Below are 72089 nucleotides of genomic sequence, written 5' to 3' on the forward strand. Positions count from 1 at the left end.
AAATCAAATATTCAAACTATTCAAATATTATATAACAAGATTCTAGTATTTAAAAATATGAAATTGTGAACCTATATAATTAGAAGTAATAAATAATTGGTTAAATTATACCTTTGGTCCCTATTTTTGTAGCAAAATATCAATTTGGTCCCTCTATTTTTTTTATCTCAATTTGGTCCCTATTTTGGGAAATTTAATTCAATCAAGTCTTTTTCGTTAGTAGTGTAGTAACAGTGTTAAATATGGTGTCACGTGTCAGTTTCTGGATTTTTTGAATTTTTTTTTGAATTTTAAAAAAAGTTAAAAATTTGCCACGTGTCAAGTTGAGATCGTGCCACGTGGCACTATTATGCAAGGTGTCATTTTTCTCATTCTCAATTTGGTCTCTGTATTTTAATTTTTGTCTCAATTTAGTCCCAATTTTTGTAAAAATTGTGCAATTTCATCCCCCTCCAAATTAAAACAAATTAACTTTTATATAAATGTTATACAAATATTTTTATTAAATTTGATTTTTTTATTCAAAATGATATTTTTATTATATATTTTCAACAAAACTAAGTTTATTTAAATTTGTTTCACATTCAATTTTACTTAAAATTGTTTTCAAATTTTAAATTTATTTGCTTTTTATTGTTACATAAACTAGATAATTTTTCTTAAATTATATAATTGTTATTTTTACACCAACTAAAACATTTGTATAGAAATTATTGAATTTTACACATTTTAAAAATATGTAATTATTTAAAATATAAATTCAAATAAAAACAATATTAAAGTATGATGTAATAAAATATCAATATAATTTATGAATATTTTTTGTTATTAGCATTATTTTCTATTAACAAATTTAAAACAATTTTAAATAAAGTTTAATGTAAAATATAAATTAAAATAAACTTAATCTTGTTAAAAATATTTACTTGAGATATCAATTTTGATAGAAATATTTGTGCATATTTATATAGAAATTAAATTTGGTTTCAATTTTGAGAGGGACAAAATTGCACAATTTTTACAAAAATTGGGACTAAGTTTAGACAAAAATTAAAATACTAGGATCAAATTGAGAATAGGGAAATGATACCTGCATAATAGTGACACGTGGCACTATCACTGCCACGAGGCACGATGTCAGCTGACATGTGGTAATTTTTTAATTTTAAAAAAATAAAAACAAAATCTAGGAACTGACACGTGGCACCCCATTTAACGTCGTTACTACACCACTAACGGAAAGGACTTGATTGCATCAAATTTCTCAAAATAGGGACCAAATTGAGATAAAAAAAATTAAGGGACCAAATTGATATTTTGCTACGAAAATAGGGACCTAAGGTATAGCAAAAAAAAATTAAAAATTGTTGGTGGGTCAACTCACTTTTAACCTGACTCGAATTTGTCTAACCTGTGAGTTAAGTAAGTCAGGTTCAATTTAACTCACTTTTGAAAAAAGTGAAATTTTCTCAACCCAACTCGACTTAAACCCATAATGAACTGGATTGACTCATGAGTTAAAACTCATTTTGACATTTCTAACCATGATCACCTTGTTTTATTACCTGCATATGGCTAATCCAATGTTCCTTGTTGAATCTTTATTTAAGTTCTTCTCAATCATCACTCAAATCACTAGTCAAATTAAATGTCTTGCTAGTCTAATGCTCCATGGAGAATCCCTTAAGTATCAGGTTGTCTATTTTCTATTGTTCTTTTGTGTCTTTTATTATTGTTTATCAACACTTGGTTTTGTCCATGTAGTGACAGTAAAAATGATAATAAGAGATAAAAATTAATTAAAAAATAAAAAAGAAGGAAATAAGAAAATAAAAGAATACGTTTTTATTTTACTTTTAATTTGTTTTTATTTTACTTTTAATTTAGTTTTTTTATTCAATTTTATTTTTTCGTTTTGTCTTATTTTATTATTTTCTTCTTACTTTATTTTATTTTATCTATATTATTTTATTTCATTAAAAAGAAAATGAATGAAATGAGTGATTAAAGTGAAGAGAACATAGCACACAATTGATTAAAGTGAAGAGAACATGACACACACACACTAACAACCATGTCTAGCGGACCTACCTTTTCCTCATCTTCCCTTATGGTCAACCCATGTGATGTTGTGGGATTATTCATGAAAGAGAAAATACATGAGTTTTCTTACTGCATCTCCAAAATTTGTTCTGCACTTCCAATTTTTTTCCAAATTTTTTCAAATCTCAAAAATATTTTTTAATCATTTAAGTAAAATCACGCAAATCATATCTTCAAAATTAATTTCAGATGTCAACTTTCGGTAAAAAATACATTCGAATGTCAAAAGATATTATCAAAAATCAACTTTCGATATATATATATATATATATATATATATATATATATATATATATATATATATATATATATATATATATATATATATATATATATATATATATATATATATATATATAAATAAAGATGTCAATTTTTAGAATATAAATTATAACATCTCATTTAATAGTTTTCACGCTACTAAATAAAATATTATATCATGATCAAACAAAATAGATAGTAGGAATAAACTATTATAGAGTGCTGATACAATCATCCAAAATAACCATATAAGTCCCTATCGACATGTAGAGTCTATACAATGAAGAGTTAATTTATACATCACAAAACTCCATAGAGTCTAACCCAACAACCATTATTGGATTTCCATGTCAAGATTAACTCCTGTCTAAGAGGCGAGCATCTTCACCTGATTCTTTCTCTGCTCACATCAATTGTAAGGTGATCATTGCAAAGGAGAGAACATACAAAGATAACAACATAGACAAGAAGGGTAAGCTAACTTAAATAAGAAGAATCATGCAGTTCCAATTATGAGTATTAATCAATTATGTTCACAATTATCAGAATTACTTAAACCATCACATCATAGCACAAATATATAAGACTCTAGACTCAATATCCGGATTGTATAAGCGACATTAGATCTCTTGGTGACGTGCACTTGTGACGGTCCCCAAACTCTGCAGAGTTTGGGCGCAAGGGGTTATCACCCGATCACTCCCAGGATAAGTCCCCTTCGCGTCTAAGACTTGATCAAGTCCAAAGACTAGGACCTCTTGCTACTCCTCACGACATAATCCATTCTACTCTATCTGAGTGTGAATGATTATTGGAGTTTCAGGATACCAACCAATACGGAGTCCTCACGTCCTTACACACACTAACATACTCTTTTGAATTTCCCTTGAAATTCTAATTCAACCACATCTCCTCTTATTTCATATGCATCCAATTTCACCACTCACAATATTAGCAACAACATTCCAAACATATAAGGGGCTAATTGCACAAGTTCATATTCAAATATATAATCTCATCCATTAAAACAGAACATCAAACGCCCAACTACAGTGGTTCTCGCTCAAGCTAGAAGATCTAGCCCAGACGAGAGGCCATCTCGCTTAGGCAGGTCATTCTCGCCTGAGCGAGGCTCTAACAGTGGGCAAAATAAAAATCTGGGCGAACTCTGGCTCAGGCTAAGCTGGTTCGCTTAGACGAGAGTGTCTCTTGCACAAGCGACCTCAGCTCGCCTAGGCGAGACTTCACAAAGGAATAGGAGTGTGTCCTCTAGTGTTTTTGCTCAGGCGAGAGCCACTTGCCTAGGCGAAAATACCAAATTACGCACCTATTCCCACATGCAGAAGCTCAAATTCTTCACACAATTTCAAACACACCCAATTATGCAGTTCAAACATCAATTCAACACTCAAACACGCAATCCAGAGCCAACAGAACATATTTCCATACGAATTTTAAGAAAAAGGTTAGCTTCCCTTACCTTTTGAAATTACCACTTGTAAGTTCAGCTCTCAATAGGGAGATACCTCAATTTCAGAACCTAAGGAGCTGGATTTACAGATACCAAGAGTAAGAATGGGACCCTAACTCGACTCAGAAAGATTGAAGCATCCAAAATTCAAAAATTTGAAGACAAAGAAGAAATTGGAGTTAACTTACACGTGGGAGGAGATGTACAACTTGAGGAAGAGATTTTGCACTAGCCTCAGGCTTGATTGCTATTACAGGAAGGGAGGAAGTGATCAGAATTTGGACTAGAGCTCAAGCCCTTTTTGTTAGAGAAAAATTGGAGGAAACAGGGAGAGAATGAATGATATAGAGTGAGGGTGAGAGAGTATTGTTCTGTGAGTTGTAGAAGAGAGAAAGAAGGAGTAGTAAAAATGGGCCTCACATAAATATTACCAAAAGTCAATTTTTAAAGAATATATATTATATATATATACATATATATATATATATATATATATATATATATATTAATGTTTATTTTTATTTTTTAAATATATATTAAAAATACTTAAGAAATAAATTAAATTAAAATACTTAAATTTTAATTTTTTTAATTTTATTTAAAGTTTATGTTTTTTAAATTTTAAACAACTTTTTCTTTTTATTTATTTTTTATGTTTTCATAGTTCTTAATATATATTTTAAAAATAAAATAAAATATTAATTTTAATTTTATGTATAATTGAAGAAAATAAACTTTAAATTAAAAAAGTAATATATATATATATATTATATATATATATATATATATATATATATATATATATATATATATGTGTGTGTGTGTGTGTGTGGAAGTTGACTTCCAATATATTTGACTTCTGATATATATTTTTATATTTAGAAGTTAAAATTCTTCGTTGGATGTGGATATCCGAAAATACTTTTATCAAAAGTCGACATTCAATAGTAAATTTGAAAGTATGATCTGCGTAACTTTTCTTAAATGGTTAAAAGATATTTTTGGATTTTAAAAAGAAATCTCGAAGATGTAGGAATAAATTCCCGAAAATACATTGCATGTCACTAGTTTGGACCGAGAAGGTAGGGTGGCTAAATGGCAAGAAACATTTTCCTATGGAGAACGTTACATTACCAAGCCTAAGTCAGGTTTTTTGGGGTCCCACGAATCCATGACGAAGGCTATCTCACTACAATGGAGTTCTCCCTTCCACCCCGACCGAAGACTACATTCAACACAACCACACTATCATAAGCACAAGGAGAACGACTTTGCTGACATAAGTTTCCATATGCCCTTCATCATGGACTATTCTTCTCCCTCCAACCAACACACTAGCATTCATCACAACACTCCATTACATCAAGTTTTTCATTTCATCACCTTCATCCTCCATTCCTTCCGCCACCATTCTTTCTGCACAAAAATTCACAAGCTCACAGATAGAGCACACCTCTCCTCCTTCATTGATCATCTTCAACAAGCACTATTCATAACACATAACTAGAAACAGAACCTGATTTCAACCATCAGGGGGACCACCATTCTCTATTAGTCACGGCCAACACACTTCACGAACCCCACTACAATTCCCAACCTTGATTCCTTTTCTTTAGCCCCTCCATTGTCATGTTTATTTTATATAATTTTATTATATAAAATTATTATTCTCTATTTTATTATTATTATAGAATAATATTAATTAATAAATTATATTATTTGTAAATAACAATTATAGTGCACAATTGTTATTAATTCATAGATAATACATATTGGATTTCTGATTAACAGTTCGTGATAGGTTAGATTATTCAATGAACGGTATGTGATATACTTAAGTATTCATGAACTTGTTAAAAGGTTCATGATCTCTACCGGTAAAGATATCAAACTAAGGGTTAAGTATGTTTTTAGTCTCCGAACTTTGACTCAAAATTGAAATTCGTCCATGTCAGAAATTTCTTGGGTATTGAGGTGGCACAGTCCAATGATGATATTGTTATATCTCAAAGAAAGTATGCCATGGATATTCTGGAGGAAACTGTTTGACACATTATTGGCTCAATATCTACTGAGAAATATGTTCGACACTTCAAAAAAAAATTAATTTAATTGAGTTAAAAGGACTATATTTATTCATTTTTAAAGTTTAGGGCCAAAATATATTAAAGTTTTGGACAAAGAAGAATTCCAATTTTGGGTCCAAGTTCAGGAACTAAAAATATACTTAACCATAAAACTAATGTCCCATTAGTTAGTCTTATAAAAAGACATAAAAATACATCTTGTAAGATATGTTATAAAAAAAGTTATCACATAAAGAGAATAATATTGTCTCATAAGTAAACAATTTTAATCTTTAATTAATTTTATTTGAAAAATCAGGTACCAATCTCCATTTTTAGACATGTCAAAGTGAGCCAACCCGGTTCACACAGGTTGGCTCACCACGAGTTGGATTGAAAATGAGTGAACCCAACCCGGCTCACTTTCTGGTGAGCCAGAAATTTTGTAACCCAGCTCAACCCACCACGGGTTGGTGGTGGGTTAAGTGGGTTGGCTCACCAACCCACCTAATTTTTTTATTTTTTTTTAGTATTCAAATATTTAAATAAATTTTTAAGTAACCCATGAAATGACAATCATAATAAAATCAAGAACCAATGTTTTGATCATGTTCACCACCAATATATAAAGAATTATTTCCAAGAAAGTATCCATTAGTCTAAGGAAGCATGGCTAATATTACAAATTTTCTGTCATGCTATTCAACAAAATATAAATAAAAAAACTATACATTTTTTTCATGCTAATTTAGAAAAAAAATTTTATAAGACGATTACTTGAGTAATTTACTATAAAGATTATAGTTAAAGATTAAAGTATCAACATATATATATATATATATAATTTGACAATCAAATTAATTAAACATTCAAACTATTCAAATATAATTAAACAACATTCTAACATTTAAAAATATGAAATTGTGAACAAATATAATAGGGATAGTAAATAATTATTAAAAAAATAAAAGAAAATTAAAAGAAAATTTTAAAAAATTATAAAAAAATTATAAAAAATGTTGGTGGGTTAAGTAGCCCAACCTACTTTCAACCCGGCTCAAACTCGTTTAATCCATAAATTAAATAAATCGAATTGAGTTCAACTCACTTTTAAAAAAATTGAATTTTAAAAAGTTGAATTTTTCTCGACGACATGATAGGTCACGGGTCGAAATATTTTCACATTTCTAATTTATATTGTTTTTGATTACTGAAGAGCTACATTTCGCATACTACTATTATATCGTTTTTCGCACACTACTATTTGATGCTTTATAATCTATTTTGAATTCATAATCAAACCCATCATCCAGCCCTCAACACAGAGAGAATCACCTTCCCACCATCACAAAACCCACACGTTATCACCATCCCCTCTATTTTGCCATCATTTATCTTCTCCCTTACCAAAACTCATTGCAGCATCATCTTCGTTCATTCGAACCAACACAATCATTCATCCCCAACCATTCCAACACCCAACAGGAAACAGAAGAAGGAGGAGAGCCAATATCCGGCGACATTGCCGCCGGCGAATCTGAGCTTCGAACGCAGGTCGCACAGTGGCGGTGGAGTGGCTGCCAAGCCCCAATCCCGATTTCGAATGGATGAGAAGGAGTGTTGGAAAGACTACAGCGAAGAGGGGGAATGCCGCCGGCGGTGCACGCGGTATCTTTGGCCGCGAGCGCGGTGACAAACGGAGGCTCTGGCCGGACTTGGAGCGACCGCGACGGCGCCTCTGGTGGCTCCTCCGGCCACGAGAAGCGTTGCCAGCAACAGTCCTAACGACGGCGGTTTGGCTGAACGGAAGTAGTTGGCATGGTGGAGAAGGTCCTGCGAGGTAACCTGGTGCCACTCCCTTGGTGCCGCGCGTTGGAGAAGAGAACGGGGGAAGGAACCCCACGTTCCACGAAAGAAGAAGAAACCCCTTAAGGATTTTCTGCAAAAGACAGAAGAAGGGCTTCGGGCCTGAATCCACCATTTCTTCGTCCACCCCGGTTTTCACCTTTCATACACCTCCTTTACATAACATTGTCAGGCTTGCTGTCTTATTTCCTTCGTGAACCTCCATATTCTGTTAACCCACGGCCCTTATGTTTGAACTTGTTTTATTTTACATTATGTAACCCATGTGATAATCTCGCGCCCCCTACGGCTTGTTTATTGTTGTTGGACTTGTTTCCTGTGTTTACTCGATACACCTCTATATTCACTACAAATACCTCTCACTTGTTGCTCACTGCACCACACATTTATTATTTTGCATCTTGGTGGTAAAATAGTAAAATATTGGAGTTACTTTTGCTTCCACGCAAGAATACGATTGGATGTTGATGGGTTTATGGCATTAATGTTGGCCCTAATGATGAAATTTATTAGTTTTTAGCATGTTTAGTTGTCAAAGCATACACTTATATAAGTGGTCTTAATTGCAATGTTATTTTTTTTCTCCAATGACTATTGTTGGTCCTTTTTTGTTCATTGACAGGTAGTCATCGATGATCACTTCATTAATTGGATATTAAAAATGTTTTTCTTAATGACAATATCAGGGATGTCAAAAAAATTCGTACCCGCGGGTATCTGCGGATAAAACTCGCAACAGGTAGAAAATGGATATTAAAAATGGATACCCGCTACCTGTGGGTACGGGTATCATAATATCCGTACCCGTGGATACCTGTACCCGTTAAACTTTAATTCAGAAAAATACCCTTATATATATATATATATATATATATATATATATATATATATATATATATATATTAGTAAAAAACATTATGAGTCTTTATTCAATAATGTGCTCAGATTCTTACCCAACAACGGAATAAATTACTTCCAAATACTGTGGAGGCATTGATGTGTCTCCAAAACTGGTTATGGACCAACATGAAAGGTAATGAAATTAACACTTTTACTTAGATATTTTAATTAAGTGATTGTTGGAAATTTTTAATGAACTTCTTATGTTTTCAGGCTCTTCTAAATTAAAATTGGACAACATGAAACTGTATAGAATGTTGCAAGAGGTGGACATGGATGAAGTTAGTAATTTTTTAAATATTTTATTCAAAAATAAACTACAATATAAATTGATAGTGATTTTTTATTTGTTTGTTTTTCACAGAGAAAGAAGACTTGTTGATCCAAACACTAATTATGGTTAAACATTTATTTTTTAAAATATTTTTGTAAATACTCGCGGGTACCAGTGGATACCCGCGGATATGAACAAAATAGACGGGCCGCATAACGGATATCCGACGGATATAGATACGGGTACGGGGCGAATATTTATCCAGCAGGGAGCTACTATCCATACCCTACCGCCCGTTGACATCCCTAAACAATATATAAGAAAAATGTGGAGAAACTTCTTGCGTTCGTTACTTCAAAGAAGTCCAATTTGGTTTATAAGTTTCACCACTTTCTCTATGATCCCAACAATATTTAAGTGTTTGGTTTAGAAAATAGCTACATTGTTCAAACATTTTGGCTAAAACACAGTGAACGAGATCGTCTTGCTTTTACTATTATACATTTATACATCTCTTAGAAAATGTGTTCACTTAACAGTTCATGTTGACAATAAAGTTATTATAAGGAATGTTGTTCTAATATCTTAGTTAAAGGGACACTTGTGCAAACATTTTCAAACTATAGATCTTGGAAGCCTTACACACAGGTTGGTATTGAAATAGCTCGAACAAAACATAATGTTGTGATTCAAAGACAATATGTTATAGATATCCAAAAAAAACATGTATGATTGATTATATATCACTGGATAATCCTAAGACAATAATGTTGTGAACCTAAATAAAAAAAATAATGAAACTTTATTATCCATATTTTAAAAACAAATATGAGATTGTAACATTTATTATTAGTAAACTTTTATAAGTAAAATAATTTCTTCAAAAACTTAATTTTTGGAAAATTAATTCAATACAAATATATTATAATACCCAAGCTCTTTTCCGTTACTTGTAATTGAATGTTTCAAAAGAGAACTAAAATTGGTAATTTTTCATTTGAAAAAAGTTGCCTAAGAATATCTAAACTAAATTTGTCAGATCCAACTTATACGCAATTTGAATTTGTATTAACAAAATATTTAATTGAATCTCAAATCAAATTTATTTCTTTCAAACTCCGTCATTACAAATGTCTCTGGCCCAAGAAAAGTGGTAGAAGAATATTAAAATGGATAATGATATCGTAAAAATCAAATTTTGACAACAAATTTGACAACCTTACGTGACAGCTTATCTAGCTTTTACTTTTTTATATTTGAAATATTTTTAGTAAAACACGGTGGCATTGATGGAGAGATAAAGAAAGACGTGATTTTCGAAAACATTTATTCTCCTTACACAACCATTCTTCAACCTCCCTCTTTCCAAGGGTTTCATTTGCTTCAACCTAGTCCATTCTCCACAATCCGTTCAACCCGTTAATCGAAAGCAGAGAAAGGCGATGTGCTTTGTGTTCCCTTCAACCTGTTAGGCGATGTACGCTTATTATATTAGTTTCCTTGGCCGTTTATAAAATTTTTAGTTAAAGAAAATTTCTCCTCAGTTTTTCCTTAGCAGTATAAGAAAAAGATAAATATTAATCCCATAATATTAAAGTTAAAGATAATGATAGCAACTACATCATTTCATTCACTGCTAAAATCCAAAAGCACACAGTAAAACTTCCAATCAAACTACACATTCACTAGCGACAACATGGGTAAATTCCTTTATTTAAAGCAACAACCATATCTTCCTCCAATTTCTTCCTTCCTCAGTCAGCTACATAGATGATGAAAATTTAAGAGCTGGGCTTCATTGTCTTCCCGATGTCGATAACGAATCGATATTTCACATCTGCTTTGCGGAGACGCTCCATTGCCGTGTTTACATAATCAACAGGAATAATCTCGATGTCAGGATGTATATTGTGTTTGGCAGCATAATTAATCATCTCTTGAGTCTCCTTTATTCCTCCAATGTTACTGCCAGCTACACTCTTTCTCGCTGCAACCCAAACACAATATTTATCATCAACGTTATGAAAAAAACTGTACGTCTTTAAGAAAAACAAAATGTATTTTATCATGAACTATATACAAGTTAATTTTACATCTAGTTTATATAGCGGGAAGGTTGTTTATACAAGTGTAATAATTTTTGATGTGCATATACATACGTAGTATAGGAAAGACGGGTAGCTCCAAAGGAAGATCAGGTAGACCAACCATCACAAGTTTCCCACCAGTCTTCAACAAATTGATGAGAGGGACCAGAGAATGGTGTGCAGATACGGAGTCTATTATACCATCCAGGGTGCCCTTTGCAGCCTGAACAGAAAAATGGCAATTACAATAGTTAAACAATGACTTTGCCTCACAGACACACAAACTAAACCATACTACTTTCATAAAATAGTTGTAGAAAGGTTCAGAAAGAGAAAGGGAAAGTACCTCCAACTCATCTTGATTACGACTGACCAAAAATGAGTCAGCTCCAAGACGCTCGATAGCTTCCTTCTTTTTGTTTGGAGATGTGCTGATTACAGTGACCTTAGCCCCAAAAGCTTTGGCAAACTTAACAGCCATATGACCAAGGCCACCAAGACCAACCACACCCACATGCAGGCCTGGTTTGTCAATTCCAAAAAATATGAGAGGGCTATAAACTGTGATCCCAGCACATAAGAGAGGACCAGCAGCCTCAAGAGGTAGGTTATCAGGAATACTGATCACAAAGTGTTCATCTACAACCACCAGATCGGAGTAGCCTCCTTGTGTGATGCTCCCATCAATATCCTTCGCCCCATACGTCGGAATTGATTTTGGACAGTAATTCTCAAGATCCTCATCGCAGCTATTGCACGACCTGCAGGAATTAACCATGCAACCCACACCCACCCTATCTCCCACCTTGTACTTCTGTACCTTGCTTCCAACCTCAATCACTTCACCTGCAATCTCGTGCCTGCGTTTTGTTGCTTAAATCAGAATTCAATCTATCATTAACACTAATAACTTGTCAATGATAAACAACTAATAACATCTTTTATTGAAAAGGTAGCTAACAATTTATCAAATAAATTGTCTGCATCAAAGGTATTTGTCCACTAAGGTCAACTCTGTTCCATGCACACGGTGGTACCTCACCCTCTCTTTACTTTCCAACTTACCGTTTAGCAGATCTACATCTAAACAACAGATGTAATGTCTTACGTGTTCTATATTTATATAACTTACTTCGAATGGTTATCTCGCAGTGACTACAAAAAATCTTGTTTCTTCTTTCTGTGCGTGCGCACCCTCCAAATTTGAGTTAAAGCTTAGTCATTTTAATTCATATTTTGAATGTCATACTACAAATTCATTATATCAACAAACTTTCAGAACTCTTTCTTGTTTCAGCTATCCAAGGTAAAAGTTAAGACAAGATCTTGTGTTTGAAAAATAGGTGAGAAAGAGTAGGAGGCTTACCCGGGTATCAGTGGATAAGTGGACTCACTCCATTCACTCTTAATAATATGGAGGTCAGTGTGGCATATACCACAGAATAAGACTTTGATTGCAACATCTTTTTCTCCAGTTTCCCTGCTCCATTAGAAAACAGAACATGAGAAGCATGAAGTAGTTCTAAGGTTGAGGAATTGAAGAGGTTGAAATGAATACCTTCTGGTGAAGTCGAAGGGGGAGAGAACCCCAGATTTGTCTCTAGCAGCCCATCCCAAAGCCTTCCTAGAATGCTCGAGTCCTGGTGTAGCAGCCATCTCAATGTGTTGGACTCAGAATTGTGATGTGAAGGAGGTGAAGCAGCATGGAGTAATTAAAGGCCCAGCGCCCAGAGAGACGTAGTTCATAGTTTTTCTTGTAAAAAATTATTATTGTGAGGCCCACGTGGGTGGGACACTGCGTACTTTTCTTTCACGCTTTCTCTTTTTTACTGTATTTTCACATGTAGCAATGTATAAAAATGCACGAATACTAAATTAATTATGGAAATATAAGTGTACGGCAGAGATTGTGAATATTATACACGTTGGTATTAATAAGCAAACATTTAGGAACTGCGCGGGGTACAGAACAAATGGTGCGGTATATATGGCTATAAAATATAAAATATCTTATTTTGTGGAATATTAAATTTGGTCACATTGAATAAGATACTACACTCAAATTGGATATCACTGTCGATTACATTATCTGTCCGAGAATCCAATTAGAAGAGTCTGGAACGGAACAACTATTGGTTGTTCCTCATACACGTGTGAGACATTGTGTCAGAACATTATACCTTTATCTTTAAAAAAACATAGTACCTATAAATAATTTTAAAATAAAAATATTTATCAGATTTACAATAGATACAAGAGCCGGTCAACCGACTTACATGTTGGTCACGGGTTAATCTAAGGCAGTGTTCGTATGCGCAGATGTTATAAATTTGTAGATTTGTGATGATGTTCTCACTTTTCACATGTTCTCACAAATAGATTTGAGGCGATGGGTCTGTGATTGAATAGCCAAATCTCATTCCTTCTCAAATATAGATTTAGAGTGATTTCCACTAAATTTATTTTTATGATCTTATTAATATTTAATTACTATTGTAAAGTCCTGGTAATTCTTTCTTCTATTTGTATGATAAATGTATCTTCAACTATATATATATATATATATATATATATATATATATATATATATAATAATACTTATTTTTAATGTTTTTTATATAATAATTAAAATATTGTTATAAATATTATGATTAATACATTAATGTATAAATTAATACTATACGTATATAATAATTAATAATAATTAAAATACCATTAAAAATATAATTATGTACATACAATTAATTTTAGGGTTAAATATGTTTTTGCTCCCTCAAGTTTCAGCGAAATTTAGAATTAGTCATTCATCAAAACTTTTGACCAATTTAGTCTTTCATCTTTCAAAATGCATCGATTTAGTCTTTTTAACCAAATTTTGTTAAGTTTATCTGACGTTTCAAGCGCATTTCATGATAGTATTTAAATTATTTACACTGTTTGACACATTTTTGTTTCAATGTTAACTTAAATACTATCATGAAATGTGTTTGAAACGTCAAATAAACTTAACAAAATTTGGTTAAAAGGACTAAATTCACGCATTTTAAAATATGAAGGACTAAATTGGTATAAAGTTTTGATGAGGGACTAATTCCAAAAATCACTGAAACTTGAGGGACCAAAAACATATTTAACCCTTAATTTTATTATTATTAATATATGTATATAATAATTAAAAATAATAAAAATATATAAATTTTTATAATAATTAAAATATTAATAAACTTTAATATTTTTAACTGATTTATTAATCATTTTATTTTTTTTATCATCAAGGATATTTTAGTAATTTTCAAATTTTATTTATTAAAAGTTTTTTTTAATCTATCACATCATTCAAATCATTCACTAACTTACACAAAATTTATCTTCAAATTTACTCACTTTACACTCTACATCTAGGGTTGACAAACGGGCCAGTCCGGCCCGTTTTGGCCCGGCCCGTATGTGGCCTGTCAAAAAACGGGTCGGGCCGGGCCTGACCCGTCAAACAGAAACAGGCCAATAGTCACAACCCGTCCCGTATAGGACGGGCTAACGGGCCGGGCCAGGCTGGCCCGTCTAGTTTTTTTATTTTTAATTAGTTTTCAAATTTTTTAATTTTTTTATTTTTTAAATTTGTTTATATATACATATAAATTATTATTAAAGTCATATTTAATCAAATAAAATATTATTTTAACTTTAATTGATTAGTTAATGTTTTTAATTAGATAAGTTAAAATTATTATTAAATTTACATATTAAATTATTCAATTATAACTAATAATTCAAACTTAATTTGTAGGTGTTAATGATTTAAATTACAATATTATTATATATTTATACATTTAAAATATATAATCTAAAAATTAATCTTTTTAATTATTTTTATTTTATTTTACTTTTTTAAAACGGACCAACGGGTCAGGACGGGCTGGCCCGTACTTTGGCCCGTCAAGTTGACGGGCTGGACGGGACGGGCCAGAATGGGCTGACGGATTGAAATCTTCAACCCAGCCCGTTCCTTTTAGCACGGGCTGACGGCTGGCCCGTTGGGCCCAGCCCGTTTTGCCACCCCTATCTACATCAACTCAAAAAAACACACATATTCATTCACTCAAATTAACACAAATTCATCTTCACACTCTCTCCCACATCTATCTTTATAAACGAACACAACCTAAGAAAGGATTGCTTCAATCCGGTTTATTTTTTATGACTTAAAAATTTTGTAATTTGATTTAATTTATTTTAGATAGATGGATTAGTTTATTTATAATTTTTTAATTTATTTTATATATTTATTGTATTAAAGATAAATTAACTTAATTTGTTTTTTTATAATGATGAGATTAAAATGTTTATTTAAAATATTATAAAAATATTATTATAAAAATAATAATTAAAAATCAAAGTATTAATATATATAATTTAATAAATAAATAAATTAAACATTTAAATATTATTAGATAAAATTTTAGTATTTGAAAATATTATAATTCGTTTTTACGTTTAATTACCAATGTTCACGTATTTTATTGTATTTCATTGAGATGTCAATAAAAATACTAAAATAAAAAACAATAAAAATAAAAGACAGACGAATAAAGTAAAAGAAAATATAATTATTTATATTAAAAAAATAAGAATGAAAATCAATAAAAGTTTGTAAATAATTATTTGATATAATAAAATAAAAATTTATTATAATTTGATAATTTAAACAATTATTATAGTATTTTTACATTGAAATTTAAATATAATTAAATATAAATATTTAAATATCTGAAGCATGTATCCATAAATTTAAAAATAGTTTTGATATTCCAAAAATAATACATATTGGTCTGATACTTTTGTTTCTCTTTCAATAGGTCAAGTTTTAAAGAAAAACCTTTAAAATTCAAATTAAGACAGATAAAAGCTGAAAAGCAACGAGTAAATAATGCTTTGCACGGGTGTCGAGATATGCTTGTATTAAAGAATGAAAATAAAATAAAATAAATTATTGCAATTGATAAAAAACAAAAAGATATAAATGTCGAGATATGCTGATAATTTTCTTTAAGTGTTGCTATATAATACTTAAAAAAATGTAATGATGACTTTTCAAAGATTTAATGTATTTAATAAAAATTATTTTAAAGTAAATTATTATTATAAAATTAAAAGATAAAAAGATATATAAAATATAAAATTAGATAATAATAAATATGAAATTATTAAATATAAAATAAAAAATATAATTTTTTAGATTTAATTTCATGTCTTAACCACATAATTTTATATTTTTCGAATTTCGTAATTTCATAATGTCACTATATCATTATTTTAAAATTTCATTTTTTAATCTTATAATTTCGTATTTTTATTGTTTTTTGTAATTTTATAATTTTATAATTATATTATATAATTATATATTTTTATAAATTTATAATAACTTAATTATAAAATATAAAAATATTAACTACATAATTAAATAATTAAAAAGTTATGAAATTAAAATTATAAGATTATATTTTTATTTAATATTTAATAATTTTATTATGATATAATTATCTAATTTTATATTTTTAATTTTATAATTTTTATTTGTTTTTTAAGATTAATTTTTGTTAAATATCATGAGATCTTCCTCAAAGTCTCTTTTCTCTTGCAATAAAGTATTATGTGAACTAGATTGTGTTTCCTTGTAGGAATTTACTGTTTATAAAAGGATGGGTGAATCTTATTTGCTTCCATGGATCAGACACAATTTACACAAATGGATTTGAAGGATAATGAAATATTCTCATTTTTTACATGAATGGAGAGATGATTGAGGAAAAAACACCTGAGCACATACACATTTACGTAAATATCCATAAGTTTCTTTTAAATTTAAACTTAACAAATATTATGCTTTTACTTAAATATCGTTTGAATTATTATTTTTTTTTCGATCTCATACTATGTACTTATGCAAATATGTACTTATGCAAATGTAACATCTCAAATTAAGCAGCCTAAAAACTTAAACAACTTAATACAATAGGATGTCTCACTCTAGTGTTCACACAAATACTCCAATGTATAAAACATATTGATAAGTCTTATAAACGATAGGACTATAAGAATATAACCTTTATACAAACCAACTAAAACTCAAATCTAACTCTATACATAAATTAACCACTTACAATAGCTCCTCGCTACCTTCCACTAAACTAACTCATGACTCCTCATCCTCCAGACGTGCCTCTAAACCTGCAACCACCTCTACTCCCACTGAAAGTTGATCATCGCAAAAGAAAAACAAACAACACAAGACAAAATCACAGAAGAAGGGTAACCTAATTTACAAAAGATTTAAAAGATCAAATAATTTAGTAATACAGTTATATCGATCATACAAAATCCATCACTATATTTCATATAAAGAATTAAGATTACGACTCAATTATCCAGATACGAGCATTGATGTCGAGTCTTGGTAAGTTATGCACTTGTGGTGACATCTAGTGCTCTATAGAGCGGTAGACAATATCACACAAAAGGTTAGTCCGTTAACATCTTTAGTCAAGGTAAAACCCCTAGGATCCTCTCACCATGTGCCTCATCCTTCTCTACTTGAGAAATTGATGGTCATTAGAGCGTCAGGATAACTTCCAAATGAACTCTCACATCAATGCTTACACTACAATAACCACTACTAATTCTCCTTGAATTAGTATAAACCAATCTCAACTGAGTTTCATATAAACAATCTCATATACATCTTATCTTTCTAAATCAATCATTCATAAAATTTACAAAGTTTCTTAAAATAGATCAATTAGCATTTGCTCAGGTTCTGATTCACTCACTCAACGAGCACATCTTCTCGTTGGGCAAGAAGTGCAAAATTTTCCTTTTTGACCAGAGACTAAATGGCTTGTTCAATGAGGTTATCATTGGAATTGTAGGGAAAATCTTTCAAATAATTCGTCCAACGAGAATTGCTCGCATAGCGTTTCCCAATTCAGAAAGCTACTAACTTTGAAACTTGCCAAGAGGAGTAGCCTCGCCCAACGACTTCAAAAGTCTGGGATCTTCTGACTTGAAAACTCGCCCAATGAGTCTGCATAAATATGCATAACATGTTTTCGGCATAATTCTACATTACGAAACCAGGCCAAACAGTGGCAGAAAAAGTGTCAGGGGGAGCCACGACTCCCCCAAATTTTTTGAAATTTATTTTTTATATATCTTTATATTTTTTAAAATTATATTTATATATTATTCATATTAAGTTTATATTATGGAAAATAATAATAAAAATTAAACCAAAGATAAAATAAAAAATTTAATGGAGACATTGATTTATAAAAGAGACTAGGGTTTTTTTTTTGTTATAAGATCTTTCTACCATGTAAGTTATCACAAAAGTGTGTGAGGAGAAAGAAACACAAAGAGATAGATTGGAAAACAGAGGTTAAAAAACAATTGAGATTGAAATATACATTCTCACATGATCTCTCACAGATCAAGGTTAGTATCTTATTGTGATCAAGTTTATCCAAAATTAGTATAAATCCTAATTATGATTTTAGGGATTATTTTATGAAATTGGTATGAACCCTAATTATAATTTTTCCCAAATTAGTATAACCCTTAATTGTGAAACTTAGGGATTTTGTGTTTTCCGCTGCCTATGGTAAATTTTTGAAATTTTTGAATTTATACAATGTTGTTGCTTATTTAATTAAGGTGGTATGAGTTTTGTTAGGTTTTGCAATATAAATGTGATAATTGTGATTTGTGAATATAAATTTTATCTTTTTCTAAATAGGTGAGAGGTGATAAATTTATAATAGAAAGATTATGATAAAGAGTAAAATAATTGATTTTTTTTAAAGAGAAAGATTTGTGATAAAGATGAGAAATAATACAACTAAACTTGAGAAATTTCATGAGAACCAAGAATTCAAGACAATGAAAAACATATCTCTAAAATTCGTAAAGTTACATTACATATAATGAATTTAAAAATTCATTAGAACATGATTCATGAAAAGCGTCCTCATATTTGACAATATTCACCAAATCAAATTGATGAGGTCTCTAAAATAGTATTCATGGTTTTGTATGATGATATAATAGCAAATGATAGTTTTTTTTTTTTGAATTCTACTATTATGTGTGATTGTTTTAAGTAGAGAAAATGAAGAGTTTTTTTTTTTTTTAACTAAACAAAATTTATATATAAAAAATCTAATTTGGCACCCCTAAATTTTTTGTCCAAGTTCTGCCACTTAGGTCAAACTTCCCAAAAACCTTAATAAATACCAGCCAAATACCAAAACACAAATTCATCATGAATACCAATATCAATTTATCTCAGATGCACAACTAAAACATTAAAACATCAATTATTCTCAAGTAAGTAGATAAAAATCTAATTTTCATAGCTTTCACATAACATTTCACATCTCAGATACAACATCAAATTCTCAGTACAAATCATATAATATTTCAGAAATCTCATCATACAACCAATCGTGCCAACAAATCATAATACAACCATACAATTTATAATTTATAACTTAAAAAAATAATGCAATCAACTTCCCTTACCTTTTATGTTTTTATGTTGCTTAAACGTCTCTAACTCTATATGATGCTCTATCTACAAATAAAACATCACAAGAACAATCAATACATACCATTATGATCATTGATCAGCAAATACTCATATTTACGATTAAAACGACGCATGCAAGTGGAATAAGACTCACATGCAACAGAAAATAGAAAAAATATACAAAAAAGAAGCAGAAACTTAAATTACGTGGACAAAGAAACTTATTGGTCCAGATTAAAGAGCTCATCACGAGAATCAATCCAACGGTTTCGGTTCTTCAATCAGATAACCAGAGAGACCATACTCTTAGAGAGAATTCAGAGCACTCTTAAAGAAGTGGTTTTGGTTTAAAATAATGACACACTTTTATAATGATTCTATTGATATTAAAATCATTTAATATTGAAATAATTAAGTCTCACTATCTTTAAACCACTATCACGTCTAAAATACAATTTTCTATAATTTTACTGCAAAATTTTCTTTAGTTATAAAAATGTTGTTACTTAATTATAACGAGTGGCGGAACATTGTTTGGACCAAGGGGGCCATGGCCCCCCCAAATTTTTTTTACATTTATATAATTTAATATATGATTTTAAATAATTTTTTTTTCAAATTTAATATTTTAATATATTTTATATATTTAATATTCTAATAAATTTTTACACATTTATATTTATATATAGGAAAAAGTTTTTTTTTCACATTTATTTTCAATTTAATCTTTTAAACATTTTTTAAATAAAAATAATTATTTTATTAATATTATTTTTTAAATGATTATTTGTTTAATTTAATCATTTTTTATTTTTTAAAATTGAACCATTATAAATGAAAATTAATTATACTAAAATTATAAAAATTATTTATATCTAATTTTATAATTATAATAATAACAATAATTGTAGTTTTATTATTTTTTACTATAATAAAAAAAGTAAATACAATGTTTTGACTAGTTTATATAAAAATTTTAGGGTTACTCTTTTGGTTCCCATTTTCGTTCAAAAATATTAAGTTGGTCCTCTAGTTTTTTTTAATCTCAATTTGGTCTGAATTTTAAAAAATTATGTAATTTTGTCATTTTTTTCGTTAAATTTATTGAATCAAATCAAGAACTTTACATCAAAATTGAAGTTGTGATTGATTTGCTTTGTTGGTGTAATTGACATAATCGTAGTATCAATTTTGATGAAAAATTCTTGTTCCGCTTCAAGAAATTTAACGAAAAAGATAAAATTGTATTAATTTTTATAAAATTAAGACCAAATTGAAACAAAAAAAACTAGAAGATCAACATGATATTTTTAGACAAAAATGGATCAAAGAGTAATTCGACCAGAATTTTGGCAGCCTCAACATATTACCTGAAGGTCCGCTATTGATTATAACATGCACAAACTAATAATTAAAATTATTTAAAAAATTAATATTAATAATAATTATTACTAAACCTTGTGGATAATTAATAATAATAATATGAATTAGATTAATAATAATATTATTATTACTAATATAATAATAATAATAATAATAATGTTTAAACTAATATAATAATAATAATAAACTAATAATAATTATTATATTTTATTTTATACTAATTTTAAATATAAGGATGAATTTGTAATCTAATAATTTTATATATGAAAATATTATTTTATATTTGTCATATCCATCAAATCATTCACACGCTTTCACAAATTATACCTTCAAATCCCTTCACTTGCACCTCTTCATCCTTTGAAACAAACAACCTCACTTTCCTATCTGCATCCCCTCAAATTCATCTACTCACTCTCTTTCTCAAATCCATCATTGAAAGCAAACACAACTTTAAGCAGAATGATAATGTAAGGTAACTACGAGTACTCCACGTCATAAAATTAACAATAAAATCTAACACGAAAAGTTTTAAAATTATAAGAACTCAAAAAACTACAAAAATTTAATAGAGACTTAATTAAAAATTTCCAAATTTATCAAGAACTCAAACATAATTAAGCCTTTATATTTTTACTTTTCTACCTATATATATATATATATATATATATATATATATATATATATTTTCTACTAAAAATTGAAAAATTATAAGTTTGGAAAAGTTGTAAAATTTTGAGAATGAATACATAATTAAAAGTTTGTATACTTTTAAGAATGATTTAAATAATATGACATGTTTTAAACAATTATAAAATAGTTTTAATTAAAGAAAATTATATTATGTAAATAATTGTATATAATCAACAAAACCTAAAATATTTAATATAATCGATTATGTAATACAATCAATTATCGATTATAAAATTTGTAATAATTGAGAAATAGTACGAGTTTCTTCTTAAATTTTCACAATTATACGAAAAAGATAATTACAAAAACTTTACTTCATTTTCCAATTTTTAATATTTTTTCTCTTCGTTTATTTGTTTAAGTTCTTCCAGATACAGTCCTTTGAAAGAAAAAAAAATATAATAAATTTTTTATTATAATAATTAATGATTTCTAATATAATGAATTATTATTATTTTTAACATTTTATTAATAATTATATTTTTATTATAATAAAATAATAAATTAAATATTAAATTAATTTAAACTATATTATTTATGTTAGTTAATTAATTTTAATAAATTTTCATTTTATAATATATATTTTTTATCTATTAAAATTTTATAATAACTTTTCACTTAAAAGCTTAAATTTTATTTTAAATCTATTTCTTCAACTAATCTTTAATTTTTAATTATTTTTAAAATATTAATTTAAAAATTATTTTCTAAATATATTATAAAAAAAATTCTGTTACATTAGTTAAATTAGTTACCATTTTTTATTGTCTTTATTTAATGTAAATGATGTTTTTTTCTCTCTTCCATTTTCTAGGGTCATCGGACTGGGTCTACACGTATGTGTCATCGAGTCAACCAGATTGTTGGGATCGTCGGGTCGAGTCAGACTGGTTTATTTGGGTTTTCGGGCCGGGTTGAGCCGTCTAGGTGTTTGGGCCGAACCGTTTGGGTTGGGTCGAGATGTCTGGATCGTCAGACCAGGCTGGTCCAACCTGTTTGGGTCGTCGGAACCAACTGGATCATTTGGGTCGTTGCTCTTGGTCGTGGATCCAACCCGTTTTGTCTCCATGTTTTGGTCTAACTTAACTATTCAATCTTGATCTTCAGTTATGACTAACATGAGATGACTCTAGTTAATCTTTTACTTTGATCTGATCATTATTTTTGGGACCTTAACTCATCTTAATCTTGATCTTAACCCATTTGAGATGAAGCTTTAAGGATTGGAACTTTTATTTGATCCCTTCGTTTGGAGCATTTTAAAAGAGACTTAATAAAAGGTAGAACATGATTAACTCATGAGTCATTGATCAAGTTAATACCTTTTCTTTGTGAAAACAAGTATACAAACCAACTATTCGCGGGGAAAAAGGAAAAGAGAGAAAAAAAAAGCTACAAATTTGTCATTTATGTAAAGATCGAAAAGTATGTTCATCCAAGTCCCCATCTTTTGCCGTTTTGACGTCAAATCATTTATATTATCCACAATAATAGTGATTAAATAATTAAATAGCTGGAGGGTGATTAGTTCTTTCTCCAGATTTCCATGGATTGCTTTGGTAGGAAGGAATGTCATTATGAATTCCATTTAGCAAAAACCTATCATTTAAAACCTACTAGATCAAAATTAACAATGTTATTTAAAATATTACACAAAATCATTTTCCGTTTAGGAATATTTTTCACTTGTTCACAAACTAATATTTTAAATTAAATGCTTAGGTAAAAATCATATATTTGGTTTTAATTTAATGAAAATATAATGATACTTCCTCTCGTTTTTGTAACATTATAAAATCGCATACTTAGCTGTGGATAATACATGTAAAATTAATATATATATATATATATATATATATATATATATATATATATATATAAAACAATAAGGGGTCTTCAAATTAATTTATAAAATATCTTTTATAATTATAAAAAAGTAGAAAAACTATAACTTTTTTCCGGAATTTTTTTCTATTACTTATTCTCTTATGAGTTATTGACAAAAAAAAGTTTACATAAACATAAACCTAAAGTACTGAACTAGATATTTAAACAACTAATATAAATGGTATATTACATAAATATATTAGTTACATATCCTATATTTTCTTAAAAAGTAGTATTATGAGTTATACCTGAATCACTTTTATATAAAATTTATATAAATTTATAATATACATAATCACTTTTATATAACTCATTTCAAATGCTTAAAGTGATACATAATATATATGGATATTAAGTGATATGAAAAGAGAAAAAATAGGTATAACTCATTATAATATATCACTTATATTAGTTTAAATCACTTAATATTTTAGTTTATGTAATTTAAACTAATATGAAGTTAGTTTTGAGTTCCTTCGGTGAATATAAAAACAAGTTTATACCTGGAAGATGCAAATTTGATGAGTTGTGAGCCAAAAGCATATATATATATATATATATATATATATATATATATATATATAATATTGACAACATTTTTCGACCAAAATCTTAAGGCATTAGATTTTTGAAATTTTTTTCTTATATATTGCTCATCTAACTCATCTCTACTCAATGTGTGGAGAATATTCATATTTTAGAGAATTATGAAGAATTTAAGTATGGAATCAATAATTCCATATTGTGTGAAAATGAGTCACGTGAACAATATATAAGGAAAAAGATTCACAAACCTAAGATTTTTTATTGAAGGGGGTGTCAATGTCTCTAGTATATAGATTGGATTATGACTTGAGACTCATCTTATCCACATATCTCATGTTAGTTATCCGATCTCTTCGTTATGTCCATTGAGAAACTACAAGAGAAAGAAAGAAAAGAAGTTGAGGACATGACCACTAAGCTTGAGATTGAAAAGTTTTTTTTAAGAGAACAACTTTAAACAAGATGGAGTTAAGTGAAACAAGATGAATGTCCCTTTTATACAACAACTTTGACCACCAAATTTGGATTCTAGAGAAACAAGATGAAGGTCTTTTTTATACAACAAGGTTGCACTAGTACTCTAAGGGGTGAAATGAACATGCTAAACAAATATTCACATAGGGCAATGCTACAATTGTGACAAGAAAGTTCGCTTCAAGTTGAATTTTCTAGACACTGAAAGAAACAAGAAAGATAACGACTCTACTAGGGTGGTAGTGACATATGTGTTTGATACATAGAAAAGTTAGAACATGGACTTAAGATGCACTTATCACATGTCTTGTGAAAGAGTTCCTTGAGACCTTGGAACTAAAAGAAGGTGAACTAATACTTTTGGGAAGAATGAAGCTTGTAAGGTGAGATAAGAATAAACTAGAAGCATTGACTAAGAGATGTATCTTTATTTGATACAAAGAAGGTGTGAAGGGGTATAAGCATGAGATTAGAGCTTGGAGATGCTAGATGCTTTATCCGATGAGACTTGGATGGTTATAATGTGATAAGATTAATGTTAAAGTCCTAAACAGTCTAATTTTTATTACTAATTAGATGGTCCAACACGAGTAAAATATTGATTAGTTTTGATGATAATAAACACATTAAGTGTATGTTTTTGTGATAGTTAAAAGAATCTTTGTCTATCTAAAGTGTCTTAGAATAGATGGTCTAATAGTTCAATAGACAATCTAGTGGACCTTGTCCAGTGACTTTTATGATTGATCTAAGTAATGAACAAGACGTAATGATTTTCTATTAAAACAGGTATGTCTAATAGCTTAACCCAGAAAGGGATCTGAATTGATTAATGAGTCTTTCACTTGGTTAAGTTGGATCTTGAAAGTATCTTTAAATCTTATAACCCAATTAACCAATTTCGTAGTTCTGTGTTAATGAATTGTTTAAAGAAATCAAGAAAGATTGTAAGAGAAGAGAGAAACCAAGACACAACAGTTTATACTGGTTCGATTCAAGATGAATCTACGTCAAGTCTTCTCCTAAGTAAACCCACTTAGGAGGATTCCACTAACTCAATAAAGATCCAAGAATTACAAGAGCATCTATATAATTCAAGAACCTAAAGACTAAGGAGCTTGATCTACCAATCAAGAACTCCCCCTAGGAGCAATGCATCCACACAATTGCACCCAGGCCTTCACTTCACACAGTGAATCAACTGTAATCAGAAATACAATCAGAAAGAATCAAGACACGAATACACCTATTATTGTGCAGATTTGACAATTTGCTCCTAGATTCAAGCTAGACCCATCAAGGTTGAATCAACCATCAATCTCCTTGAATCTTTACTTGAATGATCTTCAAGAATGCTTAAGAACTTTGTGAATCTCAAAGGGTAGTTTCTCAGAAATATTTCTCAGGGATTTTGTAATTGTTCCACACTTGAAACTGATTTCAGAAACAACTTTTATACAAAGTTCTCTGTTGTCATTAATGGATTAGGAATTTACCTAATAGATTATCGTGAGTGTGTTTTAACTGCCTCTGCCTTAGTGCAGTACTCTCAGTTAATCTATTAGTTAAATAGTCAATTGATTTACGAATGCACAAGCAAGAGTTTGATGGTTAATACATCGTAATGTAAGCTTGTTTTACATAGGATATTTTCACTCTAACACCCTAGTACACAACCTAACAAAGACAAGACTAATTCTATATTGGTAGACATCATCAAAACCATCTTCATATAGGTTGAAATAGCTCCCCCTTTCAACATTTTCTAGACAAAACTAAGAGTTTGGAAAAAATTGGTCAAAAGATATATTATATATGCTTAAATCATTTTTATGAAACAACAAGTTCAAATGAGCTTTCAAGAAGAATAAGAGAATACTAGGTGTGGAAGACAGAGATTCAAGGCAAGAGTGATGATACCAGATTTTTTACACAAGTGGAATCAGTCGACTATAATAACATCTTCTCACCTATAATAAACATTGTTCAATAAGAATTTTAATGTCAATTATTAACTAATACAATCTAATGTTAAAACAATTGAATATGAATATGAATATATATATATATATATATATATATATATATATATATATATATATATATATATATATATATATATATATATATATTGCATGGAAATATGGAAAAAATTGTTTACATACAATGTCCCAAAGGGTTTATTAGAGGGAAAGGATATGATATGAATTGCATCATAACTCAAATGAAGAAGGACTAATGCACCACTTTGTTGCAATTATTTTTATTTTTTATTTTTTAAAAGTTATTAGTTTGTTTAAATATGACCCAATTCATTGTAAAATTGGCTTAGCAAATTATGTTTTGGTTTAATCAATTAATGAGCTTTTGTTTAGTTTTATTTCAAGTTGTAATAATGGTCCAATTGCAACTTACTCATCAGCATTTGGGAGACCAAGAGGATGCTTAGCTGAATTATTTTGGGTGACTTTTGGGTTGCCATAATTTCAGTTACAATCAGCCATTAAGTAGTAGGATCATTAATAGTTTTAAGTGATATGTAATTTCAATTTATGTATCTTTTGTAATTCTAGTGGTTAAAGTTTTTATATAAGCTGGACCATTTTCATCAATGAAACAAGTTGAGTTTTATTCAAAAAATATTAGAGTTTTATCTCTTCTATCTTAGTGAGAGTGATTCACCTAAGTTCTTGAGTGATTCAAAAATCCCTGAGTTTTATCAAAGGTCTTTTTTCTCTTTGTGTGTTTAAACTCTTAGACTTATCTTTCATTCTTGGAAGTGTGACGTCTATCAATTTTCGCTCCATCTTCTTATCTATTTTTATTTTCTCGTTTAAATAATTTCTCAAATTTCTTGCTTATTAACATTCCAACCTAGATAGATCTATAAAACAAATCCACCCATGTGGATTCACATCAAAAGGTATGTATCTTGAAAAAAAATCATTGTATGAGATTTATAATATAATCTAAGGTAGTGGTATAAAAAACTTGATGATTTTCTTAAAAGAATAGGATTTTAGAGGACTAGTTATGATAGTTTACTCTTATAAGTAGATGGTATTCTTATTTCCAACCAATATAAAAATGAATTGAAAGAGGTCCAGAAAAAATTAAACTTGAAGTTTTAAATGAAGGATCTTGATTCCACAAGGTGAACATTGGGGATGGGCATATACAAAGGTCAGCCAGTTTGGGATATTACATCTATTTTAGCATGGATATTTGAAAAAAGGTGGTTGAGAGGTTTAACATACATGGATATAAACTTGTGGAAACACCTTAAGGATATAACACAAAAATCTTAGTTACCTAAGCTCCTAATTCAAAGAAAGATAGGACAAACCTCTTGAGATTTCTTTTGCATCTCAATGTTATTTCCACTTTCTTAATCAACATCTTTGGGCCATCTTTACGCTCTTCTTTTGGGTATTTTCTTGAGGTTTTAGTTAATGTTCTTCATATAGGTGTAGCATACTATAAGTATCATAATGTCGATTGAGTCAACCAAACAAGGCAGCCAAAAGTTTCAGGTTAATCATCTATCAACATGGTATGAAACCAAAAATGACCCACAAAATTATCTTTATCTGTGGTAGTGTCATATGTCCACCTACTATCAAGAACTTTATCCATATGTGAATACCAAATTGGTGATCCTCTATCTAACTTTGATAATGTTATGTATGTAGTGAGTTCCATACTCTTTCTCAAGTCACACCGAAGACCTTATGGTTGGTTGCATATACATCATATTATTCATTACTACAAGATCTAATTGCAATACCTATCTTTATCATCAAATTATTCACATATTTGCTTGTGTTCTTAACTTATCATATCTCAATCTCATTGTGAATGGATTTTCCAAAACTAGATAGACTTACTTTATTTAAGTTAGATGATTACTGGGAATATAACCTTTCCTCATTATTTAGATGCACCCTCACTAATTGATGATGATTTGTATTTAATGTTGGGGTTTCCAAACTTTTTATGTTATCTTTAATCATCACTCGGTGTCATACCCCAAGGTTATGTTCATTTCTTACTTTTCAGAATTAATTCCTCAATGACATAATTCTCTCAATAACATTAGTCTTCTAGGACACATATGGGTTCCTTATTTAAACGATATCAAACACGTAAAATAATTTCACAATATGGAGACATCTTTCTCGTTACGTAGACTTTCACAATAATCACACAACTAGAACCATTACATTCATGTTCTTTTCCATCATCATTTCATTACTCTAAACAATCACTTAAGTTCGTATTTTGATATAAGGAGTTTGGTGCAAACTTAACTGGGATGTAGACTTATAAAATATTAAGGGTCATATAATGATAGAATATTATCGATCATATAATTATAGAATATTAGGGACCGTATAATTATGAAATATTAAGGATTATATAATTATGGAATATTAGGGATCATATAAATATGGAATATAAGGATCATATAATAAACCCTATAATTATTGAAGAAACAATTAACCTCATTGCGAAAGATGGGCAATCAGGGAGGCACGAAACACAAAAGTTAAGGTTTATGCCTGAATGATTGTCAAAGCTTAGATTATTGCTTTATTGAAGCAATCTAAACTGCAATACATGTGAAGTATTGCTCGACAAAACATAATTGATGAAAAAGTCATTCGAAACTTGATTCGAGAATTTTTTCTTTTCAAATATAAATTTAGGCGTAATGCAGATTTAAATGATAATGGACTTACATAAGTATATATATTGTAAGTGTTATATATTTTTTTTTCGAATATTCATGCATAACATAGTCCATCACCTTCAAGCTTACGCCTAAGGAAGTTTGAGGTTTATTATGTCTTTCAATAATAATAATCACACAAGGTTACCATTTTAAACTGTAACGTGTTAAAATACATTCCGATTTATTTATTCAAGTATATATTGAATATTTTTCTTCAATAAATATTTTGAGAATCCAATCTATTTAGAGTCAAGTCATAGTTAGATGAATAAAGATAAAGATGTGATGTATCACTTAGTCTATCATTTACCTAGAGTCTTAAGTATTATGATCATTCAATTAATTTCATAATTTTTTATGCATATAATATTATATATAAATTATTAAATAGACTCATCATATAATCAATTTAAACATGATTGATAATCAATTAGATGATAAAAACACAAAACCACATATTATATTAAAAATTACCACTTATAATAATTAAATATTACTCATAATAATTGATTCTCTTTTAGTATAATTGATTATTTATGTATAATTGACCTCTAAATAAAATTCAGAAACATACAGTAATTGATTATCTATATAAATAATCAATTATTTTTCTTTACGTGTTATTCTTAATGTTTTATGAAAGTGAACTCAACCATATAACATCTAACATTTCAAAACACTTAACATACATTTATACATTTTAAAAACAACAAATATAAAATATACTCACTGTCAAATTAAGTCGTGATAGAATATTCAAATTAGCGAAAACTAAGAAAAGAAGCTCTATCTTATCTCCAACCCCCTTTAATCTTAAATCTTGACAGGTAAGCATTAGATAGATACTAACATAAATCTTGCAAGGTAAGCATTAGATACCGACTTAAAGCGTATTATAGTACAAATAGTACATTTTTATGATTGAAATTTTCGGGTATTACATCACGATATTTTTATAAATATAATGAACTATTAAAGAAGTATGTGACGTGAATTAAGAGTATGCTTGGATAGAGTATTTTAATGAAATAATTCATTTTTTTAAGAATTTAGATTTCTTTATATTGAAATGCTTTGTTTGGATACAAAAATTAAAAATCATTTCAAATGCAAACATTTTTTTGAGGGATTTCAATTAGCTAAATTAGTAGAAATTCAAATACCCTCAAAATAGGTGGAATTTGAAATTCTTCTCACTCAACCTCACATTCTAGACTCTTTGGTAGGCCCGATGACACAAAGGGGGCCGACAATTCAGAAGGGTCCGACGACCCAGACGGGTCCAACGACCCAAATGGGCTCGACAACTTGGATGGGTCTGACGACCCAAACAGGCCCGACGACCCAAACGGGCTTGACGACCCAGACGGGTTCGACGACCTGAATGGGCTCGATGATCCAAACGGGTCCGATGACCCAGACAGGCCTGACGACCCAAACGGGTCCAATGACCCAAATGGGCTCGATGATCAAGACGGGCCCGACGACCCAGACGGGTCCGACAACCTGAATGTGCTCGATGATCCGGACGGGCCCGTCCGTCGACCCGGACGAGCACAACGACCCGGACGGGCCTGACGACCCGAACGAGCCTTAAGACCAGAACGGGCCCGACGACCTAGAATGGCCCGGCGACTCGGACGGGGCAGACTATCTGGACAAGACCAATGATTTGACGGGCCCGACAATCCAGACGGGTTCGACGACCCGAACGGGCCCGACGATCTAGATGGGCCCAACGACCCGGATGAGCTTGATGACCCGGACGGGCCCTACGACACGGACTGCCCGACGACCCGAACGGGCCCTTCCAAACCTTCGGGCCCGACGACCCGGATGGGCCCAACAACCTGGACGGGTCCAATGACCTGGACGGGCCCGATAACCCGGACATACCCTTCCAAACCGTCAAGCCCGACAATCCAGACAGGCCTGACGACTCGGACGGGTCAAACTATCCGAACAAGCCCGACGACCCAGATGAGCCTGACGGTTTGGAAGGCTCGTCTGAGTCGTCGGACCCGTCCGTGTCGTCGGGCCCTTCTTGATTGTCGGGTTTCCAAATTTATCATGAATTCAAAACATAATTAAGCCTAAAATAAATATTGTTAAAATAAAATTTTATCTCACAATAAATTTAAAATTTTTTTCCAAACAAAAAATTGAAATATAAGGTATTTTAATTTCCTTATCCAAACAAATTATTTAAAAAATGAATAGAATTTAATTGCAAGCAATTCAAATGTAAAACATTTCAATTTTTAAGCATTGTTGAAATGCTCCATTCAAACACAAGTAAAGCTTGAGATATAATTTTGGAGGCATCATAGTTTTAAGTTATAATAAAAATTAGCTATTTTTTTCATCTGATTATTTTGTAAATAAAACTATACATCTATCTATTCTTTGCATTTTCATGTAAATTATCAGTTACAATTTGTAATTGTCAATGACTTTCCAAGGGATCCTATTATTGCCCGATAATCTCCAACCAAGGAATGGAAGAAATATCTAACAAAAAAGATGACATGAAAGGAACCCTTGAATAGAGAAAAATGACAACATCACAAATTGGCTCAATCCTAGCGACAGTTATCAAACAAAAGAGAAACTCATAATTATCATCAACCAGAAAAATTATACGACACAAGATTTCCCTTTTTGTCTGGTACATGGTTTGACAATTCAAATATTCAACAACACCCACTAAAAGCAATGAGAGCGCCAACATTCAGATATTTTTTTCACCACTAGTATTACTTTAATTAAAAGTTTTCAAATAACTGCTTGCAAATTTATTTTTCAGAATAACATCTACGCGTGAGAATTTCACGTTTCGAAAATCGAATTTTCAGTCTTTTTTTTTCATTTAGTGAGGAAGGTTCCTTAGAATTCAATTTTTGGATTCGAATTTTTGGAGGATTTGATATTTTCTTTTTCATTTGTTTTGATGGAGCTTCATCAAAATATTTCACGAATGCAGGTCAAAATTTAAATGAAAGGAATAAAATTCTAACTTTTTTATGATGATTGAATAAGGATGACAAACAAATTCGTTTTGTAGATATTGTTTAAATTCGTATCTTTATTTTGATGAAGAATTCTCATATTGATTGATGGGTATATATACGAGGAATACCTATTTTTTCTAATTAGATATGAGATACATATGAAAATATATATATTTTTAAATTTTATTAGGTAACATTTGTAAATTTAATAAATATTTTGATTTTGATAAAATTTTATTTAATATTTCAATTTAAAATGTATATAATTATAAATTCGTTCTAAAAATTAATATTTAAAAAATAAAAATATCATATTTTAAATATTAAATATTTAATAATATTATGTTTTCTTTATATAATTTATTATTATTTTATAAATTTTAATTAATTAATATTAAAATAATAAAAAAATGATACAAATAAAAAAGTGGGTACGACTGGTAAGATTTACTCGTTATCCGATTAAGATGAAATGAGTCAGAAATTTAATAGTCATTATATTTGAAATCTGAGAATGGAATATCAAAACGTAAAGTTAAGAGTTTGAATCTCCTCCTTTTCAAAGTATACGGCAGAGGTGGGGCCAACCCAGAAATTGATATAGTCATCAGGATGATGGGAGGAAAAAATCCAGGAAGAACGTTATCGTCATCTGCAATGAAATGCGCATGTACAGGAACAACTTGCAATAGACAAATGTAAGATTTTGTGAATGTTGTCGGAGTAAAACCAAAGTATTCCCATTTCGTTACGAAAACAACTACAGTAATTTATATTTGATTGACGGAGATGAACAATTTATTTGAAATAATGTTAATAACGTGAAATTTCTCCATAAAAATTGCTAATATGGTGAAATTAATTTTTTAGTTCATTATTATAATAGTAATTCAATTTATTAATATTATGATATAAACTTGTACATAAATAAAATCGATGTATAATACCAATTAATTTAGACAGATTATGATTATCTCTTGCATATTATCTTATCATTAATGTAAATTATTTTAAATTATCCTTTACTTTGATAATTTCAAATTTTATTTTATATGTTGATGTAATATGTAAAATTATTAGTTTATTATCATAAAAGTACATTAATTATAGTATATAAATATTAAGGTTGTTTTCACATTTAAAGAAAACTTTCTTTATCAGAATTACAATTATATATTTTTTTAACTTGAGGGAATTTTTAGATTTTATTCTGTTCCTAAACCATGTCGGTCTATATTTTTATCTATCTAATCTCTCAAACTTTTATTAATAACACTTAGAAACACTTCATATATTCACAATAAAAACATAATTTTTTCTTTACATATTCAAAATGATAATAAAGCTATTTTTTTATCATGTCCTTAATCTTTTGATCACGAAAAAAAAAGTCAACGATTTATAATAAGTTCCATAATATATTTATAAGAAAAACTAATATTTACAAGAAATTGACCTAGTTTGGTTAAACTCAAAACAAGATGACAACCCGGTTTGGATAAATTTAAAATAAGTGCTTTTAAAGCAATCATATATTTAAGAGTAGATTATATTTGTTCATTGAAATAAGTAAAAGAAATATATACATCTAAAAATGAACAGATTATAGAAACACATAAAGAAAAGCTAAGATTTGCTGATTTTATTAAAACAAACACCTTTGTTAAAGTAAGCTTATACAGACTCATATAATAAATACACACATGGCGTACTAAGGGGGTGCTTCATAGCAACACCTCTTTCGGTCTAAGGTACAAGAAAAGACACATTGTGTGTGTTAATAAAACAACGTTGAATTGAGTTTAACTAGATCTTCGGTTCCATTAAGTCCTTTTATGTTTCTGGTCTTTCCAAACGGATGTAGTCATACATAATGCCTTGAAAAGGACTCGTACATTTTGCTTGCCTCAGATACATGATGTTGCTTCCTTCCACCAACACATTGCTTTCTACTTCAATACTATAAGCCCAATACAATCCATGGATGCCATGTCTCGCTACTGCATTATCTTGACCAATTACTCCCGTAGAAAAGTGTGGAGGACGAGCCACAGGGTTGTTAAACCTAACCTATTAAAACACGAAGTGAAATCATAGGTCATACCAAACTCAACAACTATATATAAACACACTCATATCTCAACTTACCATCAAGTTAGAACGTGTAGCTGAGGCCAATGCAAGTCGCAGAGTGTAGATGCCTCTCATGACAAATGGGAGATGGAATTTAATCTCCCATACTGTTGGATGAAATGTGTTGTTTCCTATGTTCCTGCATTTAGATTCAAAATAATGAATCAAATTTCAACAATCAGTAGCTATATACAGTTATTAGATCAATAAGATTAATTACATTAATCACCTGGGAACCTGGGCATAAAACCAGTCTTTACTATAATCACTCACACCAACAGTGTAAGTGAGGTCCTCATTTGGATATAACTCGTTGTAACGCTTCCATATTCCATATTGTCTAAAACTGTTAGTGGGAAAATCAATGTTAAGAGAAACTGAAAAATGGTGTATATATGCAGGTGAAAAGCTTAAGCAGTTGTTGATTGAGTTTTGGACTAACTTGTGTAATGGTTTTCCAATGTATAATCGGTTTATGAGGTTAGGATAAGGATTTGGAACGTGGAACTCTGCAGCAGAGCGATCTGGGATTCCAATTTCCCATACGGTTGGTCCATTTCTCGGAGGATTGTATATGAGTGAACCCAATTGGATGATAGATCCTGTAATACACACAACAAAAACATGTTAGTGACAATAATCTGTCACACAATAATCATAGGTGAAATTCGAGGAAAATTACGTACCTGGTGTTATGGTTATGGTAGTGTTATATTTATAGTCTCCAAAAATACCAGGAATCCATGCATATAAATTGTAGTCCCCTGGAACAATATTTGCAATTGTGAAGTGGCCAAGTTTATCAGCTCGAGTCCAGAATTGGTAACCCTGAAAGAAATGGTTAGTAAAAGGAAGACGTTTCTTTAGGGTTTCATTGGCTAGTTTTTATTTTTTGTGTTCACTCATGATTCATTATGTTATTGGCAAATTTATGATGACATCATGAACCCATAAATTTTATTTTTTTTATTTTTTTTATAGATATGAATATGGAGAAAGGCTTACCCCCAAAGTTTTGAAGGGGCTCCTGGTGAATTCCAGACAATGTCAAAATACCTGCAAATTTGTGGGTAAAATATTAGCTTCATTTGATTCTTTCTTTAGTTTTTAAAAAAAGCTCAGCTTTTTAATTTGTTTGAGAAGGGATGAACTAAAAGGAAGTTATATAAGTTAAAGACGATAAAGGTATATACGGATACCCTCTGTTATTGAAGTTATTGCGACCTTCAAGCACATTGTTTATTCCATTATATGATATTCCAAGGATAGTGCCCTCTGGATTTGAGAAAGTTACACGAATGATGCCATTTTGCACTGTGATCTGAGGACATACCCAATCGAAGATAAATTAATGAAAGTGGCCAAATTTGGATAAAATTCATGTTAAAATTGGAAATTTAATACCTGCTTCTTTTCTATATGCAGTTTAACTTCAGGGTCATTAAATGTTACGCCAGAACTTTCGAACTCACTTAAATTCCTGCAATTGGAAAGATAACTTGAGTGAACAATAAGTTATGATTTTTTGTATCTGTAAGGTTATATTTTAAAAGAAGAATCAATTGCATAGTTGATAATGGTATATGAAAATTATAAAAACTAAACGTAATTTTTTTATAATTTTTAGTCTTATATATTATGTCAACATATATATATATATATATATATATATATATATATATATATATATATATATATATATATATATAATTTTAAATAAATTGTTATTAATATAAAATCATATATAAATTTTTGTTTAATATATGAAAAACAAAATCTTGTTGAAGAAAAGATGGTAAATTTTTATTGGAAAACATGTTAATAATTACTGTTTTAAATTGAATGTAGACGCGGACAGACAAAGAAACATAGATCTTATTGGGTTAAGAAAAAAAATTACAGTAAGAGAAAAACCTTGAGGCACAGCGAATGAGTAAGAAGCTGCAGAAGTGTATTATTCCCCATAATAGGAGAAAACCAGTTTTCTTTGTGAAAACCATAATTTTTATCTTAATCTCTGTTTGTTCAAGCAAACCTTCAAATTCAACCTAGTCGTGAGATGCTCCAATTTGTTAAAGAAAGAACTATGTAAAAAAGTTGGACTAGCGTTCGAAATATATACTGTAGTAGAGATAAGTTAAGATTTTCTTTCCCACAAAAGATATTTATCATATAGATATATCAATTTTCTTAAGATAATAATTAATTGAACAGTTCTTTATATCTCTAATGTATTTTCATCAATTTATTAAAAAATATAATCTTATAGAAACAAGATAATCATTCAAATTGTATTGCATTTAGGCCTGAATATTGATTGGTCGAGTCGGATTCGAACCTAATATGATTAATTCAATATAATTGAAAATTAATATTTTATAATTTATATTTGATTATTTAACTTATCGAATTAGACGAATTGTTCGGAATTAAATTGATTCGATTATTCAGATTATAGGCGATCAATTTTAAAAAAACTGAATAAATAAAATAAATATACAGAATAGTCAGCAAAAAAAATTCAATTATGTGATATTAATAATTACTTTTATAATAGACTATAACTTTATCTAGTTTATTATTAAATTTTATTCAAAAAATATCATATCAAAAATAAAATTTAAAATATACTTCCAAATTTATAAACATTAAAATATCACCATCAAATTAGGTTAAATACTTACAAAATTATAACCAGTATCCAAATCTGACCATTTTATTTATTTATATAATATTATCTCTTCACCACACCCTGGGCCAAACTTTGCTTTGAGTTTTTTAAGATACGTTTAACAAAAATTGCGTTTTATTTGTTCATGCCTAGTTGCATTCAACAGGATACAAATAATTAACTACCTTTCATATTTTTTAAACTTAAGATATTATTGGATAGTTAGTTAAAATACTTGTAGTGATGTGATCAACGTAGAAATAACTAATAACGCCAACTGTGGAATTTACAAATACTATTAAACTAACTTGTCATCCTTATTATAATTAATTAATTTCTTTTAATTGCCTACTTAATATGAATTTAATAATTTGATTCGTCTATTTTTGATACCTCCTTTTTTCGATGTATTTTTGAAGTACTTATATTTAATGCATAATTGCTTCTGCATTTATATTAGTATAGAAGGAAAAAACTATTTTAACACTGATTACATTTGACATTTTTATTCTTATTTTTTCATTAAGAAAAAAAAAAATGTGTGAAGTGAATGTTATTGATATCAGCATCACCTCCTTTAGGTCATATATGGTCCGACATTGAACATTTTTTTTTCAAATATATGTTCTAATTTGATAAGCTATTATATATATATATATATATATATATATATATATATATATATATATATATATATATATATATATATATATATATATATATATATAATTTATCTCTTTTAATATATATTTTCAAATAGAATTCATTTTTTTACATAAATATCTTAGTACTATATCTATAAATAGAAGATATGCAAAAGAGAAAATCTGTGATATTTTTAAAAATATATTACATATTTTATACACATTTGGTCTTTATTTTCGTGGTTTTTGTTCAATTTAGTCCTCATTTTAGTTCACTATTCAATTAGATTTTAATTTTCGTCATTTTTTGGTCAATTTGATATTTTTTGCTGACCGTGTTTAAATAGTTAATGATGTTAGTATAGAGTAAAAGTGAGACTAAATTAAACAAAAATAACGAACATAAAGACTTAATTGAACAAAAATATTGAATATGAGACTAAATTGAACAAAAGCAAATAACACAACAAAAAACTGACATGTGATACTAACATTAACACTAGCACAATTAGGGATGTCAAAAAAATCCATAGCCGCGAGTATCCGTGAATAAAACCCGCAATGGATAGAAAATGAATATTGCAAATGGATACCCGCAGGTAAATAGTACGGGTATTTTTAATACCCGAATGTTAACGGGGCGGGTACGGGTATCATGGTATCTGTACCTGTGGATACATGTACCCGTTATACTCTAATTTAAATAAAAAAATAAAAAAATGTTACATCCCGTTTTCATAGTTTTTACGCTATCAAACAAAACATTATATTATGATAATTCAAAGCAGATGATAGGAATAGGCTGGTATAAAGTATCAATACAGTCATCCCAAAATAGTCCTACATGTACTGTACATAATCACAGCCTACACTAAGAAAGGGGTTACAAAACACCTAACGTCTAAGCAAAACAAGGAGTAAATACTACTGCTGGAAACGCTCATGCCACAACTCAACTCCTATCCAGGAGGGGTGTGTCTGCACCTGCACTTTTATCTGCTCACACCAAATGTAGGCGATCATTGCAAAAGAGAAAAGACACAAAAATAACAAACATATGCAAGAAGGGTAAGCTAACTTAATTAAGAGAAATCATGCAGCTTATTAATTAGACATCAATCAAGGCTTATCACATTTATCAGAATTATTCAAACCACCACAACCACAACACATATTCATGACTCTAGACTCGATATCCGGATTATGTAAGAGACATTGGAGCTCTTGGTGGCTTGCACCTGTGACGGTTCCCGAACTCTGTAGAGTTTTGGGCACAAGGGGTTATCACCCAACCACTCCCAGGGTAAGTCCCCTCTACGTCTATGACAGATCGGGTCCATAGACTAGGACCTCCTATTACTTCTCCCAACATAATCCATTATACTCTATACGAGTCTTAATGGTTATTGGAGCGTCATGATACCACCAAACCGAGTCCTCATGTCCTTACTGTAACATCCCAACCGGATATTATGGATTTATATAATAAAATAAAGAAAAAAGTAATTAAGCCGTAATTAATAGAACCTCATTTCCCAAAGACGCGGGAAATTTAAAACATTTTATTAATTCCAATTAAAAACCAAAAACCATAGTTTATAAAACTGAACATAATAATATAACCTCTCATAAGAGTTTACAAGATATTTCAAATCAAAATGATACAAAACTCCCAGGCTTTCCCCCACTCCGCGGCTAAGTCTCACCAGCTTCACCTGCAATATCATCTGCTCAAGGCGCCTTACTGCCACACCCATCAACCATAACCGATAGAGCACGTGCGAAAACCATGCTACAGATCACACACTGTAACACCAGGTGGAGTTCCCAAATACGAACATAGTCCATAACGTCCCAAGACTACCAAACTCGTCAGCTAAATACTGAGGAGGGCAATCCATCTAGACTCATTCGTACTGGCAACAACCAGCACACTCACACCAGCAACACTCGCTAACCCGAGCCACAACTCAAGAGTTCCTCGTGTTCATCCGCTATTCCGAGCCACAACTCAAGGGAAGTCATTCTGGGCCACAACCTATAGAATGCCACGTGCTTAACCCCTATCTTGAGCCACAACTCAAGGATACGTTCCGGGCCACAACCCAAGGAACACCAGCAAGCCCACCATTAAGATATCTTTAGAAGCCTTATAGACCACGCATCACCATTCAAACACCAATCAATCCAATACCGCAAAATTGATTGCCTTTAAACCCATCATCCATTCATCCTTTGCTTAAACTTCAAGCTCTCGCCTAAGCACTCCAGTTTATCTTGCTTAGGCTAGGTTACCTCACTTGAGCGAGCACCACGCATAAAATAAACCTGGCATTCTCGCTTGAGCAAGCCTTGCTCGCCTGGGCGAGACCACTTTTCGCCTAGAGGCCAAAATCTCTCGTCTAGGCGACAAGTTAAACTTAACAGCAAGACCTTCCTCCATTTCTCGCCTAGGCGAGAGACTCTCGCTTGAGCGAGATACTCTATCGCCCAACACTTTAACTTCGTGCCTGGGCGAGAGAGACCCCTAATTCAAACTTGACACTCACGGATTCTCGCCTGAGCGAGAACCAATCGCCTAAGCGAAATGGTCTATCGCCCAGAACCAAAGTTCTTCGCCTGAGTGAAAAGCTCGATCAGCAATAGTATTCGAGTCCCTGCTAATCTCGCCTAGGCGAGTCCGACTCGCTTGGGCGAGAATTGCAGACTCTGGCATTGTTTCACGCACGCAAACACCAGCACCACATACCAAACCACATCCAATTCATGCCAAGCAATCTAGAATAATGCACCAAACATGTACACATAATTCAGACCCAAAATAATCCCCAAAAACCAAGTTTAACGCATAAGTCGCAATTACAGTACCCAAACCCTCATTAATTCCATACAATTGCATACTGAATTTCACTCATACAACATCCCAAAAATAATCAATGAACCTTCAAGTCATATCATATATGCATAGCACGAAATTCCATGGCTTATAAGCATACGCATACAATCAGTTCATAAACCAAAAGAAATCAAACACAGAAGCTCCCCTAACCTGGGATTTCCCTCTTGCAAAAGTGTAATGCTACACTTCTTCTTCTTGCCCAATACAAAATCCCTTAGTGCTCCCACAATTTGCCTTAGGTAGTCTCTCAATCCTCTCCAATTCGCTCCCCACTCAAAAGGTACAAAATTAGGGTTTCCTTGCCTTTTCACATTCAAGCCACAACTAATGGTTAGCAAAAAGAGAGTCAATTTTAGGTTCACCAAAGTTCGAACCCATACCATGCTTATCATCAAATCAATGCACAACCACTCAAGCAATTTATGTTTCGTGAAAAATTACATAATCTTATAAGTATGTTATCACCCAATACGATTATGCTTATTATTAAAATTAATAATAATCAAACAACATAAAATGACATACATAGGACTCGAACCCAAGTCCTCTCACACAATCAAAGTACTCTCAACCAATTGAGCTAGTACTTTTCCACATCACACCAATAAATATTTAATGTCATAAAGGCTCTCACTACCCGCATTTATTAATTAATTAATTTTCACAGTTCTTACACTTACATTCACTAAAACCTTCTTTTTTAGAATTTCCCTTGAAATCCTAATTCAATCACATTCTCTAATGAACCAAATCCACACAATTCCATCACGTATACTATCATTCATAAAAACTCAAGCATAGAATGGACAAATATCACATCAATTCACTTAGTATAGCTTCATTTAATCTAAAACAAAGAAGTAACTAAGTTCTGCAGTGAAACTCGCTTAAGCTAGAGGATCTCGCCTAAGCTAGAGAGTTGTCTCGCTTAGGCGAGTCACTCTCGCCTGGGCGAGACCCCAAACAGAGAGCAACCCCAAATTTGAGCGAATTCTCGCTCAGGCTAAGTTTTTTCGCTTAGACGATAGTGACTTTCGCTCAAGCGAAACCAGCTCGCCTAGGCGAGACCTCGCGCAACAACAAGGGTGAATTTTTAGTATTTTCGCTCAGGCGAGAGCTGCTCGCCTGGGCGAAACTATAACATCCCTAAAGAATATTACTATTTTTTTTTTTTATAAATAAAATAGGAAATGAAAATAAACTTCATTTAATATAATACCATTTCCCAAACACGGGAAATTAAAAACTTTATTATAACATAATTCATATGCTCATAAATACATTGTTCCAAAATCCACCAAAATTCAACATAATAAATTTTACATCAAAAGTCTAAATATGAAAACTCTTTCAAAAGCCCAGGTAGCCCCTGCACTCCGCCTCTAAGCATCTCCTGGCTCACCTGTCAAATCATCTGCTCCCGGGTAACAAGTTATCTGATCATCGCCACAAGATAGGGTGAGCTATGCACAATATATAAACATATATACATGAAATAAATATGCCACTCATCCCAAAAGAAAACATCACTACATATTTCATCGTTTCCAAATTTCCCATCCATGATCTCATAGTCCTTCATGAGTCATATGAATGCACTAGGTCTTGGGACTTCACTGTGCTCCCACGAAACTAACCCATTCGTGGTCCAACTCTATGAGCCTATCCTGCTCATAGTCCTGCCCTACAGACTCCTCGTCTGTAGTAAAACATCCAAGCCTCCCTCGCTCGGACCATGGCACGCACGCAATCACCATACTATGGACTCCTCGCCCAATAGTAGCCGACGGGAACCAAAAGTTCCTTGTCCATCGTGCGTCCGACACATGTAATCACCATACTAAGGACTCCTCGCCACTTAGCAGCCGACGGGAACTACACAGTTTCATGCCCATCATGCGTCCCACCATTAAGCACATCCTAGACCCGTACTGGACTTAGTCCTTCAAGCCCAAACCCCACACATGCAAGCATATAATTTCCTATATTTTGGAAAAGTAACCAAACCATCTCATAAGGCACACACAACCATAGAATTCGCAACAACTCGCTTAAGCCAGGGACCCTCGCCTAAGTTAGTCTATCAGTCTCGCTTAAGCTACTCTGTCTCGCTTGGGCGAGTGCGTAGCAGTGGATGTTCCAATGTTCCAAACCATCTCGCTTAGGCGAGCCCAACTCGTCTGAGCGAGCCATACCTTCGCTCAAACCACCAAGACCTCGCCTGAACGAGAATTCAACGTTCCTCTTGACCTCGCTTAGGCGAACCCCACTCGCCTGAGCGAGTGAACGTGTCGCTCAAACCCAACCCTCGTCGCTTGAGCGAGAGCGAGAAATGCAGACCCCTACACTAAACCACAACTAATATTTAGCAAAAATAAAGATTAATTCCTATCTATCAAGGTTTGAACCCGTGACCTTCCACTCATAAGGCCTAAGCACCACCACTATGCCAATTCACATTTAGTGATAACCATTATAATCCTATAATTATGATATCACTCAGTACTCACAATTATATTAACAAAAGGATAATAAATTAAATAACACACAACAGGCATATATAGGACTCGAACCCAAGTCCTCTCACACAATCAAAGTACCCTCAAACACTTAAGCTAGTACTTTTCCACGTCACATCAAACAATAATTAATTGCATAAAGGCTCTTTCTACCCGCATTTATTAATTAATTAATTAATTTTCACGGGTCTTACAGAAACCATCAGAATTTCAACCTGTTTTCACATGCAAAACCACAATTCATGCCAAAATCGCAATTTACCACACACAATTGATCCCACTCATCAATCAAACACCAAAGCATTCAATCCTAGCTTTAATTAACAATTTTTATGCGAAATTTGAGTAAAAGGTTAGCTTCCCTTACCTCAAATGATCACCAACTAGCAAATATGATTTCTCACAGTGAGGCACCCCAACTCACAACCTAAAGAACTAGAATAGAGGTTCACATAGTGAGAATAGGACCCTAATTTCGGTTTAGCCAGAAAGGAACTTCCAGAATTCGAAAATGAAGAGAATTGGAGTATTGAAATTGACTTACATGGGTGGGAAGGAGACTTAGTTAGGGAGAGAAGTTCTGTATTGATTTTCAGACCTGCTTGCTGCAACAGGAAGAAAATGTGGATCAAAAGGGTTCCAATTCTCTGGTTGAAGAGAGTGAGGGAGATCAGTGAAGAGAGAAAGAGAGGAATGTTAAGCTGGTGAGTGGTTCAATGTATATGGAATGAGAAGAGAAGGGGAAGAATAAAAGGGGTATCACAAAAAACATGATTAAAATATTAACATAGTGATTTGGAATGAATTCTTTTTTTATCAATTAGTTTTAAAAAAAATTCATTTATTTGTAAATTGTCATTTAATAATATTTAAATGGATTATTTGGACTATGTTTAAAATTTATGAATGTTATGTATTGTATTTATTTGAATTTACGATTAAAAGATGTTGTTAAATATTTAATTTTATTTTTTTGTAAATATTCACGAGTACCTGTGGATATCCTTGGATATTAAAATATTATGCGGGTACCCGCATAATGGATACCGACGGATATGGGTACGGGTACAAAGCATATATTTATCCAGCAGATAAGGTACGAGGGAGCTACTACCCGTACCCTACCTGCCCATTGACATTCCTAAAGCACAATGGTGTCTTGACACATGTCAATTTTTCAAAATTTTAAAATTTTGTAGAATTTTTTTTATTGTTTTAAAAAAAATAAAAAACCAAAAAGTGACACGTGACATGTACCGTTAACTATTTAAATACCATTAGCAAAAATAACCAAAATAATAACAAATAAACAAAAATTAGGACCTAATTAAACCCTGAATCAAAATATGATAACCAAATTAAAAAAAACAACGAAAATATAGACTATTTAAGCCTTTATAAAATAATAATATTGTTATATTAAAATTTAAAAGTATCTACCTTATTTATTACGTAAAACATAGGTACTTTTGATATTTGAAATAAATAGTTTTCGTGTTTAACAAATTATCTATAAAACACTTTTTTATTACTTTATCATATCGTCGCGTATTGTTTTTTTAATGTACTAACAGGAGCACAACCCATTCATTATATATATATATATATATATATATATATATATATATATATATATATATATATAAAGAAAATTATTAGATTCTTAAAAAGAAAATAAATATCAAATTATAACTTATTTTGATAATATGATAATATATATCAGTATTTTGAATTAAAATATTGAAAAATGAAATTAAAATATTCTTGTAATGATTGTTAGGGTGAAATAAAACCTACATTGAAAAAAATCTCTCATCAAAGAAGTCTACAGGACCAAAAACCTCACAAAAGCCCTGTGGGTCAGGACCAATCCATGAACATTAATCTTCAACATCAAAAATATATTTTAAACATTCTGGCGACCTAAACGTGTCCGATGAGCCGGATTGGCCAAGCGGGCCCAACAACTCGGACAAGTTGGGCGAGGTCGACGACTTGGACAAGCTTGACGATTTAGACTGACCGATAATAAAGACAATACCGACGACTCGGATGGACCCAATGACTTGGACAAGTTAGACGACTCGAACGGGTCCAACGACTCGGACGAGCCCGACGACTCGGACGGGCCCAACGACTCGGACTGGACCAACGATACAGACGAGCCTGACGAATCGGACAATCCCAGATGACCTGAACGACCCATACGAGACTGACGATCCGGACAACTTGGACGGGCTCGACGACCCATACAACGTGGACGGACTTGATGACCAAAACAACCCAAACAGTCTCAACAACCCGAACGAGCCATACGACCTTGACGGAGCCTACGACGTGAACGGGCCCATCCGAACTGTAATGCTTCTCCGGGTCGTTTGGCTCCTCCGGTCGATTTGAATAGTTTGGCTCATCTTGATCGTCGGGCTCGTCCAGGTCGTCGGGCCCATCCGGGTCGTTGGGTCCATTAGGGTTGTAATTCTTGTTTAGGTCATTAATCTTGTCCGAATTGTAGGCTCGTCTGTCTCGTTGTGTTCGTCAGGCCCGTCCGCCTCGTCGGTACCGTTTGGGTGATTCGGGTCGTCTGACCCGTTTAGATAGTCATTCTTATCAGAGTTGTCAGACCCGTCCAGATCATTAGGCCTGTTTTGGTTGTTAAGCCCGTCCATGTCGTCGTGGTCGTTTGTATCATCGGGTTGTCGAGTCCGTCCGTGTTGTCGGGCTCGTTTGGGTCGCCAAGTACATCTAGGTCTTTGGGCCCATCCGATTTGTTGTGTTGGTTCGAGTCTTAGGGCTCGTCCTGGTCGTCGGGATTGTCCTTATCGTCAGAGTCGTTCGAGTTTTTGGGTTTGTTCTGTCTTAGGGCTCGTCCGGCTCATCGGGCCTATCTGGGTCTGCGGACCTGTCTAGGTCGCTCGTCTTGATCTTTACTCTAGCTTAATGTAATATTATTTATAGGGCCTAACCCACCTTAGCCATGGCCCTAACCCACTAGAGAAAGGGCTTTGGGGGCTGAGACTTTTTTTTGCCCCCTAAAAGGGGCTTAATGAAGAGTGTGCCAAGAGCCCAATTAACACCTTTATGTGGTGGATTCATTGTTTTAGGAAGTGGCGGTGGCATTTTTTTTAACCATAAAAGAAAACAATTTTTAATTATAGATTAAATAACTTTTGTAATTCCTAAAAAAATTAGAATCTGTATATGTTTTAAATTTAGGTATATTTTTGTTTATAAACTTACAAAATAATGAATATAGTCATTTTAACATAAAAATATTTGACTTTGAACATATCAAATAGTGTAATTGGCTCAAACACACTACAAGAAAAAGTAACTATAGTGATACTAATATTCATCACTAAAAATTATAAATATGTCACTAATATCATCTTGTGACAATAATTAAGATGTCACTATTATCTTTGTCATTATTGTACTTGTGACAATAATTTTAAATGTCACTAAAATCAAAGTTTATTGTGACAAAAGTAATTATCACTAATAATTTTATGCAATAGTGACAATAATAAAATATCACAAATATATAAGACAATAGTGATACATTTATTGTCACTAGAGTATTATATGTAATAGTGATAATAACTAGATATCACAAATATAAAAGAAAATAAAAATAAATTGGTTGTAACTATTATTAATTATAATAATAATAATAATAATAGTTATTCTTAATATTATTATATTTTAAAATTTTATATGATAATTATTTTTAATTATTAATAGTTTATCATTTATTATTATTATTAAAAATGATAATATCAATTAAATAAAAATTAGGTATCAATTAAAATAAAATAATATAAAATGTAATTACAAAGTATCCATTACATTTAAAATAATAAACTAAAATGTTGAACAATAAATCTAAATAATACGTGAAATAAGATCTAATTGCAATTAAACTAAATAGCTACTTAAAAATAACAATAAATATATATATATATATATATATATATAGTGTCTTCAAAGATTTTGATCTTGTCTCCAAGGATATTGATCCTGCAAAATAAAACAAAGTAAACCATTAATATCAATAAAAGAATTAATTAATAATACTTTAGAAATATATAAAGATGAAATTATAGACACATTAATTAAAAAAATTAAATATTAATAATACAATTTACTTCATTTTGAGGAAACATTTGATCCACTAAATGATAGGTTTCCTAATAAATTAGCCATTTGACGTTTCATCTCTAGTTCGATATCTTGCTTCATTTGATCACGTTGAGTTCTCAAAGTAAGTTCTTGATCTTCAATTAATTGTCGTTGAGATTGCAATTCATTATGAAGTTGAGTGTTGGTTTCTTCTTGATTTTGAATGATGCTATTCAATTTTTGAACTTCTAACTCTAGATCACTTGCTCTTTTTTCTGCATTCTCCACTTCATTTTGTACAATTTGTCTATCTATATTTTTCTTTGTGATTGATATAGTTCCCATACCTTGTGAATGATTTGGTGTTGTTCTAGTACAAATGAAAAATACTTAACCAATGGTACATGTGCTTTCGAAATTTCTTCCTCGTAGACCTCACCCACATTTTTCAAATTATCCTGTACAATATTAAGACAAAATAATTAACATTTAAAATATTTAGTAATAGTAAAATAAAAGCGTTTTGAATTTGATTAGATCAAATAAAGAAACATATTTGCACAAATTTGTAATAATAAAATATAACTTGTATATATTAAAATAGAAGTTAGAGTATTTTCTTTACTTACCATAATTTCTTCTCCATTGGAAATACACCAATTTCCATTAGATTTCATACGTGTAGCCTTCCATACTTCCACTGCACTTGGCCATTCCTCACTTTTTGATTCTTCTTTCTTTTAAAAAAATAAAAAAAAAGATAATGTGATGTTAGATTAAATAAAAGAACAAAAACAAACTTGTATATGTGACATATAAAACAAATCATATAAAACCTAGTTAAAATTTGCACAAATTAGTATATATAAAACATAATAGTAGCTTTACCATCTCAAATGCCTTTTGGACAATTGATTTTGTGCCAATAACCGATTTAATCTCTTGTTTACTTCGGCTAGCTTTATTTTTCAAGCTCCTTTCCTATAAATGTAGAAATAATTTAGTATTATAATATAAAATTACAAAAAAATTAAAATTCAACTTTAACATATAGATATAAAAAGAGAATAACTTTACCTTAAACTTTTAATCATTCCACTTGTTATTTATTAACCAATTCCAATCTTGAGGATGTACGTGATTTGGTCTACCTTTATTTTGGATGTATGTTTGATACAAGTGGTGATGTCTATTCCTATATTGCTTTTGCAATTGTTTCATTGCATGTTCTTTATCCTCTTCCTTCAAACATAATGCATCCTAAATGTGATAAAAAAAATGAAAAGTTTCAAATATATCATTGCCAAAATACATCAAATACATAAATAAAAATTAATTAAATACATTCACATTAATAAAGTTATACTAACCTCCATATGTTTCCACATTATAGTTAAATCATCCTCAGGTATCTCTTTCCATGTTTTAACTTTTAAAGGGGCTTTGTGACGTATACATACAGTTGCTTCAGCCTTGAAATACTTTGCATGTTTTCCACAAAGCTTGAAGTAGGGAGGAGGAAATTGGATATCAAAAGTTTTACCCAATACCGTTAATTCTTCTCTTTTACTTGGGAGTTTTACATTAATGGTATGTCCACTTCTCTTTTTAACTACACGTTGATCTAAATTAAATTCGGAAAAAGAAATCAATACCAATATTTCTCGGTGTATAGACGTTGAAGGGGGGAAAATATATGGGATGAAATGTCATGATTGTCATGTATTTCTACATCGCTTTCTCCCTCTTTCAATTCGTGGTGTTCTTCGAAAGGAAGTTTGTGAAGCCCTAATTGAACTTAGTCTTTTTTTTAGAGAGCTATGCTCTAAAACATTAAGTCTAGACACTTTACACCTGCTAGAAAAAACTATAGTTTTAACCTTGTGCAAGCTAGAGAAAATATTCCCTCCTTCCTTTTTTGACATAATGGTCCATTTACCCATTCACTTAGCAAATGAGGCTAAGATTGCTGGCCCAGTGCAATATCGTTGGATGTATCCAGTTGAAAGGTATCTAGGCTAAAATCATATGTAAAAAATAAGGCTCGTCCAGAAGGATGTATAGTTGAGGCTTATATTGCACAGGAGTGTGTGCACTTTTGTTCGAGGTATTTGGATGGGGTTGAGACAAGATTAAATAGATGTGGAAGAAATTATGAGGGTGATGTACATAAGTTAAATAAGTCAAAGTTAAAATTTTTTCTACAAGTTGGAAAACCATTGCATGCAAAGAAGTATGTTGAGTTAACTATAGCCGAACAAGAGCAAGTAAGAAATTATGTTCTCCAAAATTGTGATGATGTTTTGCCTTTTATTGGGTAAGTAATTTTCTTATATTGCACATTTATATTATTGTGGTTTTATGTAATTCAATATAATTATGTCTTTTTGTGATCAGACTACATAAACAAGAATTGGAGAAAACAAACTCACAAAATCTGGAACAAAGATATCAAAAAGAATTTTTTCAGTGGTTCAAAAAATATGTAAGAATCAATTAAACTTGCTTAGTTGTTATTATATAACTCAACCACATTTATCATTCTTATTATTATTTTTTATCAAGTTGCACATTTGAAAAGAGAAGGCAACATAAACAATGAGTCATTGTTTCACTTGGCTTGTGGACCACATTCACGTGTTTTTCGATATACAAGTTATCTGGTAAATGGTTGGAGGTTTAATGTAAAGGATCGAGATATGTACTTGAAATCACAAAATAGTGGAGTTTTAGTTAAAGGTGACGAGAATGCAGGTAACCTAGATTATTTTGGCATCTTAACAGATATTATTGAATTAATTTACTCTGGTGGAAATAATGTCATTTTATTTAAATGTGATTGGTGGGATGTGTATTCTAAAGGGAGAGGATACAAAGAAGATAAGTATGGATTTATTCTTATTAATAGTAAGCGCAAGTTGAAGACGAATGAGCCATATGTCTTAGCTAGCCAAGTTCAATAAGTGTATTATGTTAAAGATACCAAAGACCCGAATTGGCTTGTAGTAGTGAAAACAAAGCCTCGAGATTGGTATGATATGCCAAAAGAAGCTATAAATGAAGCATGCCAAGAAAATGAAGAGATTGGCTCAATCTCATTTATATCCAATGAGTCTGATAAAGAACACGAGTTTTCTTTATATAGAAAAGACCTAACCCAATCCACAACTGATGGAAATCCAATGATGCCTATGGAAGTTATTGACAAAGACGATGAAGAAAGCAATGATGAAAATATTGATTTAACAGAGGATGAAGAAAATGATATTATTGTTGAAGATGATAATTGATTATTGTTTTATATAATTTTGTAACACAAATTTATTTTGTTATTAGTTATGTTTATTCTATTTATCTATTTATTTTTATCTATGAAAATATTATTTACTTTATATATTTATTTATATATAGAGAGACATAAAGAGATAGGGAGATAGAGAAAATAATATAGGCACCACTTTATATTTTGCATACTAAATCTAAATTTATAGTAAATATATTATTTACTAATATTAATAAAAAGTACAAGACTATATTTAAATAAGAAAAAATATCAAAATGAATATAGCAATTGTGGAGTGGTAGAGTGGTCTAACTTTGTTTATCATTATAAGGTCATGAGTTCAAATCTTAAATAAAGGGTTTTTAACAATTAATAAAAATAATTGCCATTAAATGATTATTTTTAATAAAGTTTTTATTAATTATATTTTTATCAAATAAAAAAATTTATTATATAACATTGTAGTAATGAATTTGTGATATGTATATTTGATCAATTTTAATAAAATTCATGACAAATATAAAATTTATCACTATTAACTATATTATTAAAACAATAAAAATATATCGACTAAAATAACATAAATTTAATACTTTTTTCCACTAATATCAAATTTGTAAAGTATTATTAATTTGTCAATAATAAAAAATAATTATTAATTTATAGATATTTAATATTTTTTATATTGATTGTATTTTTATTACAAAAAAACTAATTTTATAATGTAATATTTTTTTAACATGTGTTTTTATTTTTTTGAAATATAATTATTGTGACATTTTTTTATTTTATCACTATTGTGAAAAGTATTTGTGATAAATATAAAATTAGTCACAATTAATAGGTAAATATTTCACATCTAATTTTTTATACATATATAAAATAATAACTGAAAAAATATTTCACATCTAATTTCTTATTAAATATAAAATAAATTTATTACATAAATTATTCAAACAAAGATTTTAGCATTTTAATAAATAATAATTATTAATTTATAAATTAGTAAGATATATTTTAATTTTAAAGTAAACTTAATTTTAAAGTAAACTTAATGTGACATTTTTTTTTCATTTTGTCAATAGTATAAATAATATTTGTAACAAATAAAAAATTTGTCACAACTAATATATTAATAGTGACAAAATTTATCCTTAGCACTATTTATTTGTCACAAAAGGTTACATTTCTTGTAGTGACATCAGTTTAAAACATCTTGTAGATACATTTCTTGTATCTATTTCTTTTTAAAGTTTAATGACCAAATTGTATCAAATATGGAAGATGAAAGAATTATAATTTCACGTTAACATTTAAGGACTAAAAACATATTTAAATATTTAATTATTCATTGTCTGATATGGACACACAAATTTAAATTAAAATGAGCAATTTAATCTATGCTAGCATTTGCATATGTGAAAGCATATGGACCTTTTAAAAGATAAGTTATTTTTATAATTATAAATTTAAGCTTTTAAAACATTAATTAAAATTTAATATAAATATTCTATTTTATAAAATTAAATGACATTTCATGAAAAACTTTAGAAAATGATGTTTTAGAAGTAATAGTTATTTAAAAATAGTTGAAACTTGATTATTTTAATAATAAAAGGTCTTAACATAAATAGTTTTGTTATAAACGAATTTCATTATTTTAAAACAAATCATCGGTCTAGAAATCACTTTTCTATAGCTCCCTAACATCTTTATAGAAGTTCTAGTTCTCTGTTCACCTGATTGGAGATTTGAGATCGTAAGAGTGATATTCGCGACAAACTCTTTAATTTGGACCAATCAATTTCTTCTTTTGCATAAGTTAAGTTTCGACCCTTGTTTTTTGTCTCTTATATTTTTTGTTGCATGTAAGTTTTTTTTTCCGCTTGCATGTGTCTTTTTAATCTTTAATATGAGTATCTGTTGATCAATAATCATGATGATATGTCTTAATCATTTGTATGATGTTTTTATGTGTAGACAATGTTGAAAATATTACGTAATATCTTTTTTTATTTAAATTAGTTTCTAGGAAATATTTCAGTTTTAGAAACATGTTTTAGTTTTAGAAATTAATTATTATTTTAGATTAAGAGTGAGATATTGTAAATATTTATATTTGATATTTTATTATATTTTACTCTATATATAGGGTATATCAATAAAATACAAAAACATGTTCCTTCGTATAACATATCCCATATATCTTTCATATATCTCATATTTCCAAAAGTCCTAAAAATCTCAACAAATAGATAACATCTTATGGATTAGAGACATTTTTAGAGCTGTTTGGATACATGTTATATATAAAAAAAAAAAAAAATATATATATATATATATATATATATATATATATATATATATTCATTTTGTAAATTAGCTTACCCTCCCTTGTTTGTATGTGTTGTATTTTTTTTTTTGCAATGATCACTTTATTTGTGTGGGCAGATGGAGATGCATGTGTAGAAGCACCCTCTTGATGTATATGAGTGATGTTACTATAGTTTTATCTTGTAAGACTATATGATATACATTGAATTATCTATTTTCTGAATATTTATAATTAAATGTTTTATTTTAATAGTATTATGCTATTAAATACTCATTTGATCCCAATTTTCATCAAAATATATTTTAAATTGGTTCCCCAATTTTTTGAAGTCTCAATAAGGGTTCAATTTTTGAAAAAATGATGCAATTAGATATTTTTGTTAAATTTAGTAAATCGACCTTGAGACATTAGATGCAAAACTCAAGCGTCTCTTCTTATGGTGGTGGATTGAAGATGTTGGATGTAAATTAGATATATTTTCTATTTGAATAATTATACTCGAGAATAGTTTTAAAATATATATACATATTTTTTAAAATATTAAAATATTATTTCAATAAATTAAAAATGACTAGAAACAATTTCTAATTATAATGAGATTAAAAAAGTTGTCTATGAATAAATAAATAATTTTTATTATCATTACTTACCGATAACATAAATGAATTAGAGACTAACTTAATGATTGAAATTAATTACTCTTTTATTGACTCAAATTAGTTACTAATTTATTAACTGATTATAGTGACTAAATTAATGATTGATTTAAGTAACTGAAAAATTTAGTCATTAAATTAATCACTAATTAGAAAAAATAGTCGCTCAATCGATAACTATATATTTTAATTACTTAATTTGGTCACCATTTATCACTTTTTTAATAACAGTGACAAATTTGATCACCGATTTTTTTAAGCAAAAATTCAGCTACCAAATTAGTCACTGATTTACAAAACCAAGTTTTGGTCACTAATTCTCTATACACTGCTATTTTCACCCTGTGGTGAACGACTGTTGGACAAAATCACATGACTGTCAATTGAGGTCGTTCTAAACGGATATAATCATACATTACTCCTTGAAAAGGATTCCTGGATCTTGCCTGCTTCAGATAGATCGTGTTCCTTCCTTTCAAAATTCGATCACTTCCTACACTAATGCTGAATAGCCTATGCAATCCATGCACACCATGTCTTGCTATCGCACTATCTCCTCCGATTTTCCCAGTTGCAAAGTCTGGGGGATTTGCTTCAGGGTCGTTCAAACGAATCTAATATCATCATCATCCACGAAACACATCTCATTAAAAATCATTAACTCGTTCTCTTAGCAGAAAATTGCTTAACTATGTCAGATTTCAAACCATGTACCTGCAGGTCAGCATCATTGGTACATGCCAAGGCCACTTGCAATGTGTAGTTTCCTCTTACTACTTCATTTGGATGTTCAAATATAATCTGCCATGTCGTTGGCTGGTATGTCTTGTTTCCTGCGTTTCTGCATACATCGCAATTTAGAGTCAAAACCCATCAAAGCTTGTCAATTTGTGTATCTAATAGGAAGAGTGTTTAAAAGAGTGCGTTACCTTGAAACGTGAGCGAAAAACCAATCCTTGTTATACTTGCTAACACCAACAGTGTAAACAAGATCATCATTTGGATATAAATCAGTGTAACGCTCCCACAACCCGTATTGCCTAAACCTGTCAAAAGTGGAGACCCCAATACATTAATTACTAAAGGTGAAAATTTTGAAGACTGGGAAACAGAAGAAGCAACTGTTAAGTAATAATTTAATGTGTATTGGATTACTTGTCACTGTGCCGTTCGTTGTATAATTTATTCATGAGCGTAGGGTAAGGGTCTGGTATATTGAATTCTGCAGCCGTGCGATCTGGGAACCCAATTTCCCACATGGTTGGTCCACTTCTTGGTGGAACAAACACAAGTGAATCCAATGTGATGACTCCTCCTCCTAGAAGTTCAAACAAGTAATTGTTCAGTTGGGCGAGTCATAACTAATTTTGACCTGAACCCACAAGAAAATTCGGGAAGAAAATTCTACCCATTGGGATGGTGATTGTAACATTATATCTGTAATCACCGATGAAGCCAGGAACCCATGCATACAAATTATAGTCACCGGGCACAATATTATTAATCAGGAAAAAACCCTTTGTATCAGCTTGAGTCCAGAACTGATAGCCCTGTCAGTAGCATAAAATTCAAACCCATTTTTAGTGCCTAACCAAGATAAAATAAGTTTCATTGACGCCAATTCCAAATATACCTTGCTTTCTATTTGCCATGACCCTGCTTCTCCAGGTAAAGCTAGACCAACGTAAGCGTTGTCAGCATACAGAAGTCTACCTCCTCTGAAGTAACTGGTGAAGCAAGGGAATAAAAAGAACATTAGTCTCTTTTATAGGTAGTAAGAAATCAAAGAAACAAAAAGTGGGCACAAAGCATTGGCATTATTTACCTATCTTTCACTAGTAGTCTTCCCAAAACTATCCCCCTTTGACTGGGTGGAATGAAATCCACTGATTTAGGAAATTCATACGGCCAACTTCTTTCTTCTTTGGCTTGCTGATTGGTAACAGAACAAAATCAAATGATGTGTGATGACACAAGAGCTTTAGTAATCTTTGATAAATAAGCAGAGTTGGGTGGTGTTAGGGGTAAGTGGTACCTGCTGCGCAGCGTCTGACCAGAGGGATAGTGTACCATCCTCGCGTGAAGCAGAGTTAACGTAGGCGAACACAGGGCCGAAAACTTTTTTGTAAGCCTCCCCTTCTTGAAAGGACAGGGTTACCTCCTTGCCAGCATAGTGAGTGCTCACAAACATCTACACAAAATCAAAATGGTTTTACATTTTCATCTAATCACAAACATGCATAATGTAACAGGTGAAGTTCTTTGAATATTTGATACAGCCATGTGTTTGATACTATGAAAAACTTGGATCGAAATTGATGCTATGCTTGTTTTGACTGGTTAAGACAGGAATTAGTGGGGCATACCGCGAGGGTAATGGGGCCAACGTGTGAAGTAAGGTCTTGCTTGATGGGGCCAGCATTGCGGAACTCGTTGCTTGGGGTTATCACCCAGAAACCCACGGGTGCATTGGAATCAACACTCACCCATCCATGAACAGTGTTATCCCTGTTTTCACATGAGTACTGGTATTTGTCATCCACCTGAACCCAACACAAAAACCATCATTTCTTTCATTCACGGGCATTTTCAACTTTGAACCAACCAAGGAAAAGACAGACAAACAAACGTTGCCATATACGATAACCATACAAATATGTGCCGCATAATACCTCTCCTCTGAATTCTGGATTCGCTGGTCTCGTTAATAGAACTGCTTCAGGGTATGCCAAGACTTGACCAGTTTCTCTATCTCTCCTTGTTGGCATGGTTCTTTGCCTTTCATCCGACATCGCCATATAATTGAACCTGCGCCCATCATTTTTTCACTGTTGACTTTTATAATAATCAGCATTATAAATTTAAACTAAAATAATTTTAAACTATAAAAAAAAGAGTAATTTTTTTATCTTGCATAAAACTAAAGGTATTATTAGTCATTTCATTACTTGGATTTGAGTTTGAAAACGATCCTAATTTGGTCAATCTCCACCGCAGGCCATCCTTCAGGGCGATCAAATATTGCATATGCATAAAATCCTGAATCACCACTTCGCAAAATGTATCTGCGTATAAAAGTTTGTTCGGTGTAACGTTAATTAGCTTATAAACATAGTATAACTGTCATTAACAAAGAGTTTGACCTTATGTCAATGTTCATGGGGACACTCGAGCCATTCATGGACGGTGTCCATGTTCTTGAAAATGAGAGCTCAACGGTATTGTCGTCAGCTGCTATAACTGTAAAATTTGTCCCGAAGATTCTGCAACATGATTCCAATTATCAGTTAGTCTCGTGTATCACTTCAGATTGTTACTACTACTACTAGCTTGTCATTAAGTGTACCAATAAATGAACCAATAATTTAATACACGATAATAATGAAGAAGACAAAAAATTATACCTCTGAAAATTACTAGACTTTCCTGGCGTATTCCAAACGACATCCAGGTACCTGGAAACAAATATGAAAACGTATTATTCGGTCAATTTAAGAATTAAACCATGTATTAGTCCCTTTGACTTTATGCGAAACTTGATAATTTAAAATTGATCAACTTGAAAAATTTCTTGTGAAGTAGGTAAATACCCTCGATCTTGTTCTTCGTTGTCATCTTCGAGTATATTGTCAATTCCTTTGTATGACATTCCAAGGATGTAACCCTCAGGTCTTGAAAATTTGACGGAAACAATACCATTGTCAATCACCACCTGAAAAGTGAAAGTCAAAGACAATTGTCGGAGTCAAAAACGCCGCACTCGTTTCGGACCAAACGAGAAAATCTAATAAACCTGTGAGGGAATCAAATTAACTCTTGCAATCACCTGTTGACGGTTCTGTGTAGTCAGAATGATCCCAGGATTAGAAGTTGTCTGTTGCGTGGGGCGGGTCTCCCTCAAAGGTTTTCTGGAGTTGAAAGGCAAGCATGGAAAGAAAAAATCTTTATGAAATGAAGTGAAACCATTGCTATGAAACTATAGTTTGCGTTTGCAACAGGGCAATATTAAAAGAAGGTACATGAAAACTATGTACAAATATTTTAATATGTGTGAGATTGACCTCACGTATCAATTTAGTTAAATTCATTAATGTTTATTCGTATGCTTTGACAGAATATGTCGTTATTAATGTATAGACCATTGTTATTGATGCAGAGTAAAAGTATAAGTTTTTTATGTTATTGGTTAAAAGTACAAAATATTTGAGTTGGGTTGTGAGTTATGGTCAAGAACATTGAGGAGACATGTGAAATTAAAGTCAGATGGTTCAGGGGTGATGACGTGGGTGCAAGAATCAATTCCTTTCATTACCACAAACATAAAGTAGTGCAGTCATCTCTCAGAAGGGAAAAAAGTTAGCATAAAAATAACAAATAGATTTAACTTAAAAGCTTACAGAGGACATAGAATTCTAAAAGGTTGCATGTGATAAGAAACGGGACACAAAAGACAAAGAAACCGTGACTCTTTCTGCTTATGCAACACTCTCTCTCTCTCTCCTCGTTTCTTTAGTTTAACTAGTAATGTTTTTTTTTAAGAATAAAAAAAGCATGAGATAAAGTTAGTGATGCATTCAAAAATAAAAAATAAGAAATGTGGACGGTGTTTAAAAAGTTGGAGCAGTAAAAATCGTTATTGTGGAAAAAAAAAAAGAATAAATACACAAAGAGTTATAGGAGTGTGATGCTGAATATGGGTACTCTTTTAAATATACTTTTCATATATAGAAAGAATGAAAAGAACAAACAACATGAAACTTAGAATGTTTTCCTTTTAATACTTTGGTCTCAAGCTTCTCTTATCTCTCTTGCTTTCCTTTTTGTTCTCTCTGACACATGGTAGGAGATAAAATGCACCAAAATTTGAAGCAAAAGAAGAGTAGATTAGAACCTTGTTGTCTTCTCAGAACAGGCACCGAGTAAGAAAAACAAGCGCAGGGTAATTCCAAACCAGAAAAGCAAGAAAACCCTCTGGCTCCTCCAACCCGCCACCCTCCCCTTCATCTCTCAATAAGGCGAACCTGCAAAAACACATTACCTTCATTTCTAAACAACTTCATGCAAGGCCTCGTATGAACAAATTTAAAAATAAAAAAAAATTCAAAACGAACTCGTACATTGCTCTGTTAAAATTGCAGAAAACTATGCTCTCATCATTCCATGCATGTGAATGAAAGGAATTTTCAGTCGAAAGAGAAATTTGAAAGAAATGGAAGCACGAACCTTAAAGAATCAGAAATGTATTTCGTAGTGAAATACAAAACGATGGGAGATGAAGGGCGCAATATTCCGAGCGTTTTTCACCCTCGGAATACTTTGTCTAATCCTGTTATCCCCGTTCCGTTTCTAATGTTTTCCTTGGAAGCTGAAAAAAAGTACTATCATTTTCGAAATGACAAGCGAATGGCCTTATATATACATCTCAAAATCAATGGCCAACTCTAACTTCTCTTTTATGTTAAAAAAAAAATTAAATTAAATTTTTAATGCTAAAATGGGTTTGGTAAACCCCAGCCCCTCAGTTTCCACAATTTCACATTAAGCAAGTCTTCCCTTTGGGGGCATAACAGTCTTTCAAAAACCTATCATAAGGACAAATTATTGAAAGGAAGTGTCACATGAGATCATTGAAATAGTGATCAAGTATGACAACATTTACCTTCCTTATCTATATTAGGCTGAATAAGAATGAGTAATGATATCTTGATGTCTTAACAAAATTATTCTTCTTTATTTCTTTTATAATTACAAAAGTTTAGTTTTTTCTAATGATTATATACATCATCCTTAAAAATATGTTATCTATATTGGGCTGGATAAGAATGAGTAATGATAATTTGTCTTAAAGAAAATTATGTTTTCAGTTGATATCTATAATTTTTTTCTCTCTTTCCTTTATAATTATAAAAATTTATTTGTTGTAATGATTATATATATTATCCTTAAAAAGCAAGTTGTCCGATGGTTGGTAAGATTTAAAAACATTTTTTTTTCACAATAAGAATCCGAGCAGAAATGTTATCATGTTCCTAGTAACAAAAACATTGACGATTAATGACTAGCCAAAATTGACGAAAAATGTGCAGTTATTGTAAATAAAATATGTTTCGGTTAATGAAGTTGTTTGTGCCGTTATACCAAAATGTTGAAAAAAACAGAGACGTGATTGATATTAGACATGCCCCGAAGAACATTTACTCTGATCATAACCCTCGTGGTAAATTGTCGGAGTTTGGTGTGTACCTAATCCTTAATGATACAATGATAGAAAGATTAAAGGCCTAACTTACATGTATTTCTTCCCAGGTCTAGATGATGAATGGTATAGTCTAATTAAATTAGGAATTGTTTTGGAAGAGTTGATACTTGATAAGGAAAAGGGAGAGGCTTCAAAGTTTGGGAAAATATAAAAAAAATGTAAGCAAAAGTCATTCTGAAGCTGAGAAAAATGGTTATTGGAACCCCTCCCAAAGAAAGTTGGTAACCAAATCCACCTTCAAGTGATGGTGCCCTTTTACATGTGTGAATGGCACCCACTATTCCCTGTTGGACACGGTTTACCAACAAAACTTCATCCCGTGATGCCTTTTTCTTCATGCCACTGTTCAATTCTGAACTACTATATTTCTTGTTTGCGGAGATACCTAGGCTAGGACTAGGAGGTTCTGTAAAATCATTTAAACCTTTATTTAATTTTCATGTTTTTCCATTTATAGAATCAAGTCTATAATCCAAAGCTCCGTTCAAAAGATTAATGTTTGAAAATATGAGTTGAAATATGATCATGAATTGAAAGTGGGATGCTGCCATTAGTATTTGAAATTTGATAAATTGATGAAGAAAATGGTAGTTGAAATTTAAGCATTTAAACCAAGACTTGTGAACATTGTTAAAGCACATTTAGTGTTTAGAGAGATAATTAAAAGCCTACTGTATGTATATAATATATTATAGTGATTAACAGGGTTGGAATGGACTATTTAATCTGAGGAAACATAGTTGAGATGATTTGTTATTGAACCAACTACAAAAGAAATATAATAATGGGGCAGAGAGAACTTTTTGGTGTGCTCTAGAATGCTGAGCCACTTAGCGGTTAGCACACGACATGAAACTTTTTGTGTTTTTCTATTAAGAAAGTAACATTGGCCAACAGATTTGTCCTTGGTGGATTAAAGGTTCAGGTTTTGGACTAGGCACGAAGCCTTACACTATAATAAAAAAAGTGCGTAAGTATGAATGAAGGGGTCACCATTAGCTCAAAAGGTTTATCATTGGTTTCTTTGCATATCATATTTTATTGTCTGGTCCTTGCTATTGGATGAATCTCTCAAGTCAAGGTTCACGTACATAGCAGCAAGAATGGTGCAGCGCCTCTTTCTCGTTCTCGCTCGGGAGCCAAAACGAACACGCCTGCTACCTACTGTACTGGACCTTCGACCAGGCATTCTACCCTTGTCGAATCGGAACCAACCACCACTGTATTGCGCTCGAACAGTTGAGCGGCCGCCGGCCAGCAACTTCCGTACTGTACACAGATATAGATTCATTCTTCGTACCTGGTCCATCTTATGTAAACAAATATTCCGTTGCGTTGAAAACTTTTGCATAAATTAGAGTTGAGAAAAATAATATATATTATTTATATTTAATTTATTGATGTGCTTTAAAAAAAATTGTAATGGAAATATACTGCTATAATTAGTAGTCAATTAAAATTGTATATGTGAAGTTTTGCTATATTATCATCGGATGGACGCTGATTTCATCATATACATAAATACCCGGTTCCAAAAACGAAAATATACAATGTTACAAACGCAAAACAAATTTATCATTTTTAGGTCTCGGTGACACTATAAGAAAAGTATATATTATTAGCAGATCTTTTGTCATTAGTAGTTCGTTAGTGAATTCGAATTATTAATATATCGTTGACGGATCTGTTGGTAAATTTGATAATTCAAGTTTATCGATAAACTATCAATAATAATAAATGTGTCGGTAAAATGATTGTTGATAAACTTTATCAATGAATAGTAAAATTTGTCAATAACTACTGACAGTCATAAATTCGTTGGTCAGTATACATTAGTAACGACTGACGGTTACTATTTCATCTTCTTTTTCCTCTCCTCCTCCTCTTCTCCTCATAGGGTCATCAGTGTCGTCATGTCCACCATTGCCACCTCTGACTCATCCTCTTCTTTCTCTTCCTCTTCCTCCTCCTTCTCTTATTTCTCTTTCTCTTTCTCTCCGTCCACCTCCTCTTTCGCCTCTTTCTGTAACTCCGATAAGTATTGTCGTCGCACCTCTATGTCATCGCCACCCCACCAACACATCACTTGCGTGTCTCCATGTCACTCATCGCCTAGCCTCCACCTTCTCATTCTCCTCCTCTTCCACCTCCACCTCTTCTTCCTCCTACTCTCTCTTCATCCTCTTCTCCTTCTCTCATTCTATTGTTCTTCTCTTCTTCTTCTCATCCATTTCTCCTTAACATCCAAAAAATTCTATCAAACTGTTAGAGCTCTAAAAATTCACTAACAAAAAAAAAACCCCAGTAATTGCTAGAGCTCTAAAAATAGAATATAACATGCGAGTTAATTCTGCCTATTATGAGTTCGGATCGGATTGAATTAAAAAAAATTACAAGTTTTTGTATAGGCAAAAAATAAACTCGATCCACTAAGAACCTAACTCACCCGAGTTGAATCCGTGGTGAGTCAGACTGACTCACCAATCCACCCATAAATTTTAAATATTAAATTAGATAAAAAAATGAAAACCCTAAAATGTTATTCTCTCTAATTCTCTAATTCTCGCTTCCCCTTCTTGACTGTTGCTTCCACAACTTCCTCTGTTAGTTCATTCCTCTCCTTTTCGCATGCTACTGTCCGCTACTTTGTTCGAAGGTGGTGGTGAAATAGTTCCTATTTAAACACTATGACTTTATCTTTCACGGTTCTATCTCTCATCTCAACCTCATTTTCTATTTTTCTTTCTCCCTCACCATAATCTTTCTGGCATCTCATATATATTCGAAGTCAAATTCGTCATTATCATATTGTAATTGTACCGTTCTGAATAAGAAATAATATAGAACACAACAAATTGTCCATCTTTTGTTTTTTTGAGAAAACCAAAGTCATTGCACCAAAATTTTTTTGACTTGGAGCTATGATAAAGCCAAACAATGCAAGGAACGAATAAGGGAAATTGAGTCCAGGTCTTCATCTTGCCTCGGCTGCTGAAGCAAGAGATTTGGTATGTGAGAAAAATACCAATATAAAGTCCAAATATAATTCTCAGTGATTATGTTGTCGGTAATTGTAATTATAAATTACTGATAAACCTTTTCAATGGATTTTTTCGACGAACTTGTTGTTAACAAAGATATATGTTAATAAAATAAATTGTGAAATCTTTCAAAAGTAATTATTGGTAAATTTGAGCTTATCAATGAATTTATTAACATCAGTTGATAATTATAAAAATTAGAGACTATAAGAAAAAGTATCCAAAAAGATAATGAAATAAACTTAGTCCTCAAAATTCTTTGGAAGCATGATAAATTTGATGATCTGGTCGTGTACAACGACTTCGTGAATTTTTTGTTGTTTTACTTCCATAAAATTCCATTGACACGTTTCTAAGTTTTAAAGTATATTTTCTTTTGACCAGAAATATGAGATTAATAAAGGTCAAATTCTTGACCATAAAAAGCCAGTTTAGACAATAAACTATTTGGTCTTTCCTGATTCGTAATAATTAGCTGTTTGTATTACGGTAATCTAATGATATTTCGAAGAATACAACTCAGAATAAATTTTATAAAAGAAAAAAGAGGACAACTTTCCACAGAAGGGTTGAAATAGAGTTGATTTTTTGTATGAAAAGAATCTGTTTAGCTAATTTAGGTAGAAAATAAAGTAATGTACAAGCATTCAATAATTAATTTAAAAAATAAAACAAAAAAAATGCTACATTTTAATCTGGAAAAATTAAAGGTTTGATTCTTGAAATAATGTAAACATGTTTTGAAAATAAACATTTTGAACTTTTTTTTAAAAAAATAATAATTTTTTAAATATAAAAGATAAGTTGGATTAGATTTGATTCATATAATATTATAATCTGTTGGAGATCATCGATAAGATATAAGACAAAAATACAGTATATAAGTGGGTGTAATCCTCATCTTACAAAACGATCTTGTAGTGTGAGTAAGTTTAAAATCTACTTTTTAATATGGTTCAGAGTCTAAGCTTATCCTAGTGAGATTTATTTTTTGTTGGACTTATAGTGTCACCTACTATCAGGCTACTATGAGACCATTCATTAATGTCTAGTCTCACACTCGAGATATATACCTTCGTGTGAGAAAGGTGTGTTGGAAAGCCCAAATCGACTGAACATTTATAATATATAAGTAAATACAAACCTCATCTTATAAGTCAGTTTTGTGGGGTTGAATTAAGTTTAAAATTCACTCCTTAACACAATCAGATATTTATTGAATTTTAAGAAAATAGTGGATGAATAATCTATTATCATCCAAATTTAAAACCTAAATGTGATTAAAAAAAATATGAAAATGAAATGAAAGGGAGAAAGACCCTTAAAGACGTAGCAACTAAGATTAAGGTAAACGAAAATACGATTAGATCTTATATCAAGTAAAAATAAAGTTTAATAACTCAGATGGTACCCACTTTGGTAGGTGTCAATCTCAGCTCACTTTAAAAAAAGTGTCAATTGCATCTCAACTGTTGAAAAAGTGACTCAATTATATCCTTTTTGGAAAAAATGACTAATGTCGTTAACGGCGTGTCATGTATCAATCTGTGTTTTTTTATAATACTTTTTTTTTGTAAAAAAAGTTCAAATTTTTTGCCACATATCAGAGGTTCCTGATGTGACATTTGACATTGTTAATGCCACATGGCAAGACAATGTCACCTGTCAATGTCAATGTCACTATCAAATGTCATTGGTTTTTATTTTAATTTAGTTTCCATATATGTTTTCTGGACTCATTTAGTCCCTATCTGATTCAATTTTGTTCCAATATTTTTAATCCATTTTTTATAAAATTAAAACTAATTAAGTATAAATATTTTAATACTGATATTTATATCGTCTATCTCCAATTTCAGACCAAATTTATTATTTGTCTAAATATTATACTAATATTTTTTTTATTAAAAATGACTTTTAAACATATTACATTATTGTACATTATTAACTCATGTTTTGTTAATTATTTTTTTTTTCAAAATAGAACAATATTGTCTCTTTCCAAATTGAGACCAAGTTTATTATTTGTATGAATGTTGTACTAATTTTTTTTATTAAAAATGACTTTTACAGCTAAAATTTAATATAAATATCAGTACTTAATTTTTGTAAAAATATTTATACTTAATTAGTTTTAATGTTATAAAAAAATGGATTAAAAAAATATTTTAATTATTAAAAAAATTAGGGCCAAAATGGAATTATAGACACATAAGTAGGGACTAAATTGAATCAATGAGACATGTATGAGAATTAAATTGAAATAAAGATAATGACACTGACACTGACACGTGACATTGTCTTGCCACGTGACACTAACATTGACACATGTCACACCCATTGGCGGAAGAACGTTGTGACATAGGGGAGCTGCGACTCCCCCAACATTTTTTTATTTGATTTTTTATATATTTAAAAAATAATATTTATATATTATTATTTTATTTATATTAATTGATTTTTATTTTATTTTATTTTTTATATATTTAAAAAATATATAATTATATATTATTTCTTTATTTATATATTATTGTTTTATTTATATATTATTATGTTATTTATATTAATTTAGTTTGGAATTTTTTTTAAAATTTAAAAATTATGTTTTTTTTCTATTATAATTTCATATACTTTTTTATTTGGTTTTTTTTTCTTCCGTACCTCCATCTCTTCCTCTTGTTTTATTTTCATCTCAATTTACCGTTAATTCCTTATTATTTTTAAAATCAAATTGCACTACGACAAAATTGAAGAGTTAATGAACATTTTGGACCGAACAATTTCTTCTTTTGAGTAAGTTCATTTTTTCCCTTTTTTTTGAAGCAATTTGTTTTCCTTTTGTATGTGGTTTTTCTACGCTCTAGGCATATCTCTATCTGTTAGAGATCATAAAATCATGCTTTAATCGTTGATCAAACTCTTCTTTGTGTAGATAGAGCTATTTTAGGCTTTGAAGTTGTATAAGGAAAGACCAAGATTAAGAATCTACTCTAAGGTAAGGGAAGCTAATCATTTAGAAGTTATTAGTTTTCTTAAAATATTGAGTCTTGCTTTTAAGATTTAATTTGGGGTATTCATAATTTTATATTTTTTGTAAATAGGTGAGAGGTGAAAAATTTATATTAGAAAAATTATGATAAAGAGTAAAATAATTTATTCTTTTTTCAAGAGGAAGGCTTATGATGAAGATGAAAAAAATGCATCTACGTCATCTAAAATTGAGAAACTTCATGAGAATCCAAATATTGAAGAAAACAAAAAACAACTCTCTAAGGTTTCTAAAGTTACATGTAATGAATTTGAAAATACCTTAGAACATGATCCGGGGAAGCGTCTTCAAATTTGGCAATACCCACAAAATCAAATTGATAAGGTACGAAGGGCTTATCTAAAATGGGGTCCATATCAAATGCATCTAGAAAATTATCCGTTGTCTGGTAAAGATGATCATCCAAGAAGATTTCAGTACACATGGTTTAACTTATTTTCTTCATGGTTAAAGTATTCGCCATTAAAAGATGTTGCATATTGCTTACCATGCTATCCTTTTAGTAAAAAACCAAGCAGACGACCTAGCTTAGATGTTTTCATTGTTACAAGTAATTAAGTTTATTTTCATTGAATTCTAATTAGCAATAAGTTGGTTGTCATCAACATGTTTTAACTTTTTGAATGTTTTTGTATAGGTTTTAAAAGTTGGAGGAACACTCTAACTAAAGCTAACTTTTGTTTTGTTTTTTTTATATATTATTGTTGATGATAAACTTTATGCTACTCTTTCATATATAATATTGTTATATCGTTTGGATTCTATTGTCATGAGTGTCTATTTTAAATAAAAAAATGATGTAAAGAAATTAATTTTTTTAATTAAAAAATAATAATTTATATATAATAAATATAATTTGGCCCCCCTAAGATTTTTGATCAAGTTCCGCCGCTGGTCACACGAGGGACCTAACGTGTAGCAAATTTTCTTTTCTAAAAAAATTAAAAATTAAAGAAATCACATATTGATGCATGACATATGGTTAACGACATTGGTAATTCTTGTCTAAAAAGGACATAATTGAGGTATTTTTTCAAAATTTGGGATACAATTGACACATTTTCAAAAATGAGAATGAGATTAACACACATCTACCAAAGTGGATATTATTTGAATAATTAAATATAGGAATAATATTAACCTGAAATAAAGAATGATTATATGTTGAAGGAATAAATGATGAATATACATTCAATTGTTTAAAGTTAGTTTAGATGAAGAAAGACTTCTCCCACCTTCATAGATAACTAACAGACAAAACCAAAGTCATCATAATCTAGAGTCTTAAGAACATAGAGGTGTCTATCTAGCAATTTATTGGTCGGGATTAAGATCTCAAATAACCCTTTACAATCACAAAAATGAGATTTTGTAGAAATATTAGAATGGGAAGAGAAGGACTAGATTGAAAATGATGTCTGATGGACAAATCTTGGATAACGTTGTTTTTCTAACCCATTATTATTTAAGGAAAAAACGTAATTATGGTGATGAATTATTAGGTTTTGATATTCAAGGAAAAATATGCAACATCACAAAATTATAAATATTAGAAATAAGGTTCTGATAATTGGTTAATTATAGTTTTTTTTTTAGCTTAAGATAGTCTATATTACGGGTAGAGAAGTAGTGTTAACATGATAATTACCTATAATTAATTAAACATATTATTTCTATTTTTAAATATTTGTCTCATCTTAAAAATAATTAAATCATTACTTTAAAACAATATTAATTTATATTTTATTATTTAAAAAATTGAAATTAGTTATTATTATTATTATGTAAAGTTTAATATATAAAAAATACTTATCTTTTATATTTAATTCGACTAGAGTGAACGTATGCCCTATGTATCTCCAGGTGCATAAATAATTAAAATTACATAGGTTTTATGTAAAAAATATTTGTGTGTTGATAATAGTAAATTCTTATTATTTATTTTGTTAAAAAAAATTATGAACTGGCTCATAAATTATAAATGATGAGAAGGATTAACATGAGGTGTACCACAAGTCAATTTATTATGTTATTTTCATAACAATTATTATTTTACTACTTTCAATCTCATTTTTTTTAAATATAAAGATAAGTTGTGACAATTTGCATGCTTTAAGTTTTATAATTAAGATATATTCAAATTAACTCATTTGATAATTTTAAATACTATTATATATTTTTTATTAAAACATAAAATTGATTTTAACAAATATTAAAAATATACTTGAAATTACTATATTTAAATTTTGTACATTTTCAATTTTATAGAAAAAAAATTGGATTACAAGTTGTCACAAAACTTGCATCCTTCCATTTTTAATAAAAAATAATGTGATATTCAATTTATTCATAATTTTTAATTATTATTCAAAATTATTTTTTGAATATAACTTTATTATAATAACTTTGTGTGCTTTTAGTTCAAGGACAAAAAATATAAGTTGTCTTAGTTTGCATCTTTAAAAATTTTCATTAAAGGAATATGAAATTTGAATATTCTATTTCTAATAAATTATTATTTTTAATAATTATTATTTTTATTATTAAATTTGAATTAAAATTAAAATATATTATTATTATTCTAATAAGTTCAAAAATATATTTTTTACATTCAATTTTATAAATTTGACTTTTGGTATAATATTTCAAATCATTATTGAGAAGTAATATTTATAGGTTAGTATAACCTTCATCTAGTGACTTAAGATTAACTATAACAAAACATAATAATGACAATAATAATAAGAACATCAAATCATATGTTAACATCTTATCTTATGTGGCTAAATAAAATAAATTGAATAACACAAATATACTGGAACAGTTGGAACAAATCCATAATGCTTCGATGTTTAAAGAAAATGATTTATGATAGTTGAATAAGGGATATTTGAAAATATAATATTAAACGGTATTCAACATTTAACAAGGACAATAATCTTTTTTAATTGTAAAATTATATATAATCTACTATATATTTAATAAATTCTTAGTATAGGTAAATTACTGAAATAGACATCTTAACTTATTGACAGTCGTCTTAATTTGAGGATAATTTCATCTTTTGGATTTCTTTTTTCCTAAAAGCATTAAATGATGATTGATGTTTGCTGAGAGTCAGAATTCTTTCTTCTTCTTCATACGAACGTAAGTTTTTTTTTTTGGCTGTTTATTTTTGTTGGCTGATCGTTGTTATTTTTTTTAAAACTCCTTCTTTTTGTTCTTCACATTAGCTTAACTTTGAAATTTTTTTGTTCTTCCGTTAGCTTTGTTGAAAGACATATTTGCTTTCTTTTTTCTTCTTCTTCAACTTCATTGCATCTTCTTTCTTCTTCTTCATACCAACATAATTTTTTTTAGTTGTTTATTTTTGTTGGTTGATCATTGTTATTTTTTTTAAAGCTCCTTCTTTTTGTTCTTCACAGTAGCTTAAGTTTGAAATTTTTTTGTTCGTGTTTTTTATTTTTTGTGATTGTTGTTGTTGAAGGTTTGCAGAAGTTGTTTTCGGTGTAGTTTCTTTTTGTTGTATTTTTATCATTTTGTTGTTGTTGTTCTTCTTCTTACTCTGTTCATTTATGTCTGTTTCTTTTTTCCGGTGTTCTTCTTTTTTTTTTGTTCTTCTTCTTACTCGGTGCACAACTTTTTTTTGCTTATAAAGCTCAAATATATAATTTTTGCTATGTTTTGGGTGTCGAAGAAAATGTTGATATTTTTTATTTAGAAACGGTTGAACATTATTTATTGTTTTAGATGTTGTTATTTTGAGTGTTGTTCATGTGTTTTGTTATTTTGAAGTTGTATACTTTTTTTTCCTGTAAAACATTTGACCTATTTTATTGATATATATTAGATGACAAGGAAATTTGATATGATCAAGTATATTGATGAAAAAAGGGAGACTTTGAAACTTGTTGTCCGAATTGTGGATCTTTGGTTTGTTGAGTCATGGGATTCCAAACGAAATATGGAGATGATTCTGACAGATCAAAAGGTAATGTATCATTGTATTGTCTATGTGCATTACATCTTTGAAATTGGAGAAAAATGGATATATTTGACGTTTATGCATGATTATGCTGGTCAGGGTGATGTTATCCCTGCTATGATTAAGAAGGAAGACATTAGTATGTGGGAAGACAAGCTAAAGGAGGGAGAAAGTTATATAATGCATAACTTCAAAATCTTAAACAACAGAGCTCAATATAGAGTTTGCGAGCACCCCTTTAGGCTATTGTTTATTAGAGCAACGTCTGTATGACGACAACCAATTGCCAGTATTCCTGCAAAAGTTTGGAAGTTCAAGAGTATAAAGGATATCATTGATGGACACTATTCTGCAGATTTGTTGGTTGGTAAGTTTTTTGTCCTTCATTCATATATGTTTGCTATATTTTTGTTATGTTTATTTACTGTTTTGTTTTTCCATTTTAGATGTCATTGGTGTGGTGGATAATGTGGAGGAGAAACCAAGTTCCAAAAATGTTGTCTTTGACCTAAAGGACTTGAGGTACAATTGATTGTAATGTTATTATTTGTCATAGACTAAGTTTATTATTTCATTTTAATGCTATTTTGAAGTTGTTGTTTGTTTTTCTATAATGCAATGGTGCATCCATCTGTTGCACTCTTTGGGATTCATATTGTATGCGATTGATTAGTTATTGGAGGGAAAGTCGTGAAACACCTTATCCTGCTATTATTCTTACTCAAGCAAAGATAAAGGTTGTCTCAGGTTTCATTGTATTTCAAAATGTTTGTTATATTCTTTAGTCTGCATAATTTGTAAATTTATTTAAATTATTTTGTATAGGTCCATGGCCGGTGTCATTGTCTAATTGTTGGAATGGATCGAAGTTGATTTTGGGAGATGATATACCTGAACTGACTGAATTTAGGAAGGAATTTTCAAAGTAATAGTTTTATATTACGACTATCTTATTGTATAAATCTTTGTATTTGATAAAGTACTAACTAATGTTTATTGTGTAGAACCTCTACTCATGAAATTTTTGAGGAGGGAAGCCAATATAGTGGGTCTTCCCAGATTAGTCATGTTGATAGGTTTATGTATAAAACTGTTGTTAAAAGTGTTTCAGAGATCCTGACTGTCATAGAGGTAGTTTTGATTTTGTATACTTTTATAGTCGATTTTTGTTATTATTAACCCTTCGTTTATTGTTGTAGGAGATTTCATGTGTTACTGTTGCACATACACTTAAATTTAACTTAGGAAATGATGGATGGAGTTACTTGGTTTGTAACTTATGTGCAAAAAGAACATATGAAGTTGGTTCTTTTAAGTGTTTGAATTGTGATGGTTATAATGAGTATCCAAAAATGAGGTTAGTAATAGCTGTGTAATAAAAATATCTTACTAATTACTAATAGATGCTTAATAGATTACGTATGTTATAATCTTATTTATGATTGAATATGTGTTTTCAGATACAAGCTTGAAATTCAAGTGATTGATGGAAAAAAGGTTGCTAACTTCATGCTTTGGGACTAAGACTGCATCAATTTAATTGGTGTATCTGCTGGTGATTTGCAAAAGAAAATGATCAAGGTTGTACAACTTGACTTTTCCATTAGTAATATAATAGTGTCATAATAATACTCATATTTCATTTCATCTTTCTTTCTCAAAATATATTAGGATGGTGAGGAGGATCCTATGTGTTTTCCAGAGGATCTAGACGTTCTTTTGGGCTGTACTTTGGCTTTCAAGGTCAAGCCCCAAGGAAATAATCGACCTGCTTCAGTAATGAGAGTTTCAACTGATCGTGAAATTATAGGTCACATTAGTAGTATTCTTGGACAAACTCAGGTTGTAATTTTAATTGTTCTGTATTGATTATGTCATCTATTTTGAGATAGAACTAAAAAGATCAAATTTTGCAGGTAATCAAAATTGTTGAAGCTAAGGAAAATTGTTCTAATGAATTACAACTTCATAAGGAGAAGTCCATAGTGAGTACATTTGAAGTTGGCTGCTTTTATTAATACACATTTTAATGTATTGTATGTTTTAATGTATATTGAATAATGCAGGCAATTGAGGTTGGAAAACGTATGATTTGTATACATACTCATACTGGGAGTTCTTTTGTAAGTATTTTAAAGTCAGTCTGATTTGT

General features: G+C 30.4%; 4 protein-coding genes and 1 pseudogene across 4 annotated transcripts in view; 1 reads left to right on the forward strand and 4 right to left on the reverse strand.

Annotated features, from left to right (window-relative positions):
• Positions 1 to 10512: 10512 nt before the first annotated feature.
• Positions 10513 to 12861, reverse strand: LOC114177535 (putative mannitol dehydrogenase). The gene is made up of 5 exons (XM_028062918.2): positions 12587 to 12861; positions 12395 to 12508; positions 11375 to 11888; positions 11101 to 11251; positions 10513 to 10928 (listed from the first exon to the last, which is right to left on the reverse strand). Exons 1-5 carry the CDS (start codon positions 12682 to 12684, stop codon positions 10723 to 10725), a joined length of 1083 nt encoding a protein of 360 aa, XP_027918719.1. The 5' UTR covers positions 12685 to 12861; the 3' UTR covers positions 10513 to 10722.
• A 21096-nt stretch (positions 12862 to 33957) lies between these two features.
• Positions 33958 to 45876, reverse strand: LOC114175414 (uncharacterized). The gene is made up of 9 exons (XM_085670449.1): positions 45797 to 45876; positions 35879 to 35954; positions 35699 to 35795; positions 35480 to 35530; positions 35161 to 35352; positions 34917 to 35076; positions 34704 to 34820; positions 34490 to 34613; positions 33958 to 34411 (listed from the first exon to the last, which is right to left on the reverse strand). Exons 1-9 carry the CDS (start codon positions 45874 to 45876, stop codon positions 34175 to 34177), a joined length of 1134 nt encoding a protein of 377 aa, XP_085526575.1. The 3' UTR covers positions 33958 to 34174.
• Positions 45877 to 47356: 1480 nt separating this feature from the next.
• LOC146887882 (uncharacterized) lies at positions 47357 to 49272 on the reverse strand (annotated as a pseudogene).
• Positions 49273 to 53773: 4501 nt separating this feature from the next.
• Positions 53774 to 58997, reverse strand: LOC114176676 (uncharacterized). The gene is made up of 17 exons (XM_028061786.2): positions 58827 to 58997; positions 58495 to 58624; positions 57430 to 57511; positions 57194 to 57315; positions 57008 to 57058; positions 56747 to 56866; positions 56552 to 56668; positions 56276 to 56411; positions 55970 to 56146; positions 55639 to 55794; positions 55429 to 55535; positions 55237 to 55330; positions 55012 to 55153; positions 54759 to 54921; positions 54533 to 54649; positions 54318 to 54444; positions 53774 to 54217 (listed from the first exon to the last, which is right to left on the reverse strand). Exons 2-17 carry the CDS (start codon positions 58605 to 58607, stop codon positions 53972 to 53974), a joined length of 2070 nt encoding a protein of 689 aa, XP_027917587.1. The 5' UTR covers positions 58608 to 58624; positions 58827 to 58997; the 3' UTR covers positions 53774 to 53971.
• A 10805-nt stretch (positions 58998 to 69802) lies between these two features.
• Positions 69803 to 72089, forward strand: part of LOC146887883 (uncharacterized) — a 2431-nt gene continuing 144 nt past the window's right edge. Inside the window, exons 1-11 of the mRNA XM_085670450.1 lie at positions 69803 to 69943; positions 70037 to 70109; positions 70384 to 70459; positions 70611 to 70684; positions 70763 to 70862; positions 70942 to 71068; positions 71137 to 71294; positions 71398 to 71434; positions 71609 to 71779; positions 71854 to 71922; positions 72004 to 72060. Coding sequence (XP_085526576.1) covers positions 69803 to 69943; positions 70037 to 70109; positions 70384 to 70459; positions 70611 to 70684; positions 70763 to 70862; positions 70942 to 71068; positions 71137 to 71294; positions 71398 to 71434; positions 71609 to 71779; positions 71854 to 71922; positions 72004 to 72060 — 1083 coding nt within the window. The remainder of the gene's footprint in view (positions 69944 to 70036; positions 70110 to 70383; positions 70460 to 70610; positions 70685 to 70762; positions 70863 to 70941; positions 71069 to 71136; positions 71295 to 71397; positions 71435 to 71608; positions 71780 to 71853; positions 71923 to 72003; positions 72061 to 72089) is intronic.

The sequence above is a fragment of the Vigna unguiculata genome, chromosome 3, assembly GCF_037176805.1.
Source record: "Vigna unguiculata cultivar grain cowpea cultivar isolate G323 ecotype 2 chromosome 3, ASM3717680v1, whole genome shotgun sequence".
NCBI lineage: Eukaryota > Viridiplantae > Streptophyta > Magnoliopsida > Fabales > Fabaceae > Vigna > Vigna unguiculata.

Coding starts and splice junctions, on each gene's coding strand:
- LOC114175414 (XM_085670449.1), bottom strand. CDS start 45,876: ATGGACGGGCTTAACAACCAAAACAGGCCTAATGATCTGGACGGGTCT. Junction 35,955..45,796: donor AAGAATGACTATCTAAACGG/GTCAGACGACCC, acceptor TTCCAATTGCAG/GAATTTAAGTGAGTTCGAAA. Junction 35,077..35,160: donor TACCATAACCATAACACCAG/GTACGTAATTTT, acceptor TGTGTATTACAG/GATCTATCATCCAATTGGGT.
- LOC114176676 (XM_028061786.2), bottom strand. CDS start 58,607: ATGAAGGGGAGGGTGGCGGGTTGGAGGAGCCAGAGGGTTTTCTTGCTT. Junction 55,154..55,236: donor CATGGCAAATAGAAAGCAAG/GTATATTTGGAA, acceptor TGCTACTGACAG/GGCTATCAGTTCTGGACTCA. Junction 54,218..54,317: donor CCAATGATGCTGACCTGCAG/GTACATGGTTTG, acceptor TGATGATATTAG/ATTCGTTTGAACGACCCTGA.
- LOC114177535 (XM_028062918.2), bottom strand. CDS start 12,684: ATGGCTGCTACACCAGGACTCGAGCATTCTAGGAAGGCTTTGGGATGG. Junction 12,509..12,586: donor CCCTTCGACTTCACCAGAAG/GTATTCATTTCA, acceptor CTAATGGAGCAG/GGAAACTGGAGAAAAAGATG. Junction 10,929..11,100: donor ACCCGTCTTTCCTATACTAC/GTATGTATATGC, acceptor TTTGGGTTGCAG/CGAGAAAGAGTGTAGCTGGC.